This window comes from Schistosoma haematobium, chromosome 3 (assembly GCF_000699445.3).
Source record: "Schistosoma haematobium chromosome 3, whole genome shotgun sequence".
NCBI lineage: Eukaryota > Metazoa > Platyhelminthes > Trematoda > Strigeidida > Schistosomatidae > Schistosoma > Schistosoma haematobium.
This window is the reverse complement of record NC_067198.1, coordinates 19,965,908-20,026,855: the sequence shown is the minus strand read 5'-3', so window position 1 is coordinate 20,026,855 and position 60,948 is coordinate 19,965,908. Positions and strand designations below refer to the sequence as shown.

Sequence of the window (60,948 nt, the reverse complement as noted above, 5' to 3'; positions counted from 1 at the left end):
AAATATATATGAAAATGCAAGAACAATGAGGTCTGAGTCATTTTGAGACAATTGGTGGACATTTTGCAAATTAAGCATTTACATTATGATTGTTAGATTTTATTAACAAGTCCTGTAATTTTGTGTTAAATAGATTCGATTATCCCCATTAGTGTTCTTATTCACTACACTACTACTACTACTATAATCAGTGTACTAGCTTTGGTTAACTAACGCACAGATTTTGGTTTGTTTAAAGGGAAAAAATAAGGATTATTTGCCTTGGTTGTGGATGAGAATTCAACATGTGGAAGATATTCGACAACAGTAACAATTATGTTAGCTTAATAATCATATATACAGTGCTAAAATTAAATGAATTTCTATCAGCTTCATCAAGTGATAAATAGAAACCAAAATGAGATTGCAGATCAAAACCAATCTACCTGTCATTTTCTTCACCTTTGGTCTATCTTGAACGAAAATCTGGAGAAACTAAATATTTTTCATCTACATAACTGGCACAAGATCTTAGTAAAGATGACAAAGCCATTTTTGTCGTAACGTGATTTTGTGAAATAACATCGACTCTGCCCAAGTTGATTTCTGATCTAAATACACAGTTTTGCAGTGATCAGGAAATCTAGTCACTTTAAATTACTGGTACTGTCAACATCTTTTAAATCAACCAATTCGTCCTCGCTGACAGTCTGAATTATTCCTCCAACAGCTGTTGATTCTCATTAAAATACCTATTATTGACTTTCAACAGTGGATGGTTTCTGCTTTCCGGTAATCTTCAACTCTTACATACTTGACAGCATTCCAAACATTTGGGATGTAGGAGTTATTTCCTTGCTAACTCCAGCTTTTGACGCAAAGCAACCTTCATAAATCTACTACATTCCTTCAGCTGGTGTTCTTATAAGGCACATTCTTCTGGATCAGGTATATATAGTAGTAAAGAGGCTGATATCATCTACAGGAAATAACACTTTAGTTGTTAGTCGTAATAATTGTTCAGTAAGCTGTCACACAAGATGCAGAACTAAGAAACTATTTATGACAATAAATCCTCATCACAAGCTTTCACAAGTCAAATTACATTACTACCTGGTAATTTAAATATTTATGGAATTTGAGTAAATTTAAGTATTTGCATTAACTGCTTTGTTTATATACTGAATTCTCGTCTCTTCTGTCATCATACGAAAACTACGACAGAGTGAATACTTAATCATTACTATTAAGTCATAGGTTCGCACTATATTCTACTGTAAATTCCTTTTTACTGTTAATTCGTCTCTCAAGCAAAATAAACCTTCACTATCCTGTTTGGTTGATAGCAAAGGAGTGGGAAAATAATCTCCGAAAACTGGCACCGTGTTCTTTGAAGGTGGTAAATTACACGTGATATTTAAAACTCGTATAATATGAGAGCAAATATTTCTGATGAATTCAGAATATAGATTAACATAAAAGTAATTTACAAGTTTATAGCAAAATAAATCCACTGATGAGGAATCTGTGTTCAATCATCAATAACGTACTTAAAAAAGTAGGCACATTCCACCATGAAATCCGGAGAAATTACAAACGTGATATAAAGTGAGATATATCCAGAAAGACGAATATAACAACAAACAATTGGAGAATGTAGCGTGAGGAGGATCTGAGAAGTAGTAGTATTGAAGAACCAAGTTATCTTAACTCGAGATATTTATCTCTAACAACACTGCTTGGTATATTTAAAGTAGCTTCATAGAATATGTAAAACTGACGTTGGCGAAGTTGTGACGTCATTTGATTAAGCCCTCACAGGAATGTCAGCGCAACTTGAAATTTGATGCATCACAGCTGAGTGGGAGACGTCATTTTATCAACTTATTGTCATCCTCTTGGCCCTGAACTCAACTGATTGGACAAATATTTACGAACTGTGCAGACATTTATTCATACGATTTGTATCTAGTTTCTAAATCCTATCAGTATAATCAGTGTCACTCATACAGCGTTTTCATTCACTCAAAAGTGTTATAGACGTTCAGTATCATAGCAATTATTTCTAAGTTGTTATACTTCCTAATCCACTTTTACCGCAATCACTGATCATAATTTGGATATTCAATCTCATTTAAAAAGTGTATTTGGTATTCTTTGAACCAACAGGACTTCCACTGTTTGTATTTTATGCTATGTTTAATAACATAACAAGAGTCCCAAGTAATCTGGTATTTTGCTATGTCGAAGATAAAACCGAAGCATGATAACCTTTCATTTGTTAATTATCATAAGCTAATGCTAAAGATCACGAAAAACATAAGACCACTGTCGTACTCATGACAAATGAGATATTAAAGATATTACTAGAATTAAAGCTTAAAATATTCAAGATGTCGACTTATCCAATAATAGTAAAATTGATTAGTCCCGATATATAAGTGGGAAAGAAATCTAATAAGCGACAGTACATTTACAAAATATCTTGCGATTGTAAGGCGAAAACTTATTTTCAACGACCAACATTGAATCATCAACCTAAATGATTTCAATAAACCAAATGAATGGAAATTTTATTGACACATCGAATCTTCAGTGAAATTATAAGATTACAGAACTAAATAGATTTTCAGGTTAAATATCAGTACCTCTTTAAACCAATGATCTGGGAAGACATCTAAAAGCGCCTGATGATACAGTTTTAGCTATACACAATAACACAAAAAAGCAAGGAAATGAGGAATATAGTCAGTAGTATATGTCATTTGCATCGGAAAAAATACCTCCCACAAGCTAAATAGGCAAATGTCTAATATATATGTGATTTGAAACATTATTAAGTAAAATAGAATTTAAAAATTTTCCAGACTGATTCACTGTAAATATAAGCGAGAAAATTATTTAAACTTAAAACAGATTAACATATCACATAGAACTTTTCCTTTCAGTCTAAATGTGTTTTAGGTCTGACACTGGAAGGCAGTGTAATCGGATATAACAACAGGTCTTATTGTTAAGTCGGCAGTTGTGACAGATTATACTCTTGTATTAGCAATAGCATGACGATGAAGATTGAATGAAATCCAACTGAACCAAAAGAGCGCATAAAACATTAACAATTTAACACACAATAATATAAGGATGAACAGAAAAACAACTGAAGTATACATAAGGAAACAAAAGATGCAAAACTGATCAAATACATGTACAAAAGAATTTAAAATGTTTTTTTGTTTTAAATCTGAAAATGGACGTGAGGGAAAACAAAAATAATAATCATAACAAAAAAACAACCGGTCAGCCATAATTTGGTTGTAAAAATGAATGTACTTTATCATATCTATGTATATTGATAGTGACAGAAGCGTGAGCTGAACACAAAACATATTTGGATGAGATTCTGAGTTTTAGTTGACTGAGGGTAATAATAATAATAATGTGTTAGTGTGGAGATATAAATCCTAAATACAAATCAACTTCTGCGTTCGCTTAAAAGAGGTGAATTTCCATAGATTAGGACGTCAATTGAAAAATTCAAGAACCCAATAAACCACAAGAACACATACATATAAGTAGATCAACATTACGCACTTCGTGTTTTGCCTATTTCAATGAATACAAAAAAATTAATGCATATCATAGTAATGATTGTTTATCGACAATCCCAAATATGAATTGTTTGATCGACACTACCCGTTACAGCATAGGGAGCTAAACGGTTAACATCTGTCATAATAAAATAAAAGAGAATTAGATAAACGCATAGAAAAAAACACTATTAAATAATTATGATAATATCAGTAAAACAATTAAAATAATTACATAGAAACATGTGTATTCCTCAGAAAGGAGACATTAATAGCACAAATAGTCTATAATACTGAATTAAAATTAATGTAATTGAATTTGTGTGACTTAAAATTATACGATTAATTCTCCTGATATTATTGAATCGATCCGTGATTTCTTACTATTTATCATTACATGTCACAAGATTTTTGAAACATTTTTTGATGGTATAATAAGTTCTGTATTTTATCAAAGTTTCAAGTTTATGGTTTTTATTTCATTAACTTATATTTTCTTTTCGAATCGCATCTTGGATGTTTAATCCTTCCTATTACCACTGATTCTGTTACTACTTGTACTATTCTATATTCGTCTTCTCATTGCACTATCGAAATTTGTCAAAGGGACTAATTGTTTTAAAATAAAAACAAATGAACGAATGTTTTTATTTTGCTGTTGCAGTTAATTGTTCATCAAATATTCAGATAAACCAACTGATTAGAACAGATGAGTGAAACTGTTGTTTTCCAGATAACAAGTGATCGATTAGATTGAAATAGAGTTCAAGTTTACTTATTAATTATTAGTTGCTTAAGGACAGCTAATTGCGTTCCAACTCCCCTATTAATAATATATGGACTTAAGCAAAGTTTGTGTTCGTTCACCGCGAGAACTGAATGTTTTTATACCACAACTCGACGCCCAAATGCTGTGAAACTATTTGCCCAAATTTAAATGAAAGTTCTTACATGCATCACATAAATTATCATAAACCGAATGAGATATAAAATACTTTCATCGTAGAAAGACTAAGATGTCTAGCCAGACATATCATCAGGCAACGTCTAAACAGCCATTAGATTCCTTACTTGACTCACAATTATTGGTAACTTATGGGAGAATTATAGTAAAAATTGAAGACTATGTACATCAGAATTTACAAAACAATAAAACATTGTTTTCAATGATGAAAATTCAAAAGAATCACAACTAAAATTCATAGCATATCCTCTGAATTGTATTTATTGATTAAATTTCCATTATAATCCTCGTAACATGCACACTACAACTAATTACTGTTACTGTTTAAATCAGTATTACAAAAGTATTCTGTAAACACTTATTGTTCATTGAAAGCCGACATTCCAGCATTTTATTAATGGCCATAGGGGATATTTCTTTTTAGCATTTAAATAAAGTTTGTATGTATTATTAAAAATATTGAACTATGAAACGACATAGAGCTTTAAAAAAAATAAGTATTTCAGATCATATTTGAAGGGCTGAAACCACGAACAACATTCAATTACCTGATATCTAGATTTTAACTTTAATCTACAAAATATTCGTTCATTTGAAGTGCCTCACATGACAAAAAGTGAAATCGATTTTTAATCATTTAAATTATTGGTTAACTCACCTAAAGAGGTAACGAAATGTGAATGGGCATTTAATGTTTTGTGACATCGCCGATTTTTCAAATCCCAAACTCGAATTGTTTTGTCGTCAGAGGCAGACAATAAAAGTCTACCGTGAGGGTGAAATACAAGTTGTCTAACCCAATTATCATGACCGATCTAAAAAAAATTATTGATGTATGTGGAATCATAAATTGAGTTACTACAAAAAAGCTCAAGTCATCGTAAAATAAAATTACATTATCAGGTAGTATAGCTGAGTACCATTGATAATATTTAAAAAATGGCTATCAGTTATAAACATTTTCAACCATCAACACCTGTTTAAATTTTAAAACTTGTGGCATTAAAAGGTATGAAAAAAAACAGCGTAAACAGAGAAGATATTGGACTGAATCAACCATTTACACATAACAAGTCAACCAAGATATAAAAAACTTTCATCTCATCAAAGTCGGTCTGTTATGAACTCGACTACTCTTATTACTGGTATTCTTCGGACACTACTTAACTCAACACGCACCCAAAACCAGAACACAGCTGAACATGGACGTAATTAGATTTCGAATAAACAGGTTGAGTGAAAGTAGAAACCAAAATACGAAAAACATTAGTATATTTATAATTTTTACATAGCAAGATTCTTGAGTCTTCTCTAAATATTCGATAGCGATAGTTGGCTAAGAAATGGCCAGCGTACTTAATTACACCTGTTACCACTCATACAGGAGAATGGCCGTCAACCAGCACTCCCCATATAACTGTCTCCAGGGCAATCATTCACAGCTGCTGTTCCTTCTTTTTAATTATTATTTATTTCAACACATGAACGTTGGTACAAAGGCGCACAGATCCAAATGAACCACATAATAACAATGAAGCCAGTAGCAATAATCATTAGTATGACTGAGGGCTGGAATACTGCGCGAGTACCCACACCGAAGTAGGTGGTATTCTTATGGGGCCACACCCGAAGCCTCCGACCTACAAGTCTAATTCACAAGGCAGTGGAGCAACATTAGAAGATACGGTCCCATGGTAACCGGTGACCAACGATTGGTTCATACACCATTTGTTCCCTCAGGATACTGGAGCCCATGTACACCATTGGTTTGGAATCAGGGTTTTCCAACTCCCCTAGGTGGACTCTCCGTGTCCACCAACCCGGTTAAAGCGTCGGACATTCGCTTTTCGTCCTCTCAACTTCGTAAACAACACTCCCTTCTCTAGAAGGTAGTGAGTAGGACTTCCCTGGCAGTGGCTATCTACGCGTGACCATGTGAAAGCATTTCGAGAAGGAGAGCTGCCTCCCCCCCCTCGGCCGTACCAGGGCATTCGGAAGCCATTTTTTCATGTCTGCTTCCAATTCCCGGTGCAGTGTTCTTTACCCTTCCTCTTTCCCGTTTCCTTTCAGGATTCCAAGCAAGCGCTTGCCTCGTGATGCAATCGGGTTATTTCTGTAATGCATGTCCTATCCACTTCCAGCGTATCTCCCCAATTTCCTCTTCAGTTCGAAGCTGGTTTATTCTTTCCCACAGTAGGCTGTTGCTCGTGGTATTCGGTCAAACGACATTCAGTATCTTGAGTAGATAATTGTTTATAAATACTTGTATCTTTTTGATGATGGTTGTAGTAGTAGTCCAAGTTTTATCTCCGTACAGTGGAAATGTCCCGACGTTCGTATTGAAGATTCTGAATTTTATATTGATTGGCAATTGTTTTGAGTTCCTTACCTTTACGTCTGCATCCGATCCTCCTCGTTCACTGATGATACTGCTGACCAAGTACATGAAAGTCTCCACCTGTTCCAGAGCTTCTCCATCAAGTGTGGTTGAGTTAGTGTTCTCTGTGTTGTATTCAATGATGTTGCCCTTCCCTTGTGTACGTTGAGGCTTCTGTCACAGTGGCTGTCTTGACCTGCATTTGTCTATGTGTACAGGATAGAAAAGCTAGGTCATCAGAAAAGTTCAAATCGTCTAGTTGCATCCAACCTGTCCATTGTATTCCATGCTTCCCCTCAAATGTCGAGGTCTTCATAATCTAGTCGACCGCCAGAAGAAAGAGAAAAGACGATAGTAAGAAGCCTTGTCTGACATCGGTCCTTAATTGAAATGCATCTGTAAGGTGTCCTCCATACACTACTTTGCAGTGTAGTCCGTCGTATGAATTCCGGATGATGTCGACAATTTTCTCAAGTTCACCGTAGTGTCGGAGAAGTTTCCATAAGGTTTTCCTATCCACTCTGTCAAACGCCTTCTCATAGTCAAGGAATTTGATGTATGGTGACGATTTCCATTCAATTGATTGTTCAACGATGATGCGTAGTGTCGCGACTCGGTCTGTGAACAACCGGTCCTTACGGAATCCGGCCTGTTGATCTTGAAGCTGGATGTTAACTGAAACTTTTATTCGGTTCAGCAACACTCTGTGAAAAAAGTTTTCTGGTACTGATAGTAGTGTGATGCTTCTGTAGCTGAGTTCTCACCTTTGCTCAGATCTTTCTTTGATATCTTGATGAGATATTCTTCTTCCCAGTGGAAATGGCCAGAGTATGCCAACGTAATTCCACACGGAACACACTTGGATTCAATTTATACCCCGCTAACAACGACAATTAACCTAATGTCATACTACTTGTATGTAACAACCATAAGTCAGTAAGTGTATCGAACCACATCTATTCGTCAAACAAATATTAACTTCATGCAGGCTAAAAATATAATAAACTTGAGACACGACGCTGTATATCATGGTATACATTGCGGTGGAAAATTAGTATAATGATAATAGGATTTATCTAGGTTTAATGCTGTAATATATCACTGGGTTATGGGATTGAACTCATTGAGTTCAGACATGATTCTAATTTTCTTTAGCAAAATGCGTTTATTATTATTCTTAAAAAAACGCTAGTGTCAGTTGTTGTTTTTTTACCACAATACATGTTGGTTGTACTTGTGAAGACTTTTGGATTGTTAAAGTTCAATAACATCAAAGTGGTAAAAAGCGCTCCAAATGCTGTAAATCAAAATGCAAAGATCACCAAGACCATTTCCGAGAACGCAAAAACAGATATGTGAGCAAATGAACTTGCATCGTAATTAAAGGAGCCTAAATAGTGTGACAACGATTTTAATCTACGCATACAATGTTGCATTGAGTACTTCCAAGTTAATCACTACATATTAATGATAAAACAAATCCCTATAATATGATAAACCTCTTTAGAAAGTCAATCTATAATCTAGCTACTACTCCTAGAAAGTCATCAAAAGAATATTGCATTGTAGTCTGGTTACAGTGGTTAGAATATTCAGGTGTTTAAGATTAATGAACTTAACATCGTTCTCAAGGAAATACTGAATTGGAAATCCTATGCAACAACTGGTATATTTTCTTCAAGAATGGTTAAGAATGGCAAGTCACACATAGTTATGAATAACAGAAATATAACAAACTTGATAAATTCCAGTGAGTGATGATGCGTTGGTTACAATCAGCGAATCACCAGTTACGACAAAGTATACAAAACAAAAGTATCAGAAAACAGTATAAAAACTACTTACAAGAACAAACAAGCAAATACCAATATTTACATCCCAAAAACGAATAGTCCTATCGCGTGAACCAGATACAAGTAACAAAGATGAATTCATACTAGAAGGTAAAGAATTTAAATCTACAGGAATTCCATTGGTTGTGGCGTTGATAAATCCATCATTAGTAAAATTAGTAGAATCGCCACCTTCGGACGCAGAACTAGTTATTGCTAATATACTTTGTGGATGAGAAGCCCAAGTAATGCATTCAACTACGTGTTCATGACCACGTAGTACAACTTGACATTCGCGCGATTCTACAGACCAGATTCGAATAGTATGATCATTGGAACAGCTGGCTAATAGATTCCCCTCTGGACTTGGACGAACTGATCGAATCCACTCGGTATGACCGATGAAAGTCTTCGTACAATATCTACAGATTCAAGACAAGGTAGTTGTTTGGCAAAAATACAAATTTAAATAAGGCGAAAAGTAATCGATAAGCACCTACTGAAAAAATCCATGACAAAAACGCTTTAAAAAATGTTCAACATTCCTTCAACAGTTAATAAGGCAGAAGAGCTAAACTGATTAATTCTAGGCTGTTTTAGCATTGTATGTGTTGTGAATTTTAGCCCGGCTAATTATCACGCGACTTATTCGCCGATCGGAATACGACTTATGCGATCTTAGCACTGTCTCAAATCAATGACGTTCGACCAGTATGAGCAGCCTTGCATCCATATTGGTCCTTTTGTGGTGTGTGCTACTTATATTGACATAAGTAGTATATGATGTTAGTCGTGAACAGAAGGCCTGGCAGCAGAGAGACTAGAGGATCGAACAGTAAAGAATCGAAACAGAGTGAAATATATATGAAAATGCAAGAACAATGAGGTCTGAGTCATTTTGAGACAATTGGTGGACATTTTGCAAATTAAGCATTTACATTATGATTGTTAGATTTTATTAACAAGTCCTGTAATTTTGTGTTAAATAGATTCGATTATCCCCATTAGTGTTCTTGTTCACTACACTTTTTTTTTCTAGCCCTGCCAGTTGAGTTCAGAACACTAATATCAGCTTCCACTATACGAATCATTTATTTCAAACATACTTGGTTTATATACCAGACAAACTGACCGCATCACACCATAAAACAGAAGATAAGATTTACACAAGATCAAGCCAAAAAGTGGCTGTGAATGTGGGAGACTTTATTCAATAAACTGAGCATAATTTAAGAATGATAAATCATATCATAATATTCTATAGGTCAAATAAAAGCTTATAATAAAAGGAATATAGATATGCACAATCTAGTTACTGAATGGTTATACAATAAGAATATATATGTAATATTAGTCCATTAATAGTTCACAGAAGTTACCAGTAATTTAATTTTCCCTAGGACATAACAGTATAAATAATTAAGATTAATCACTATAGGGTTTAACGGTCCACATATTCAAAGGCGATTCCGTCGATTTTAGTCGGATAATCGATATTTGTAGCTGCTAATCTCCACTCCCTAATGGACGTTAGTTACTCATATGATTTAGATAAAGAATCGGTGAATTCATAGATTAGTGATATGCTTTAATTATGACTGCTCTGAAGCATCTATCTAATAATTCATCTAATGTCAGACATTGAAGTAGACCGAACTTTGACTTGTGTACTGTTGACTTAACAAAATTAAACTAACTTCTGTGTCGATAGCAAAGAATGTCATATTCTCCTAAAAGATCATCTTTATCATAACTTATTAGTTCCTGTTGCTATTTCTGGCTAACCATTTCCAAACTAAATGGTTATGACGAGAAAATCTATTTTATAAAGTGTTAAGCGTAGTACGCATTACTAACTTTTTCCATGAAAAATAGAAAGGTTTATACAAATAGAATAGATACTATATGTACAGGTTATTTGGGTTATCATAAGAGAAAGAAAAATATATACGTTTGAGAATATACATCGTTGAACGACTACAATAAAATGTGCAAGCTTAATAAAAACCAAGTGTTAATCAGTGTTGAGCAGCATCAAATTAACACTCAGTACTGAAATAGTGGAGATAATTTGTAGCTCAGATTGATGATTTAGGTGAAGCTTTGTTCTATGAGTTAGATGGTTTGTTTGTGGAGCATTCATTATTCTTCTGAACAACATCATAAGAACAAATCTCAAGTAGAAGTGAAGTGTTCGAATTTCTTCATATATGACTCAAATCTTTTCCTGTCGTCCTTGATCATCATTGTATCTCCCTTTGATCTGATTATTTGTCCTATGTTTGTCCATGATTTTTCCGATTGGTTGATAGATTGAATCGATTTCGATGCGTTGTTGATTGCTGATTGACCTGAGTGACAAGCTTCTTAAAATTCTCTAGTGTTTTAAATATTCTCTCTATCCAAAATTTAAACATTTTTCTATTCGAATGTGTTCGCAGTTATCCACATGCATTGATATATACAAAGATGTGTCACAGCATTTGACCGCGTCCATTTTGTTTGGTATACGCTCCCTTCAACTTCGCCTGAATGAATATCAATTAGCGGTCAAATGCCACGACATATAATCGCTTATATCCATGCATGTGGACAACTGCGAACATAAATTCGACTAGAAAAATATTTAAATCATGGATAGAAGGAATTTATTTATTTAAACACACAAACATTGGTACAAGACACCAAATATATATATACGCCACACAAATAATTCTATGTGTCAGAGCTGTGATACTGCGCGAGTACCCACACCGAAGTAGGTGGTATTCTTATGGGGCCACACCCGAAGCCTCCGACCTACAAGTCTAATTCACAAGGCAGTGGAGCAACATTAGAAGATGCGGTCCCATGGTAACCGGTGACCAACGATTGGTTCATACACCATTTGTTCCCTCAGGATACTGGAGCCCATGTACACCATTGGTTTGGAATCAGGGTTTTCCAACTCCCCTAGGTGGACTCTCCGTGTCCACCAACCCGGTTAAAGCGTCGGACACTCGCTTTTCGTCCTCTCAATTTCGTAAACATTCCCTTCTCTAGAAGATAGTGAGTAGGACTTCCCTGGCAGTGGCTATCTATGCGTGACCATGTGAGAGCATTTCGAGAAGGAGAGCTGCCTCCGCCCCCCTCGGCCGTACCAGGAGCATTTGGGGACAATACTAAAAACACTAGAGAATTTTTAAAAGCTTGTCACTCAGGGAAATGATTAATCAACAAACGCATCAAAATAGATCCAATCTATTGACTAACCAGTAGTATTGGTAGTAGTAATGATGATATAGCTTTATTTACATATGTTGTGCGAACTTAAACCAAAGAACATGTGCTAGTTTTTGTTCTGATGATTGACTGGCTGACAGCTTCCGAGTGTAGCTTTCTATTCTCGTATATGCTAGTAAAATCTATCCATTGACTTGAAGAAGAACCATTCTTAAACCTAACCAACTGCCTGATTGAGAAAATTTCAAGACTGTACAATAACCTACATTTATGCAAAGAAACGCTGAATTTCGAATTTACGCTGCGAAAAAAGTAAAAATTTGGTTGATGCAGCTATTTCAAGAAATTATTTCTTGGATTAAAACCAAGAAATAATACTTTTCAAATATTAAACTAGAATGATATGGTTTTCGAAATATGTATAGATTAACGTTGGTGATCTTACTTGGATCTTGTGATCTAAAAGAAATCTAGTGATCATACGACATTCGTTGATGCAGGCCGAAAATCGATCAAAAAAAGAACATTCATTAATTGTATGGATTCGGAATATATGACCTTCATATTCTGATTAGTGTATATGTACTTCCAATGATAATATACTACAACTTAAAGAAGCAAATAATCGATTACAAGATCGAGTGCTTCAATTTCTGCAGTACAATTATTCACGTGACAAGTAAAATACTCAAGGTGTTTTAGATCACTAACACAAAATATTTGAGTGAATCCAGATTTCTAGGAAGACAGCAAACCTTTTCTTACTAAAATAAAAAGCATGTTTTTACTAACAATACAAAATAAACTACATGGGAACACTGAGAAAATCGGTCATCATACCCTGTAGATACTTCCCACATTTTAATCGTTTTATCTCTACTTGCACTGACTAAGAAGTCGCCAGAAGGTAGAAACGCTACACTGGATACATTATGATCATGACCAGTCAGAGTTTTGATGCACTGATAGATTGTAAAATCCCATAATTTAACTTGCATGTCGGCGGAGCATGAAGCCAAAAACTTTCCTGACGGATCAAAGGCTACGTCTTGAACAGAATCTGTATGGCCTTTTAAGGTATGCTCAAACTCTCCAGTCTCATAATCCCAAACCTAAAAAAGAATTCTATGTTTAAAAGTGAACCATTACAAAGACTCTTGATCTATTTGAAAATAAATACAACGATAAATCTAGAAGGTATCACTGTTTTCAAAAGCAATACTAATTTTAAATTACACACAGCGTCAAAACTCATATTGTCTAGTCCATCAAAATGCAAAACATTGCGTTGAAAATTTACGTGCGAAATCTTGGTGATGTTATACTCGTATAAAATGAGAATCAAGCATTATTTATATGAATTTTATTATTGTGCTCTCATCTGTCGATACTCCATGGATGCAAAATATGTACGTGGGAGAAAATACTGACCTACATATACAATCAGCTTATGGAAATATGGGTAAATAGGCTGATAATAAAGTCTGTTTAGCATACATAGGAGAAAAAGTAAACAAGATATATTGTAAGTTGACTAGTTACAATACTCAGATCCAGATATAACACGCCCCTTAATAATCCCTTGCATTTAGAAGACGATACATTAAGTTTACGCAGAAAACCAATTATTAACATATAATAACTTTGGGAGATTGATTCTCACTTCAATGAGCTATGTGAAAGAGCAAATATGACATGTTATAAGCCAATAGAATAGTAGAATGATTTAAGGAATATCCTTAGTGTACCAACACTGAATTGCTACTGTTAACAAAGTAGAGTTCTGACTATTCCATGCTCACCTCAGGCTAAAAGAGGAATACGTTGATTCGTTCATTTTCCAACCAAGCAAAGCCAGTGAATGAATCGAGAAGATACCAGAATATCTTCATGTACATTCTGTATAAATCCTAATGCTTTCATTACTACCTTCGATGTCCCAGCTTATTTAAAGATGTATTGTTCCGACTCAATTCTGACTTGAAACGAGTGGAGTGAAGTAGAGTCTAGATATTACTGGACGGTGGAGAACATAATATACACTAATAATTTTAAAGGATAGTTTGGATAAGATGAAAACCCTACAAAAACGAATTTACATAAAAATGAAGGGAAATTTAGAGAAGAAATTGTATTTGTAAAGATCTCAGTGACTGAAATTAAAATAAATCCGTTTTTCTCGACAGTGCGGCCCAGGGTTTTTGGGGGAAGTAATCAAATATCAATATGATCGAACATAAACACATTATTCACAGGTCAGATGTATACTAAACAAACCGTCCAATCATGTTAGATTATTTCCCTTAAAAATATCTGAACCATACTACCAAGCGGAACTTCAATCGCTGAGATTGGTACCAATATAAATCTATCCTTAATATCTTACATGGTTTTCAACTACTATCAAAACTATTCACTCAAATTTAGACTAAAGTTTTTATAAGTAGTGGAATTTGGTTGCTAAGAGGTTCAATATATTTGATAACTAATCCCTGAAGATTACCGAAATAAACATTTCACCAATCCTAAAAAAACTAGAAAGTTATGCTGAACAGAATCAACTAGTATTCTAACCTGATAAAAAATATCATTTTAAGGCATACTGTAAACCACTTCCTAAAGAATGGTAACCAATTTTAATTTGGAAATATGTGCCACTCAACAAAAGTAAATTTAAAGCAGAATGGACTAACTTTGATTGAGGCATCTTCACTTGCTGATACAAAAACATTGTAGTGTGGATGAAAGAGTACACGAGTTATCGGAGAACGATGACCTGTAAGTGTAAACTTGGCTGGAGGTCTCGGAATAGCATCAACATCACGTCGATCACCCCTGTCTGAAAGACCACTTCCAGGTGCAGCACCTGCTATACCGAAACCAACGGCATTTTGCATGGACTGAAACTCCTTCTCAGCCTCGTTAAGCTTAGCTTCTAAATCCATGACCTAGAACAAAGTAAAAAGTCTAGCGAGACCATAAAACTAAAATCTAAAAGCTGATTTACTGCTTAGTAATAGGATATATTATACACATTTTGTAAATCAAACCTCCCTACCAAAGTTATTCAACGACAACCAAAACCGATCATACGAATGTTATTTCTTCTGAGATTTAAAATTAACCCACGATGTTCGCAAAAACAGATGACTGGGATACATTGATACCCAGACACATAAATAGTAAACCACAAAACAAAATTTCTCGTTAAGTCTTAAGAGTAAATTTTTGATTTTGTATTACCTAGTATGCTATACCATAACTTAATAGTCGAAGGCCGAGTGTTCGAACCAATATCTTAAGCTCGGTTGCATATCATCAACTGTAAAAACAATTAAGGTCATAAGTGATAGAAAATACCATGCAAACTAATGACTTGTACATTCTGACTTCGCAACGTTCGACTCCGCTCAGAATGATTTTTTGGTTCTTAGTGAATTTACCAAGGTTCACGCGGAACAGATCCGAAAATTTAATGAATGAAACACTACAGCAGATACATTTCCTTCCGTTGCAAAGTTTTTGGGCTGAATTCCACTACTACTTGTAGCCTCCAAATGCCCTGGTACGGCTGAGGATGGGTAAAGTCAACTCTCTCAAAATGCTCTCACATGGTCACGCGTAGATAGCCACTGCCAGGGAAGTCCTACTCACTACCTTCTAGAGAAGGGAGTGTTGTTTACGAAGTTGAGAGGACGAAAAGCGAATGTCCGACGCTTTAACCGGGTTGGTGGACACGGAGAGTCCACCTAGGGGAGTTGGAAAACCCTGATTCCAAACCAATGGTGTACATGGGCTCCAGTATCCTGAGGGAACAAATGGTGTATGAACCAATCGTTGGTTACCGGTTACCATGGGACCGCATCTTCTAATGTTGCTCCACTGCCTTGTGAATAAGGCTTGTAGGTCGGAGGCTTCGGGTGTGGCCCCATAAGAATACCACCTACTTCGGTGTGGGTACTCGCGCAGTATCACAGCCCAATATTTGTGTTCAAATAAATAAATAAAACTACTCGCAGGCAATAGTGCATAGGTCTCAATAGTTGGTTGATTTTACAAACGATTTCAAAACGACTCCGGAAGTTATGACAACTGGTTCTGAGATTACGGTAAAATATCTGGCACGTTATATCTCTCAATCAAAGCTATGATTTTAGAACTAAGATTAACTGTCCAACTATATCTCTAAAGACATACTTTATATTCACTTTGATTTCTACTTAGTAACCCAACATTGTTTGGTTCCTGCATGTCCAGTTTTAACATGACTGAAGATTTATTCGCATAGGACAGCCAAGACCTCAGTCAGTCACAACCTAAAACCTGGTATGTATTTACATCTGTTCAAGTTGCCACACCCCATTAGCACAGAGATAGAATTGTCCGGTTAAATCTCAGAATAGAAGTAGTAACAGTACCGATGGTAATGGGAAAAATTAGACATAGAAGATAAGATTTAGTGGTAAAATATAAATTGGTGAAATAATAGCAGAGTTATGAGGAATTTTGAATTCCGGAATTTGGAAGAAGCCAAAAAATGGATGGACCTACGCCACTGCAAACGCTTTTGAGCCATGTCATTCAAAGCCTCTAACTATTGGTTATGATAAGTACACGCGCTGCAATCAGGTGGTTTATACTAATTAACATGGCTAAGACCAAAAGCCAGTGACTTCATGGACTGATGCAACGTTTACGCCTGGCCGCCCTTAGCTTTCTTCCAGACTACTCCTATGCTAGATAGCATCTCCCGTTGAGGTAGATTATGGCTGTTGCTTTTAGCCTTACTGTTCTCCAGTCAACTTGTCTGGCATGATAGGACATAGAAAGAACATCTGTTCCAGCCTAAACAGTTCGGTTGAATCATCACCACAGGCAAGCACGACCACCACGTCAAAGTAGCAGCTACGGTCAGGTAGCAAGGTCTCACTTTATGTCGGCTTTCTTGTCATCTCATTATCATTCACGCCATACATTTAAAGTGGTAATGTTGTTAGTATTTGGAGTTCGAACGTTCTCATCAGTCTGGAGGAAATAGAATCAACTCTAGTCTGGAGTTAAAAGCTCTGAAATAACCCACTTGTCCTTGGATGTCAAGTAGGCTTACTTGTCTACGCGGTCATTTGGTAGCAATAAAAATTTAATCAGCACTTAGATCCGAACCCAAGCTACTACACGACCAATAGCAGTCATGATTGTCAGTATAATAGCATGTGGTTAGGAATCTTCATGCCCCCCGTATGATGAGCCAAAGCCAACAGAAAATAAGAAATGAAAGAGCTTTCAGACGTCGAAGCAATTTCTTATGAAGATAGTGTAAATAATGCATCAAGTTTCTCAGATGAGGATAACCCAAAACATGAAATTTAAGATACACTTTTAGTCAAACTAATCAAATAGACGAAACCTAACGTGAAGAAAGCCAAATACACTCAAATCGAACCTTTTTTTGAAGTCTAATGACGGAAGTCCACTTTTTCTCTAGTAGGCCATCATATTTTCGGTCATTTTCCCCTGCCTACAAATCATTAAGGGCATATTGTTGAAATTACCAGTTGTGACTCCTCTCTGAAGGCATTCAGAGCTTTGACGTATCCATTAGCAAATAAATAATCGGCAATAGCTCTGTTGCTACATGCGTGAATGAGTTTTGAGGTACACTTACAGCTCCTCTTTTTGACGCTGAGCTAAAACCATCAGAAAAGTTACTGGGAATACAAGTAGTTCTAAATATGTAGATTTTCGGGATGAGTGACTCTCTTCAGTTATGAAGCCAATCCACAACTCCTACCGAGAATATGACCAATCACAGTACGAAGACACCAAAATCAAAAACAACCAGCTCCCAAAGCCCGCTGAATTTGTTTTAATATCTATGATCAGTATTTCATTTCTTGGAATTGGGACGAATATTATATACTATTATGCTTTCATGTTTACTTTCAGTAGGCTGTACTACGGAGCAATCATATACGATTTTTTTCTTTTTGTTGTCCAGCATACAGTTCGAAGTACTAATTGTTTACCACTTACTGTTCCTTGATGAAAACAAATCTTTCCATATATATATATATATATTCAGAAGTATGTCAGTGAGGGTCATTTCTTATTTGTTGTAATTAAGTGAGACAGTACATAATAAGTTGTCAATTGTTACGACATTAAAAATGCCACAAGTATCAGTAGCGCCTTTTGTGATCCAAGTATGACATCCTATTCATATTCGAAGTTAGAAGTTAAGAGTTTGAAGTTATATTTGAAAGGCTATCGATGCCTTGAGGAGCGTTTGATCTAAGCTGGCTAACGGTTGTAGATGTGTAGCGTGACATATCCACTCGTGATCTGGTGAGGATGCGTGACCGAGGGCATTCAGTTAAGTGCAACCATCAAAGCTAATGAGGTCAGCATAAAATGTCGAAGACTCAAAGGGCCATTTATTTTTGGGATTTATTTGCCGCTTCAAGATAAAAAGAGCAATAATCCTGCATGACGTAACAATGAAGTCGAAATGTCCGGAATGTAAATTTCACATTTTGAGTCCATGTTGACTGATCAAACCCATTCTATCGAGCATTGAACACACTTGGATTTTCACTGTTATGCATTTAATCGGTTTGGTCACGTTCCAAATTTCCTTAAGGATATTGATGTTCAAGTTAGCAGTTCTCATTACTTGTCTCAATGTATCCTCCCATCATATGTACTTATGTGCTTGACATTTTAATGATGGAAAGGACTGATTAGTGCTCGTAGATAACAGAACTTTGTGAGAGTTCTTAACTTTGCTGTTTTCCTCCAGTTGCCTGAAACATCTGATATCCGTAGTGGTAGACCTAAAGAATGGGTACGTATCTAAGACTTGTTAGGGCTCGATAACAATGCATGTTGGTTAAATTTGTACCGATATACTGGCCAGACTGAAACGACAAATATGAGACATTTTATTGTGAATGAATTCATCGACAATACTTTCAGGGTGGTAATTTTTTAATATGCCACTTTAAAATTCTTAAAGGAGAAATGGCTTGCCTTTCAGTATGCGGTTATAATTTGGTGAATTTGATGATCAAATAAAACTTGGCAGTAGGTCACTCAGTCTAAAATCTATCTATAAGTGTTGACGTTGGCCAGTAATACGCTTATGTTTTTTTGTCTACTGAAATTGTTTTCATAAAACATACTTATGATCAGTTCAGGTTACGAAACTATCAAGTTCCGTTTGCTATGTCTATATGATATTATTTCACCATTTCTATTGGTAAATCAATCAACACTGAAACCTTGAAATTACTGTCAAGCCTGGTATGTACTGGTTTGTCTAATTTTATATTCACTGTGATTTAGTTTTGCAAAAATGAGTGTTTTTGGGCCTCCCTTGGGTTTTCATATTCACAATCAATACATTAAGTGCATAACGTTCCCTATTAGTATGAGGGATAACAGTGAAGGTACTAAATGGAGCTCAATAACTAAATTTACTCAAGTATGTAAGGATAAAAGTGCACAAGTGAATCTAGTAATTAACTGAAAAAGCTTGAGCTTCCAGCGCACTCGCTACCAGCAACAAGTTAAAATTTGTTTCCTCTCTGATCCTTAAGTCAAAATATTAGTCTTTATGTCCACTCATTTAAAGTTTCGGGCTGATTCATTTACAACACAGTGATAAAATTGTTTGTCAGTTCATTAGAATTACTCTTGTTTCCATTGTCAATGCTATTATATGATTAATTCATCTTCGAAGTCTCATCTACGGGTATATACAGTTGCTCAAATCTTCGCGTTCTTTCACAACGTGTGGTCATTCCTGAGAGTGAATTGGTTCAAGCTTAAACATCTAAGTTAGTAGTCGATCAGAGAAGCCTGCCAGGTCAAGTTTTTTATTATTAACAGAACAACTCGGAAAGTCGCTCAAGGTTTTGATGTTCTCTGGTAAACTAGTTCTGATGTTGAACATTAGGAATCAGTCCTGTTAATGATTGATACTTACAATATACAATGATGGATCTTATAACCTTGATAAACGTTTGGACAACTCAAATTGGGTTGAGCTTCTCCATAAAGTTGCTACTGTAACAGGCTGAAGTAGTACTACCATGTAATGCCACAACCGGAGTTTGAGTCCACATAAATTAGGTAACTGAGTCTCATATCTTTTACTTTCAGTTCTTCACGCAGTGACATCAACACCAAACATTTGTGGCTTTTTAAATATATCACATACAAGTGAGTATAAGATAAGAAACGGTGGCAAAATGTGCGATATCACTGGTTATTTATGTGTCAATCATTGGAACAAACTTTATTTTAAAAATCCTTAATCGTTAAAGCTTCACCTTGTATTAACAACATGATAAAATAGCACCTCTGAAGAACGTTCGACATAAAAACAAGCCTAATAGCATCTACTATATTTCAAAATGTAACTCCGGAAAACTGGGTTAGAGCTTGCTGAAATATGAATTTAAAAGCCTTACTGACGCTGATGTACTCTAGAGACAAACCTAAAGACAGCAAGCTTGGCTAATAAGTATGAAAATAAATTTGAAAGTGAATGCATAACTGAAACAATCACTGAGCACTGTACTAACGTTTACCGCAGTAACGAAACAAAGCCAGCTCAAAACTGAAAATCCAGGGCTCACAGTGTACAAATTTGATTATCAAGATGGCGTAATCAGAATTTTTTAACTAAATATGCTGAAAAGAAGATTCACCAAAAGGTTACTCACATCTACCTTCTAGTTTGGGCATATACCTATCACGAGTCAGTTTACTTGAGACGTTCTTTTAGAAAGTGACGAACCACGAAATTTTTAAATTGCTAACTTATATTCTTAGAGGCCAAACATTTCCTTTGCTGTCCCTGCGAGGGCCAGTATTACTAAAATTCTTCTTATTTATTTAGTTGCGTGTTGCATTGTATCTTCTCTGCGTCATTTGAATTTAATGGTTATTTGAATCACCTATAACATTTTCAATAAACGCATCATTATTCATATTGCTATCGGTATTTGGGTTTATTAATTGGTCTGTTATATCAGTTGCCTACAAAGACGAACATAGTTCAGATAATAAAGTCACCGAATTTGGGTACTATCATAATGCACGACTATAATAACTAAACTATCAGGTAATCGTTGTCCAATCTAGCATTTAAAATTAAAAGTCCAGGGCCTACTATTAAAATTAACACTATGTAGAAGAATATTCTTGAAGTGCAATTTATTGTATAATCAGGCAGTTCAGATTCATTAACACGACAAACTTCTGTTATTTCAGAAGCACCGAAAACGGCAATATCTTTTTCCCACTGGATAATCTTCAATCAACACTATAAATAGTTAAACATATTGGTTTCAACATATCGTCATAAATCATTGTCATGACTTGACAATCACGTATGATGATTGATAAAGTTGATGAAACTATTAACAAAATCGGTCAACAAATTGACTTGTAATTGTCAATAACTAGTTTTGTTTTCTCGTTGTCTTCATCCATCACAGATGACTACAGCATGTTTTTCTATTGGTTGCTAATTCAGTAAATATCTTAAAACCTTTTCAGTCTAATTGAAGGTTTAGTGACACAATCGTGCATGCAACTCATTAATACAATCAGTCGAGAAAATCTCCTGCAGTCTGAAAACACTGTCGAATTTATCCCAACACAGAACAGTAACCTGCTTGAATATCTGGGATACCTGTTTTTGCCATCTAATTATTTCAACAAGTTATCTGTTTTTTCATTTGTTTTAACGTACCATTATGTCCATTAATCGCATAACCTATTCAAGCGTACGACCTTTCGCTGCACAAGTTACAAATAAGTACCATAAAAGACATTGTGGTGGTTGGGAATATGCGTTAAAGAGAATGAATATTAATCGTATGTCGATTCCCGAGCTGCTAAATTCTAACTGGCGATCACTAATCAACAAAGTGGACTATCTGCAATTCCTACTAAGTCAAAATATGTATCGTAATTGTGGTGTCATTACAATTAAAGAATCTTGGTTAAATGATCTACAGGACGACTGCCTAGTATCGCTACGTGATTTCAAAATTTATCGTCAGGATCAATCAAACAATAAAGAGAGGTGTGGCGGCGGTGTAGGTACGTTTGTAAACATAAACTGGTGTGTGTGTTTTAAGTTTTCAAATGACTTTATCGACTGTCTAACTCTAAGATGTTGTCCAAAACATCTGAATGAATACAAATATGTTTATGTTACCAATATCTACGTGATTCCAGACTGCACATCATCTGTTTTTGCGGATGAATTCATTAAGTTCGCTGTTACTGCCTTCATTGATTCACTTTCAGTTGTATGTGGTGATTTCAATTCATGTGACTGTAGCTTCCTTATGTCACTAGGTCACCAAAATGTAATAGGTTTTCCTACCCGTTTGAGTGCTCATTTAGACTTCGCTTTCATTAGTGATGTGGGTATATATGCGACTAGTAAACGTGCTCCATTGTCTAGCTCGGATCACTGTATAATTCGTGTTCTACCTAAAGTATATGGGAAGCATGAGAAGAGTACACTCTTACATCAAACCAAGAAAGTGAAATATATGAATTACTCAAAAGAAAATATCCGAAATCTGAAAAACATGTTTCATATGACTAACTGGGAATTATTTACAGATGACTCACTGGAAATCACTACCGATGTTGTCACTTGTTACCTTAAATTCTGTTTTGATAGTTGTTGTCCGACTGAAACCGTTTTTGTAAGGTTTAATCGACTTACATCTTTATAACTAAAACGACTACGGAGGGTAAAAGAAAAAATGTACAAGGAAAAAATCTCTAATGAAGTTCGTAAGCTAAATGGTCTGATAAACCTAGAGATTAGACGTCTGAACTGTATGTTTACTCAAAAATTCTTGTCTTGCAAAAACCCTCCAAGTATGTGACAGAGAGTTTAGGAGCGATAACCAGCTGGATAATTGTGACTTAAATAAGTCTTCTGTACGGCAGTCATCTGATGTGATGCTCCCTTAATCCACAGGTTTAAAGGATAGCTGTTTTCCTAGCTTCACTGAAAGTGATGTCCGAAGATGCTTCCAGTCACTTAATTCATCCCGATGTTTAGGATCTGATGGTATCCCAAACCCAAAAAATGTGCTGACGTCCTTTTTTATCCATTCACGACTATCTTTAACAGATCCTTCTAATCTAATCTCATACTGGAAATGTGGAGAAAGATGAAGATAATCCCCGTAGCTCAATTAGCAAGTTAATCAACGTCAACACTGACAGCTGGATAACCAACTGGCTATGTTCCTACTTCTCTGGAAGGGAACAGTACATTGTATTCAGAGGAAAGTGCTCAGAGTCCCTACTGTCTCATGAAGGTGTACCACAAGAAACTGTTCTTTCATCTCTTCTTTTCTCTTTTTTGCATGATCTGTCATCTTCCACAGTAAATACTTTCGTGAAATATGCGGATGTTCTCATTGTATGTATGCCTATCTCTACCTCTTTACATCCCATAGAAATGAATGAGTTTCGTCTCTTATTGATTGATGGTCTGTTGGTAATGGTCTCATATTTAATCCGTCTAAATGTCAAGCTGTTAACTTTAGCATGAGACATGAACGTAATCTAAACACCATTTTGAGATCCCATAATGCTTGTGCCATCGGAGACTCTTTCATAAACACAGTGTCGAAGGTCAATTATCTTGGTGTCACCTTTTCCTCTGATCTGTCTTGGTCTTCCCACGTTTTATTGTTATCAAAGAAGGTTTTCCGTCTGACTTACTACATAAAGAGATTGCATGCTCTTGGGATTACTCGCCATTTACTCTTAAAATTTGTCAATTCTTGCATATTACCTAGTATTTTTACCTTTCTCCATTGTTCTTTCCTGGGGTTTTAAGAAAAGACTTTGCTGTAATGCGGAGAGTGCTGAAGGCAGTTAGCAAGATGTGTGGTGAATCTTTCGAGGTCGTAATTTATATGGTTGTGGATAGACATTTAAAATCATGCAAACTCCTGGCAGGTGTTATTTTATCAGATAATAGCCATTCCCTTCACTCTTATCTTTCTCCTTGTATATCTTCTGGTAGAACGAGACGAACTTACATTAAAATCCATGCACGCTAGCAAAAGTATGAAAGTTCTATAATACCTTACCTAGCAAATATACTCTGTGACGAACAGGTTGTCAGAGTTAACCTAGTCAATAACCTGCATTCTTAACATGTCTTTAATTTTAAAAGTTGTTCAGTTTTCCGGTTTTCCTTAAAAACTCTTTCGTCTTTGTTACTGTTTTTTGTGTAAGTAACTTGTTGCAATACCCTATACTGATAATTCTATATTGTACCAAAATATAATATTGAATAAAGCCTTTAATAACAATAGGTTTCAAGCCATTACCCTAGACATGAGTTGGGAGTGTTCTCTAATTGGTTACAACTTATGTTCTCCCTGATAATCCCATGAGCATCACAAACGATTTATCATCTCGTAAAGATTTATCTAGCCATAGAGATCGCGCAACACCGCGGCACGGGTGTTTATTGCACATAGGCTTGGTCGATTTCAACAATTCTCAATCACTATATTTGTAAATAACTTATGTGAGGCTCGATACTTGCAGCTTAATTGTATGTATCGTCAGTCGGTTGATATGAACATAAATAACAATGAGTCTAGAGTGTGTCTTCCACGAATACACTCATATCTATCCAAAATGCACACAATTATCACTAGTTTCACATAAAAGGATTTTTGGAAACCATTCATATGTATTAGTAGTATTACTAAATTCCATCACGGTTAAGAAATAATGAGGTCGAGAAAATCTCCCCGTAACTAAATAAGCCGTATCAAACTTAACAGACTAACTGGAGCACTGGTTAGAATTATTCTTTCCCACGGTTACACTATTATTCCTTCAGTAAGCCTTCTAGTGCTGATAAAATTGGAAATCAACTCACACGGACAGCTTACCAATATAGAAGTTAATTGACTTTGTAACATAAACCAAAGGTAATGCCGATATAATATCGACACAAAATTGATTGTTTTTCTATTTCTAAACACTAAGTACTTGTACTGCCTATAAGTTGAGTTACTAACCAACGTCTATTATTACGCATCTTACGGTGATTTATTGAAATATCTCTACACGGAATCATTCTAAATTGTTACAATCCCACTTTGTTCAAATTCTAGATTTCCATATTTCGCGAGCTAATAATTAAACCAAACATTTTAAAATCACTAGATTTATTCCCCATCAGCTGCTGTCGCTTTCTTTCTGGTTTAACTTTCAGCTTATCACTACCCGAAGGATTATTGTTACTCTAGGTAAGAGAAGCTGTTGCTTAACGAGCCTCCATATCTAGTAGCGAAGGATCACTGGTGCCGCCGGATAGAAGCCAAACTTTGAGCTCAGGACAGATTCTTGGGATTAAACTTTGTACTTCTGTTGCATAAGGACAGCAAAACTTTGGGAAATGCAAATAACCATAGACTCCTCGTTAGTAAAGCGCAAGTCACAATTCAATTCGAATAGTTTAAATAGTTCTGGATGAAATAGAAGCTTTGATTTGTCTCTGTTGAGACTAACAATAGATCATCCATATTGACATCTGTATTAGAAGAACTTTTAGATAATGAAATAAAAGACATTACATTATTAGATTGTAATGATGATAAATTTGGTGAAGATGATAATAAGCTCGATATGCTAAGAACTTGAGGTAAATGATCAATGGAAAAAAAGATGTTGTTACCATCGGTTCATTATTCGATACTTTAATGGATGACCATAAACTATTAGAATTTGATGGTGTTGAAAGTATTATTGATTTAGAATGTATATTATTAACAGATGCTTCATCACCTTTGATTGTTGTCAAAGTTTGATTATCGATTGTCTTAAGTGATTGAACTGAAGATTTAGTCGTACAAAGATTTGCTGAAGTATTGTATGATGGAGGTAAATTGTTTGAAATAGATGTAATTGTTGATGGTTTTGATTGTAGTTCTTTAGTTAGAATCGAATTTTCAGTTAAACGTTTGTTGACTTGTGATATAATACTAGTTCGACGTCGTGCATTAAGTGCCTTTAATCTCCAGCGTGAATGTGTTCTCTATCATATATTGGTAATTTTTACGACACGAGTCAGTGTAGAGAATGATGTGACTTCCACGTAAGATTTTAGATAAATCAGTCACAACGTGACAAATCTACAATTATGGGATTAAGTCTATTATTAGAGTGATACTGATACCGAAGCAGAACTTAATTCTACACATCCAACTAAGGTTACTTGACACATGTTTTCATAACTGCTATTCACACTTAAAATTTTGTATTTATCGTCAGATAATGATTAAATACGTCATATCGATGAGAATGGTTTAAATATTATTCATCCAATAACAGCAAGCAGATGATACTTACCTAAGCCTGTTACCCCTCACGGAGAAACATAGGTAGCCTACTAACATTCTCCAACCAAATCTGTGCTGGATACTCCTACCAAATTCTTTCAAGTTGATCCTCATTCTTTTCATGTCCGATTCCAATTCCAGGTGCAGTGTTCTTTGCCCTTCCTCTTTCCCGTTTCCTTTCAGGGTTCCAAACAAGCGCTTGAAGCTGGATGTTTAATGAAACTTTCATTTGATTCGGCAACACTCCTTTCCCTTGTTGACCTTCAGCTAGCCTTTGATTTCAGCTCATTTTTCTCATTTCAACCTGTTGTTTTGCTGGTTAAATATCAAATGTATCACATAATATTTTCATTGGTAAAATTTTGGGTTCAGATGACTCATAAACATTGTTGCTATCTCTCAGTTGATTTGTGTGTCTTATAACTAGTCTATTTTCAACAATCACTTCATATAATACCGTCCCACATCTTTTTCTATACTCTCAAATATCCCTTTTTGGCTTGCTAGGCTGTAAATCACGTGCGCAAACTAAGTCAACTGCCTTGAACTCTCAAGTTTTCGAGCAATTCCCTTACTTATTTTTCTGTAGTCTGTTCATTCTGTCTCTCGGTTTCAAAACATCAAAATAACCTCCTTGTTTGTCGAATATTATTTTAGCTGCCTTTCTTTACGTTAAGACTCGTACTAAATTGAAAAAGAGATAGAAAAGATTTATAAAAGAACACCAAATTTGGCAAATGAAATTAGAATGATTTGAAATTAAGTGTCATATAACTCCGAAACTTCCAACGCGCTTTTTGCAAACATGCGTTTTTCCAAACCCTCCGAATTACTCTCGGCTGGTAGCAAAATCTTAAGGAACTTGATGGGGTTCGCATCTACTAGCGGTACACAACCTGTGAAAGTACGTGATTTTCATTTTCTATGACTACTCAGTAGGGATAAAAGTGTCTTTATTTATTTGATAGGACTAAGATAATATAGTGAGTCACCACTGAGTTCTTCATAAATATGCTCAAGAATTCATAATGGCGAACCACCCATATAAACAGCTGTATTCAACGTCAAGCTCGCACTAAAATTGCCGTATGATCCATCAAGCGAGTAGACCTACCACAACAGAAGAATCAGAAACCATAACTATGGCGTCCTTTTCGTATGTCCTTGTGTCAATGTGTTTCAAAGTCCCTCCACTTTACGATTACCCGGTGTCTTTGTTCATGTGTAAAGTAAGCATCTTTTGATGCCTTTATTAATCAATTAACTACATATTATGCTCTACATGGAGTTGAAATAACACAGTTTTGTTCACAGTCCTGGCTTTTAATCGCTGTTACATAGTTTATCAAGTAGTTTAGTAAATCATCAGTCAGCCAGGAAATAACGTCAAAACACAGGTGATGCAGTCGGAATAACACAAATTCGAAAACACAAAATGTCCTACGATGTCAAGATAGATGAAGCCACCATTTACGAGTAATAGTAACTATTTAGGTTAGAGGTTAAAATTTTTTAATGAATCTGAGCATTCAGATGCCTGATCTTCCTTCTGTCTGTTTTCAAATTCTTCGAAATTTGTAGTAGATCGTCGAATAATTTTCATTTCTACCCTAGGTATTACATTTGCAGCACAATTTAACTTACATTTGATATGTCGTATATAACTGGATGACTATGATATAGAGTTGAGTGAAGAATTTCTCATGTACAGTATACATCACGTCTGCTGTTTTCAGATTTCGTTAGTGCTCTACAGTCTATGTCAGCCAACGGTGCATTGCCTTTTAAACCGTCCTTTGAAAACATAACTGGTTACGCAACGCTGATTGAATCACCCATTGTGTTGTCTATAGCGTTCACTATTAAAGCAGGTGTAGAATTAAACCTGGATATTTGATTTCACGTGGCCAGATTAGTTTATCATCAAGGTTTTAATAATCTAATACCTTCAGAAGTCAGGTAAAAATACTTCCTCGGTATCCACACCCCCATACTCTATGGTATCCAAGATCTTACACAAACTTAAGCCAGAATTTTCTCCTCATACAACTTGGTTCAGAAGTCCCCTTGATGATTTTCTTTCCGAAAGTGGATTGTGTCACCTATTGAATATCAATTTGTTTGATAATGATTCATACGAACAAGGTCTATCATCTATCTAACTGACTGTAGAGCAAAGAGTAACATTTGAAACTTTCAATATCTATTTTATTTTATTTTTATTCATCTTAACATATGAAATCTGCTTATATTCGTATTCACACTTATTACTAGTCTCTCGACACATAAGATATTCTTCTCATCGCTCCTTGTCCTTCTAAACATATATTATTCCTAAACATTCAAAGTCTATAACGAAAATGAGGAAAAATTATCCTATGCTACACTTAAACAAATTAACTTCTCAGATTCATTAAATCATCATCATATATATATATATATAACATAGAAATTTGTATTTGATTATCCTTTGCAATTAATTGTGATTATCATAGCACCATTCTAAATTATTATTGCACAACTATCTATACTAATATCCGGTTTCACTCTGTATACAGTTACATAGATCTACATGTATTTACCCGAATGCAGCAAAGAGTATATTCTTATTTAATTTTTTTATTTATTTAAATTGTTGGTTTACTTCAAAGGTCGATATTCACTACACAATTAATAATATTGTCATGGTTTGACTCTTTCACTAGATTTCATTTCTTTTATCGCTCTTTTTTCCTTCTAAATAAATATTATTTTTAAGATTACGAAGATTGTAATTAAGACAATAACTTGTGTTACACGTAAATTAACGTCTCAGACTCGTTTTATCTTCACTATGTATATATGACTCATACATATTGATATTACCAAGTAATGAGAATATAAAGTAGACAGTAATTCGAATCTGCATTATACACGAGGTACTGTTGATCATACCCTCGGTTAGCACATCGTTGTAGACTGAATTTATATAAGCTAAATACGCAGCATTGCCTGACAAACATTTTAAACGGGATCTAAGATTGCAGAAAACTAATAGCCAAACCTGCCGAAAATTTCTAGTATTCATATCCTCTGTTTGACCATGGAACTCAGTGATTGGAAACTTGGGAGGCAGTGGTCAGGTAAAACATTCTAGTGGATAGTTTCTGACGAAAGATAGTTGATAGTGATTAAGCAGAATAATTAATTTGTGATCAATAGTTTGTCTCGTTTATACAAATGGATAATTTACAAATAGATGTGCGATCGTGTCGGCTTGTGTCTATACTTACGAGTGGTTGATATTTAAACAGATATATTACCCAGGAGCATTTATAGGCTGTTAATGTTAGTTAAAGAACCACGAAAGTCGATTGTAATCGTAGTTGATTAGTTAGTTCTATCAATTCAACTAATTATTTGGGTTTAAATAGAAATCAACATTGATATGAAGCAACGAATGTTCACAGTGATTGATTAATATAGAAGACGATGAAAATGAAAAAGAATGCAATCATAAAGATTATAATGAAATGATGCGATACTCGACGTCTTGTTCACCAATATGGATCACCAACGCAATGTCCTAACCTCTAGACCGCAGCGACGTTTTACTAGTCCACAGTTCACTCCAGAATTCATGCCTGAAACGTAGAACAAGCAACCCCTTAGTTATTTATCTTCAGTTTAACAGACCTGTGAAACCATTTTCTTGGTATCTGTTAAGATGAGAGGCATGGTTGACTGTACCTAGTTGATCTGGTGCCGAACTCATGACAGTACAAACAAAGTCGTTCAAAGCGCTTGAAATGTAGAGCTTTTCTTTGTAAGTGAAACTATCTTGAGTAAGAATACCTGATCCGTTTCCCATTATCTGCATGCAACTGAGCAACAGTTTGTATGCAGTTTTAGCGCTCGCGATGCGCTGAGCTAAAAGTGGGAACCTCTAAAACTTGGCGCTTATTGTTCGATGCATTATGAGCGGTCTATTTTAGAGACCTGTACCTTCTACAGAGACTTTTAACTACAGAATTTAGTGACATGCAAAAACAGGAACTAAACGCGATGTTTGCGTTAAACACGACATTATTGCGACGCGAACGGATCTTCTTTATTCAGTGATAATCTGTAAAAATCTACTAACATAAAACCGAGGTAACTAGTTGGTGTACATCATCTGAAAACAAAAATACACATTATTGGACATATAATCCATGGGCGTCGGGTTTAAAGTTTTCTGTCTGACGGTCGCTGCGATATGTCAAGTGACATACCAGATTCAGCGTTCACTGGTTGGAGATATTATTTTAATTCCTACACCGTAAAAGGCCGTTTTAATGTAAGTTGCGCACTAATTCGAGAGTAAGAATGCTAAATGCTGTGTAATTAATTAGGAAAATACTTTTTAACCATTAGGCAGAATATATGCATTCCAGCGACATGACGTAAAGTAGGAATGCATTACATCACGACAGCAGTTGACAAACGAGACTGTCTGACGCATCTCCTCTGTATCCATATTTTCTTACGAGATATCCCCTTCATTTTCCTCCTTTTTTTCTCGTTTGCTTGTGATGAACATACCGTTGTTTCCCAACCGACAGTTGATCTGAGTGTACCTTAACGAACAAGCCTGTGAAAAGTGTCATATAGATGTGGAGTACCACCTTAGTGTGGTTTGTCTATTGTTATCACAAATTAAAAGTTTCAGTTGATTTGGTTACAAAAGTGAGATGAAAATACTTGTCAGTTCATCAAGACCACATTTGTTTTCATCAATAATTTTATAGGAATAGCCCATCTACAAAGTCGGGGGTATCGTACCCACTTTAAAGCCCAGAGAATTAATGATAATGGGACAAACCCAGTTCATGTATTGTGAAAACTAATTTATTGCATGTTTTATTTATTTGCAGATTGTAATGGCCAATTACGCAGTCTTGATCGCCGGCTACGCAATTTGGCGAATGAGGTCAAGGAAGAAAAAAGCTTTGGAGAAAGATAAAACCCAATGATATTTTAAAATAGTATAAAAAGTCTCCGTAAATTGCCATTTGTGTAACCAGTTGCGTCTTGTCCTACTGAAATAGAAATTCTTTAGAGATACAACTAGTGTTCTCGATAATTCAGAGACCGATCTTTTTATTGTTTTCGAGCTTGCGTACCATTCGTTGAGACATTCATTTAGTTGGTTGCAACAACTGTCTCTTGCTTAAACAAACGGTTCATCCGTGAACATTTCTGCCAGTTTCATGTTAAAACAAAAATCCGTTATACCACTAAAATAAACTTCATATTTGTTCTCGAAAATACCCATATTCCAGAAGTTACGGGATATGGCGATTGATATCAGTGCTTGCCTCTGTTTGTTAGTTGTTGTAACGGTAGATCTTCTGGGCAAGCTAAAATAGATACTAATTACTAGGCATCTGCAATTATCTAACGATTCCTAGTTTGGACCACAATGTTATTAAGTACTGTCTCTTTATAGTGGTAGCAAGTTTTGGAGAGAACAAGACTTTTTAAGGAATTTAGGAAAATACATTTTAGGTCGCCGCGTGAAATAAAGTTGCTAGACGCTATGTCATTGGTAGAGTTACGGAGGCAACAAAATTGCATGGTTGGATTGTGGGAACAATAGATGGATGTTCGCATCTGTTAGAGTGAGTCCCATTTAGTGCATGGGTGTACTGTGGCGACAGGGTTATAAGAAGCTCCCCCAAAAATATCATCGGTTTAGTATAATGACGGTTCACTTCTATATTCGATTATATTTTGACCACTTGGTTTCCTAACGGCTGACTCTGAATGCGACTGTTCTAATCGTACCAACAAAGAATGAGCAACATGTATGCCAGTAAATTTCACGAGGATTTCATTTCTAGACATGCTGCGTGAAAATCACATTGTCTAGGTATTCTATCCATATATATATATATATATCAATGCATCTATGGACTTACCTTTGTAAGGGATTCGGTGTCTCGCCTGTACCTGACCCTTAAGTGGCCCCCAAATGCCGTGGCACGGTCGAGGACAATCCGCTCACCCACTCGTGGCTACTGCGAGGGGAGTCGTACTCACCGCCTTCTAGCAAGGGGGTGTTGTTTAGGAAGTTGAGAAGACGAAGAGCAAATGTCCGATGCTTTTCCAGGTTGATGGACCCACCTAGGTGAGCTGGAAAACCCTGATTCCAAACAAATGATTCACATGGAGTGCAGGATCCAAAAAGTGTATGAACCTGTTGCTCGTCACCGGCCACTATAGGACTGCATCTCCTGATGTTCCACTGCCTTGTGGATTATACTTTTAGGTCGAAGGCTCCGGGTGTGACCCTCTAAGAAAACCACTTGCTTCGGTTTGGGCACTCGGACAGCGTCCCAGCCCTCACACATAGCATTAACAACGGTTGCTGGCCCCATTGTTATCGTGTAGCGCATATGTATCTAGTGTCCCCTTTTACTAATGTGTGTTCAAATGGTACTCCATCTCATTGCACCACCAAAATTTCATCCCCTATTTAGTCTGTCAATCAATCGATGAATCCTCACTTCGGAAGATACCAGACCTAGACTCGCCAAGCTACTGGACTTTTGTAGCGGCTCATACGATACTAGTAGAAAGGGATTTCTCAGAGCTGCAATTACTAAATAACTCACTAAATTTAAACCGATTATAAACAACTAATCCAGCTTGATGTGTAATTATATGGTCTGTAGTATGCCATATCTGATTCTCATTTCTTCCATAATCCAATTACGTCATGATAAGTTAGAAGGTCAATCAATGACACGAAGTTATCTTCAGACAATTCGCGAACTCGTCAGTCAGCTACAACGTAGGACCAGGCACCTATATGCATCGGTCCAAGTTGCCATACCTCATTAACACAAGATGGACACCGGATTCATAAAAGTAGTTAATTAAGAGGTGGTAATATATAAAAGAAAGATTGCATATATGGATATAGTACAGGGAGAAAGATATGAAGCGATTTTAATCTCTTAGTTAAAGAGGAGACAGAGTGGATACACCGACGCCATTGTAATCGATGCTGATATATTTATTTTAACACATAGATATTGGTACAAGAAGGCACCAAATACATATGCGTCACACAAATCTCATTCGACATGTGTGAGGGCTGTGATACTGCCCGGGTGCCCAAACCGAAGTATGTGGTTTTCTTAGGGGGGCACTCCCCGAGCCTTCGACCTGAAGGTCTGATCCACAAGGCAGTGGAGCATCGTAAGGAGATGCAGTCCCATGGTAGCCGTTGACCAACGATTGGTTCATACGTCATTTGTTCCCGCAGGATACTGGAGCTCATGTGCACCATTGGTTTGGAATCCGGATAAAGCGCCGGACATTCGCTTTTCGTCCTCTCATTTTCGTAAACAACACCCCCGCCACGAGAAGGCAGTGAATGGGACTTCCCTGGCAGAGGCTATATTTGCGTGGCCATGTGAGAGCATTTCAAGAAGGAGAGCAGACTCTCCCCACTCTCGGCCGTACCAGGACATTTGAGGGCGATCGATTCTGAGCCGTCACCAAGAGTCCTGAACCATTGGTTACGAGAGTCACGCGGACTCCAACCAAGTAGCCTGCATTTACCAGCATGGCTCAGACTAGAAGTTAGTGACTTCAAGCACTGATGCCACGTTTTGGTTTGGCCGCCCCTAACTTTCTTCCTACCATCTCCAACACCAGTTAGCATTGCATGTCGTGGTAATCGGTGTTCAGGCATACGTAACACATGACCCAACCATCTCAGTCGATGAAGATCCACAATCTCATCAACTGATTTACCATCATTCCCTAATACCCTGCGTCTAATCTCCCTATTGCATACCCGGTGATCCCAGCAGATGTGAGCATTATTTCTAAGGCATCTGTGGTCAAATACTAGTAGCTTACGAGTGTCTTCTACTCTTAATGGCCATGTTTCGCTGCCGTAAATTAAAACAGAACGGACTGCTGCGCAGTATACTCGTCCTTTTATTGATAGACGGATATCTCGCCTTCGCCATAGGTGACGTAAGTTGGCAAAAGAAAAACGAGCTTTCTGAATCTGCGCAGAGGCTTCGTCAGAAACCAACCCATTAAGGCTGATCAGACTTCCAAGATAAGTGAAGTTGTCGACGCGTTCGACTACTTCACTCCCTATCCTTAGTTCAGGTGTTGACCCAGACCAGTCCTGAAGCAACAACTTGCATTTAGAGGGAGAGAAGCACATTCCAAACATTCTGGCATTGTTGCTTAGTGCTACCAGAAGACTCTGCATCCTATCAGCGTCTTCACCAAACAGGACTATGTCATCTGCATATTCTCAGTCGATAAGTGGACCTCCTGGAAGGAGATCAATACCCGAGAATGTTATTTCCATCAGTAGGTCTATGATGAAGTTAAACAAAAATGGAGAAAGTGGCCAGCCTTAACGGACACCAGTTGAGGTTTCAAAAGCAGATGACAGTTCGCCATAAGCTCTGAGTCGACTGGTAGTGTTCGAGTAAAGAGCTTTTACAAGGTTTATGTACTTCTGGGGTACGCCTTTCAATGACAGACACTGCCACAGAATCTCGCGGTCTACCGAGTCAAATGCTGCTTTCAAGTCAAGAAAGACCACCACTATCCGCAAACTTCATACTATAAATTCTTAAACCCATATTTGTATGCGGAAATCTACTCGTAAATTTCTACTATTATCTACAGTATCATCTGTTAAACTGTGTTTTTATAAATAACGTCAGTAGGATCCATCATCAATAAACAATATGCGGCGATCCAGGACACTACAAAGCTAGTAGACCCTACCACCGTTCAGTGGTTACTATGATAGTTCTACAACGCACTCAGAAGAAATATCCGAAAGACGATACATTTTTAGAAAATTGGCTCATCAGTATACCTTGAATTAACTTCATATTCATATTCCTAGCTCTTCTCATAAAACTTCTTTACGGTCATTAGCATTCGCGAATGCTTTGTCTATATTCAAACGTTGTACCTGTTTTGTAAATCAGGGAACATTTTGCAACTGTACTCTTATCTACTTCTTAGAAGAGCATACTTTCCTCTCGACGGTGTAATCTAACTTTCACGTAGGTGGTTTTCCGGAAATTTGTTCAATTCTCAAGTTGGTTTCACATAAGCTGCGAAATTGTTACAAATAGTATTTTGACTAGAAGAAATCGTACTCACCGTGAGACCCGAATGCTCCAGGCCCGATCTCATGAACTCCTGCAGAGTCCTAAGCTGAGATGTAACAGCTATTCAGTAACCCCGGTTTTACGGTTTAGATCGTATAAGTCGTGTAACTAACAACCTACATACTTCACGATGAGATTTGTAGGTTTATACTGTTCCCCAAAATACTACCGTACTTTTAGACACATTTCATTCTTTTTCTTTCAGGATTTTATGGTTAACTCGATTTTCAAGTTAGAAACCTTGCGTAGCTTTTATGATGTGTACGTAAATCAAGTCGTAGATATGTATGCAGCCGAAAGACTACTCCGATTCTTGTAAATATCTTAGATTATCGAATAATGAAATAATAAGACTAATCACAAATTCTTATTATAAGGTTGCGGTTTCTGAATTACTTGGGGCCATTGAATTACGTTTAGAAAAGCTTTCCTATAACGTATTTCGAAATGCTTTAATCCATAAAACTTCTTAATTCACCAATGAGATGTATTGTTTGTTAATAAGATCTATAATAACTGATATAGTATAGATTTATGGTAATGAATATAACAGTTTATACGAAAGAAAACGAGACAGATATAAAAGTTTATTTGATTGTAGATATAATTAACTTGAAGATAAGTGCGGATTACACTCCTATTTTTCAAAATCTTGTGTATAAAACCACATTTTTATGAACCAATACACACTAGAGTAGGAAATTAGACTCATTGTGCAATACAAAAGCCCCCACATTCAAACCAGCATATAATTTTCATTGAGAATGGAATATACATAACTCTATCTATGGTTACATATAAGGAGCAAAGTGTGTTAATCAAATATAGGCAATATATATATATATATATAAATATATAAAGAATCTATAAGTCCTCGACAATATTGAAGTCACTAAAACAACCTATTTAAACATAAGGTCATTTAACTATGATCAAATCGTTGACTGTCAATATCTTACACGGAGAACCATTGCCTTATAAAGTACGTCGCATACCCAGAAAGAATTTGAGTAGTATAAGATTATTAAAACGACATAAGTAGTAGGTAATCACTAAAGTACCCATAATAGACATTATTCAGAAGGTCGATGGAAGACGTGAGAAACAGGGGAAGAGCTGACATAGCTTCAAATCACCACTAAGAGGTGGTTTCCAAGATGAAACTGAAGGTAAAGAAACAGTGCAAAACTGGGGAAACAGCATTAAAAAGGTCCAATACACTCTTCCTCCAACATATTGACAAACTCAATCAATTCCACAGAACTTTCAACAACAGCTACCACGCCTTACAAGATCTACTCAAAGAAGAAGAAACTACTATTGAGGACAGCTCAAAAGGGATCAGAGAAGCACCATCAAATCAGTAGTGGGAAAGCAGCATGACCTGACAATATATCAGCCGAAGCACTCAAGTCACACAGATGTAATTATACCTACTTCACGTTCTATTCAGGAAGATTTGTGAGGAAGAACAAACGCCGACAGACTGGGAAGAAAGACACGTCATCAATATATCAAAATAAAGAGATTTGAACAAATGTGTGGGCTCAGCTACAGAAGCACCAGAAAACGTCGTCCACAGAGTGTCGCTGAACCGAATGAAGGTTTCAGTAAACATCCAGCTTCAAGATCTACAGGTCGGATTCCGTAAGGACCGGTTGTACACAGACCGAATCGCGACACTACGCATCATCGTTGAACAATCAATTGAATTGAACTCGTCACCATACATCAAATTCCTTGACTATGAGAAGGCGTTGGACAGAGTGGATAGGAGAATCTTTTCTGATGACCTAACTTTTCTATCCTGTACACATAGACAAATGCAGGTCAAGACAGCCACTGTGACAGAAGCCTCAACGTACACAAGGGAAGGGCAACATCATTGAATACAACACAGAGAACACTAACTCAACCACACTTGATGGAGAAGCTCTGGAACAGGTGGAGACTTTCATGTACTTGGTCAGCAGCATCATCAGTGAACGAGGAGGATCGGATGCAGACGTAAAGGTAAGGAACTCAAAACAATTGCCAATCAATATAAAATTCAGAATCTTCAATACGAACGTCGGGACATTTCCACTGTACGGAGATAAAACTTGGACTACTACTACAACCATCATCAAAAAGATACAAGTATTTATAAACAATTATCTACTCAAGATACTGAATGTCGTTTGACCGAATACCACGAGCAACAGCCTACTGTGGGAAAGAATAAACCAGCTTCGAACTGAAGAGGAAATTGGGGAGATACGCTGGAAGTGGATAGGACATGCATTACAGAAATAACCCGATTGCATCACGAGGCAAGCGCTTGCTTGGAATCCTGAAAGGAAACGGGAAAGAGGAAGGGTAAAGAACACTGCACCGGGAATTGGAAGCAGACATAAAAAGAATGAGGATCAACTTGAAAGAACTTGGTAGGAGTATCCAGCACAGATTTGGTTGGAGATTGTTGGTATGTGGCCGATATGATGGAAAGAAAAGTCAATTTTCAATTGATTTACTCATTGAGTTTTGTTCAAGATTACTTCCGTTTTGATTCAATGTAATGATTACTCAATATAGTATTTGTTTTCTTTTCTCGTATGATATTTTATTCTGCATAATATGCGATATTCCTGTATTCCATTGACATGAACCATGCTCAGTATGTGATTTGTTATAACTCTAAGTATTTTTCATATATGTGATCTCATCCTAATTATTAATCAAAACGGGTGTACAATCAATATATAAATGAGTGTATTTTCTACTAGAGTCGCCGTCGTCTTCGTGTTTCGGGGTTAATAAATCATCACTTGTATCAGTCTTTGTGTTCTTACTTTCGTGGGAGTTGCAGAGGTCCATCGTTCCGAGTATAAGTGATAAGCGTTTCCGACATAACAATCAGCGACGACCAGATACAAAAAGTAGCATTAAAAGAACCAAGACTATAAGCATTCAAACGACAAGTTATAACATTGGCCTATGCTCCTCTACGTGAGGGTCGGAGTCTAAAAGTGATCACCAAGTCTGAGATGCAGGTTTACATATAAATGACGAGTCCCAAGTATGAAGAAATGCGCGTCCTAGATTCCACTGCATTCCATTTATTCTTTACACACTTGTTTCATAATGGCAATATTGAAGCAGTCCGCACAGAATGCATATATCCCAAAGAAGAATAATCACATTTCAGTTAAAATATCAATACCGGGGTCATCTAAATCATTACAAAATATATTGGATGAAGTTGTAAACTTTGCAACGGTTGTGTCAATAACGTGCTTGCAGAGATAATGAAATAAAAATAGATACAACCGTGTTTATATAGATTTACAGATACACAATCTAGAGAGATATATGTATCAATAAAACGAGATCTATACAAGATTTATATACGAGAACAATATAGATAAAGAATTAGATTAGTTTTAGGAAAAGAATCTATTGAATTTTATCCCAAAATATTTTTAGAATATCTTTCATAAGATGAGCATAGTTGCATGGTATCAACCATAACAGTGGTAGTAGTGAATTTTCTCGTCTGTTTATCATCAGAAATTGTTATTGATTAACTCCACAAAAGAAGGGAATTTACAAGATGTACAATTAATTATAGGATGGGACCAGTTCATATTTTAAAACTACAATTTAAGCATAACAGATTACTACATGGGAATTTCTGTAACAAATTGAATAGCTTATCAAGCACATTGGGTGACTAATTTTCAGTTAAATTAACTTCAGGTATATGTAAATTTGTAGAGAAAACTTGGGAAAAAGGAATAGAAAAATGTCAATAAAATCTCGATATATATATATATATATATATATATATATATATATATATATATATATATATATATATACTCAACTAATTAAAAGGATACTACCCTAAGTCCACGTTCTGATGGATCAATCATAAGTAATCCATTCGGTAAAAATAATTTCTCATTTAAATCCGCAACAGCTAAAGTCACTTTATGCAATACCTGGAACAGTTACAGACAAAAATAACCCATCACGAATCATTATGAATTATCGGTAGAATATTGTATATTGAAGAATGATTATGAAGAACACGATAAATAATAAGTAATAAGATAAATCTATAAGAAACAATAACAGCATAAACGAAAATTCATCATTGCCAAACTACTTTGTGTTACGTCCATTAGGATTAAGTTTAAGAATTAGCAATATAAGCCACGATTGGTCGAAAAAATGCTTACGAAGTAATTAGTAATTTTAAAAAATGAATATCTTTATATTGTCTATGACTTCACTATATTCTACTCTGCATTTTACGGTTTGTGAACAGATTATATTTGTGTCTGTAACTTACTTTTGGATTTTCGGTTGGATATTGTGTAACGTATGACCTAATCTAATGGTCTAGTTATCTAGTATATCGATCGATTCTCCAAACTAATGTTTGGTTAATTATTCTACTACCTACTAGTTGTATTATCTCGTGACAAACGGTAAATCATTCATTTCCTCCGTAATATCAATTATCTAGAGTCAGAATTTGCCAAAGTCATAATGAGAATGAAGTTCAAACTGTCATCCCATTATGGAGTCGATAAAATGAAAGTGAATATGAATACTTATCAAAGTTATTAGAAGTTCGTCATAAATTAACTGAAGTCAAAAAATAATAACCAATGAAAACAGACGTTTACTATGAAAACGTAATATCTGGAAATATATTCGTTCAGTGATCAAGTAGTTTCTTAACTCCACAACGTTTTACTTGTCGTCATTAAAATTAAAACCATTTTCAGATTTGAGTTGTTTTCTAAACCATCATGGTCTTAAATCCCTGGAAGAGGTAATATAAATCAGGAGAGAGAGAGGAGAACACATCACAGCGTCCTAAAAATAGATTGTTTCAAACAAACCGCTGAATACTTTTGTTGTTTAGTTTTCATTTCGTCGGAAGTTTATTTCCTAAATAAACTAATCAATAGTAGTTAAATCAGAAAAAACTTATCATATACCCTTTAATTTGATTGCTTAATTTAACACATCATTTATTCAATAATAATCAAGGTAGAAACTGACAAAGATATGCATTGACCCAAGTTCCCTCACCTGATTAATATGGCGAGGTGAGTTGCGGTAGCAATAATCATAAGAAAGACTAAACCTTAAAAATATGGTGCTAAAAGACTGAATTAGAAAGAAAGTATGAAGAAATGCAGGAATTCAAAATCGAAAGGATGATAAACAACAAATGTATCTCTACCGCTGTGACTGATTTCAAACTATTATACTCAACGTCTATCATGACTGATCGTGATTATCATACATACCCCAATCAATCAGTCTGAATACATTTACTTGTTTCAGTTCACTAGTTAATGATATCATAGACTGGTGTTAGGTTTCAATTTGGTCGCACCTACTTTTTCTCTTACTCCTACGCCAGTTGAGGTAGACGGTGATTAGGGACACGTAACATGTCTCAATCATCTCCGAGTAATATTCACATTTTTTAAATACCATCACCAAACAATGCGAGAGTTTAATAATAATAATAATAATAATAATGATAATAATAATAATAATAATTAACAATTATCACATTTTCATGTTAATTCCCAAGTCTTTTTACATGTCAAAAAATAACAATATGAATCGAACTTAGTGTGATACCGTATCAGTTTTAAGGTTTTTAAAAAGTCATCTGAATTTCTACTCGTGACTTAATGAATAGTTAATGGATTGCATATAGTGATTAGTTTATAATGGACCAATCAGCACATAAATAAATCCTAATCAGTTAGTCAGTTGTAACCTGAATACAAATTGGTACAAATTTGTATCAACTCAAGTTGAAATATTTCACATCAATAAAGAGATAAGATGAAAGATAACTTGACATGGTTTAGAAATAGAGACCTTTAATTTATGATGTTCATGAGACGGTTAAAATTGATAGTTGATGCTTAAATGACACTAATAAAAAAATACAACGAAATAAATTTACTCATTTCTTTTTATAAATAAAGAACGAATTTCTAGCATTTAGTAAAGTGCATACGACAGTTATATTTATAGAGTAAAAAATTTCTGTGCCCAATACTGATTAAACTTCGGTACCAAAAAATTAAATTGCTAGAATTAACATGTAGTTATAAGACTTCCCAAACACTTAAAAATCATCTTACCTTGTCATAATGTGTCTTCATGCATAAAAATATCAGATATGCTGTTAAACAACCAAATAAGTTCTCTAGACAAACAGAAGAATTAATTGTTTCAGCTTCATCGAATAATTTATTCAAACGAGCGATTGCATCAGCGTATCGATTAGGAGGAATCTATGCGTAAAACAATAAATGATCGTAAACATTAGTGAATAGTAATATAAGTAATGAGGAAAAATCTGCTTTTCCCAACTAATTTAAATCAACGATAACACAACAACTTACACGTCCACGAAGTTGTAAAGGCATTGGTAAAGTTTGAAATCGTACTGCTGTACCAGATGAATAATCACGTTGAATGAAAATACGTTCACAAGGCACCATAGAGTTATTAGGCCGTTCTTCACTACCCATAACTATGATAATAACTGTCTATTTACCCTAAAATGTATAATGTTTAAATAAAGGACAGATTGGAATTTATAGATATAGTTCTATTGTTTGTAAAGTTTACGAAAGTAAAAATTTTGAAGGCGAACCTGTGTGAGTTTATGTGTTAATATACACAGATTCAAAATAAAAGTATATGTAAACTATAGTTTCACTTGGTTAATATTGAGTTGAACAAAAGTGAGCGGGATCCACCTACCAACAAGAACACGAAACTATTTCAATCTGTTAGGCTTCAAAGTAAACTGGTCCGTTCAACTATATTTTACACATTTATGTGATTATTGTTCTTTAAGGGAGGTGGGATTATGCTATGAATTTTTGTAACAAACAAAAATAATTAATGCTAGGAACATAAAAAACTGGACATATCATGTAAGTAATAAAAGATACACTAAGTTCAGGATTAAACCACTTGTTACTTATTTAATCGTGATCAGAATCTGACCTTTGATTTGTAAGTTGAATCAATAACACTTTAATAACTTCTTAAACAATAACCTATGTAACTAGAAAGTATAAGGCAGAAATGTCAAAAATCAACTGACCATTTGTCAAATATAAGATAATGACCCTGAACGAACTTAACACAACTATTGCAGATGTGTTCATAGTGAAAATTTCAATTACAACCATAGTATAAAATAAACTTCATTGAATCAGAAGCGAAATGTTTGAATTTGATTTAAGTTGACAATTGGGAATCACATTAAGTAACTTTCCAATGAAATTTAAATCCAACCGATAATCAGTTTTCACAAGTCAATCAAGTGAATTGATATACTCAGAAGTTTATAGTTTACATGTACCAATAAACCACATACTTCAACCATGAATTCATACAAATCAGAGAATAAATATGGGCTTCAAAGTATATTTGTTGTGAGGGAAAGACACACTATGCAATTACTTGAACATAAGTAAATGAAGTGTCTTTTAAACCTATATTATGATAGATGATATTTAAGTGCTTAAATCATTATCAGAAAGGGTTTTGTGGAGATTTCAGAAATTTCACTAGTTGGAATTGAGAAAATTGAAGCTAGACCACCATGGAAAGCCTGGAAGCACTGGACGGCCGTTTCGTCCTAGTATAGGACTCCTCAGCAGTGCACATCCACTATCCCGCCCCCCGCGAGTCTCGAACCCAGGATATCAGTCTCGCGCGCGAGACATATATTACATATCCCCAACCACCGCATACGATGACCATCAATACTGTCTGTAGATGTTGGTTGGGAGATAACTAGGGGTGGCCAAATCGAAACGTAACTTTAGTCCTTGAAATCATTGACTATTGATTTGAATCAAGTAAGTGAATTCAGACTGGATGATTGGTGTATGTATGTTAACAGCGGTCAGTTGTCGTAGGTGTTGGGTAAGACGGTTCAGAAGTGTTTGCAATGACACAGGTGCATTCATTTTTCATTTTCCCATGAATGTTGAATTCTATTATATAATGGGATAGTCATTTTAATTGTTTTTAATGTTTATTGTTTCTAGATTACATCTCCACTACATTATTTTCGCGATTCACTTAGTCATGTTAGTGAGTTGTTGCTACTTTGGTTAATTCATATTTGACCGAAACTAACTAACTGATTATAATTTAAAAGGAAAATAACTCAACTGAAGGGGGAGAGAGTGAACGCACGCAACTAACAAGTGCATGTAACCCACAGCTGTATTTCGAGTAGAAAAGTTTTTAAAGTTCGAGAGTTAAAAGTTGTTAATTAAAAAAACGCTAACAACATCATAAACCTTCATTCTTCAATCAAAACAAATATCAAAAGTGTATAAAATTGAAAATGAAACAATAGGAAGAACAATCATATGATCTAATCTAGTTTTATTATGATATTTTTGTTTGTATTTTTATCAAATACAATTACATATAAAAGTTATAAATGAATAGATTTTTTCATTCTTTTGTTTTTTACTTTTAAAATCAACAACAAAATATTCCAGTGGAGAAAGAAGAAAAAGGAATGGCACTTGCTTTCTACACGATTTTTATTGAACTGTGTTGTTGTTTTTATTCATGAGATGAGTAAGCAACCCCTAAAATAAGGCATGAACATTAATTCATATAACAAAAACTGGAATCACAAGAAAGATAGTTCAAAGTTGTTGTTATTGTCAAACACATGTCTCCACAGCGATTGCAATTCCCATTCCACCACCTATACATAAAGCAGCTACACCTCGTCGAACTACAGTTGAATGATCACCGCCATTGACATCATGATCTTTACAAAGCCGTTGTAATGTATGCACTAATGTGACCAATATACGAGCACCACTGCATCCAACTGGATGACCTAATGCAATTGCACCACCGGATATATTCAATTTCTCTGGTAATATACACAATTCAGTAGCAATCTGAAAAAAGTATATAACGAAATAGAAAAGGAAATCTTTTTTTTTCTTCTGATGAATTAGTAAAGAAAAACGAAGAAATGATATACACAATTATAGAATCCTAACTAGTGAGAGCTCAATTATCCTACTGTTGAAATTCAGTACTGGATTTTGATAAGCTTTTGTTAGTAAATATGGGCGCCCTGTGAGTATTGTCTCGATGTAGCTATTTCATCACGTTCTTCTTCACGGTAGAATAAATGGACTGTAGTTTGTAATGGGACTTAGTAGACTAATTAGTGGATGTGCTGGAGTTTGAAGCGAAAGGTATTGGGTTCCAGTTCGAATGTAAACAATAGCATTGATATATAGACAAATCTATATGATAAATCCCGAAAGGGATGGAACGCTTGTCCATCACTGGAAATAGTCCATCAATCCTGAACAAATATATGATATGGCTTTTACGTTTTCACGGTCTATTCAATAGTGAGCATTGAAGGCCACACCAGAAATCGGACCCAAAACCTTCAGTCTTCTCAGGGAACACTTAACTTTTAAACGACTAAGCCAGAATCCAACGGTTTAGTTTACATTTCTAGCTTCAATTAATTCATGATATTGAGCAACCATCTTCCAGTGGAATTGATAGGTAACTTCCTAACGCCCAACGTCGTTGAACTCCACTGGCCACAGCCTTTATCTAAGACCCTGGGAATTACTTTTCCAAATTACTTATTAAAAGTACATTATACCTGCCATAGAATTGTGGGAATCAATCTGTGATGTAAACTATGAAATCCAACAATCTTTGCAAACCCATTATGGTAATGAGACTTAGATAAGCAATTATTAACTTATAAATCGGCTTCATTTTGTTTAACTTGACATTCATCAAACATTTATATACGAATTCAAGTGATTGATTACCTACTTAACATAATTCACAATTTTACCATCTTGTTGAATTTTTGTAAGATTAGGGTCGTTGGTATCCACACCCGTTTGTATATCTTAGATTGTAGAACTATATGGTAAAACAAATCTTAGATAAATTGAATCATGAATTCAGTAAAAAAAACAAAGGTATTAATTTTATACAAAATAAGCTAGGGCCTAAACTTTTTGAAAAAAGAACATTTACAGCAATACACTGAGAAGCAAAAGCCTCATTGATTTCAAATATATCAACGGATTCCATCTTCCAGCCAATTTTAGATAATAGTCCCCGAATAGCGTAAATAGGACCAAGGCCCATCAGTTCTGGTTCGAGACCAGCTTGATGCCAACCTACAATACGAGCCAGAGGACGACGAGAACCTGTGAAACAAAGTGAAGAGAGACACAAACAGGACAATTAATTTGAACAGGTGAAATTGAAGAGTTACATACAGTTACTCGGTGGAAATCGGCTTCGAAAAAGTAATTGTGAGGACAACGTAATAGATTCAAGTTCACCAGATGCTATCGTGACACACCGACCGTGGTTCACACTAGAAAAAGTCTATAATCGGAACTAGATTGATTAGTGTTCTATGTCTAGTCTCAATGATAATAAAAACATAGACGGGTTAGGTACTAATAACGAAGTTGGATTTATTTGAAAATATATTTTTCAGCAAATTAGCATTTTTGAAAATGATGAATGAAGGAAGTTTTATATTAAATAAACCCAAGTTCAAACAATACAAAGGAACAAAACAAAAATATTCCGTACGATCAATCAAAAAACAGTTGTGACCAAGCCAAAGTCGTGTGACTCCGGTCAAGTGATTAAGGTGATACATATTTGTTTACTGCTGTCTATCGATGGATGAAAAATGTGACATTTGTAGTGTGAAATGATAGAGTTGAATTTGCATGTATGATAATAGTGTGAGACGTTAACAGAATCAGACAAGGTAGCTAGAATAGATAGTCCAAGTCGGATGGATAGTAAGGCCTTTTTTCCTATTGAGGACAATAGAATTTAAAAATAAATGGAAAGCTTCAGCTAAATTAAAGTCGGCATAATGATTCGAATGTGTTGGTGGTTTTCGGTAGATAGTTAGATTTAGAACTACGTTTAGTTTTCTTTTAACTAAGATATCTAGAAATAACAGCTCACTGTTTATTTTTATCTTCATAAGTAAATAAAATGTGCGACGAGAGCATGTTGATCAGTTTTAAAAAGTTTGCAAGAGAGTATATTTCATAACGATAAAAGTATCAACCACGTCACGGATAACTTCTAGACCTCTAGTCTTTCAAAATTGACCATATTTTCTATTCACTAATATATATTTTCTCTATAACAATGACAAGATAACTCCCGAATTCTAGTTAAAAATCCTAAACACCAAATTAAACAACATATGATGAAATACATATTAAAGACATTATGATAATCTGGTTTATATTCGATATACTTAATAATATTTCAAATTATCTACATGTAAATTTGATAACATTTATTATTTAACCTTAAAAATTTACATAATAATAATAAGCTATGTCTTAACAAGGATTATCTGAAATAGATCTATATGTATCAAGAACAAAATCATACGGTAGGTTGGATTCGTTTATTAGGAAGTAGCATATAAATGATAACGCTAATTCTTAAAATGTTATGATAATACAATAGCTGAGTGAATTTATTTCAATGGATGTTTATGAATTGATATTTGTAATACAATTAATAAATTTATGTGTACTTTATGAACAATTCAAAGATAATAAGTTGTAATAATTATTAAACTTGTTTAAATGAACACTTTAAAAAATTAATTTACCAAGTTTTGATAGTTGATCACCACGGCAGAGTAATAAAATCGCTGCACCATCATTTACTCCACTGGCATTACCTGCTGTAACTGTCCCATGATTTGTATCTTCATGAAATGCTGGTCGTAATTTTGACAATTTAACTAAAGTAGTATCTGGACGTGGATGTTCATCTGTAGTAATAATTTTTGATGCTTCTTTACCAATAGCTGGGACCTAAGAAATATATATATATATATAATCAATAATTAAACATTTTGATAACAGTGATGAAATGAAAATAACAAATTAAAGGTGATGCAGTTGATGAAATATCGATTCAAGGTTCACACATAACAGTTCACAGAACGTTCAATGAAGGGAAACTATGGCCAGTGCTTTTACGAGCTAAACGGTGACACCAAGACTAAAAGATGATTTACCTAGACATTAATTATCTCTTTTCGAATTTTTCAATCAATTCAACAAATAAATTTATATTGGCCGCTATTCTAAGAATTAATATTTTCATGCTTATGAGCAGATTCCAACGGGGTTAAGTAAAAGTCTGGTGTCAAGACAGTACATAGCAAAATTTTTATCAAATTAGTTAGAACTGGTCAAAATCTCTGCATAAATCAGTCATTTACACTAGTTTGTCAGTTTAGTAGCTTTCCGCCATAATCTCTTAAATTCCAAGTCCTCCGAAAAGGAGAGGCGATAGGTATTAGGAGTTATTTGTATAAAAGAATTGTATCTAACCTCTTCTCTTACCTTTTTTAGTATCAAATCCAATAAGCCAATATTCATCTTAATTATAGGATGACCTCATTTGACTAAAATACATACAACCTTCCCCTTTGTAACTTTATAACTCATTGTTACCATTATACACAACGTAGAACCCGATAATTATGTCCTCCGGTTCAAGTTTCCACAATCACTAACACAATGAGATGAATTCCAGAGTTGCTGAAGTGGTATCAGTAAAAGTCATAAAAACTAGTTATAGGAAAAGAAAGGTAGTATAACGAGATTGCAAGACTCAGGTTCTAGAGAGAAACAACTGTTGTCCACTACACAACGAGTAAATCGACCTCAGACATTGCGAATGATTCTGAGACATACTACCCGATGTCTCTAACCATTGGTTACGATGAGCATGCAGAAACCAAATGAAATTTATGCCATTGAAATACTAGAACCATTTAGCCCCCAATGGCCCTGGTAAGGCCGAGGATAGGGAGAATCCACTCACCCTCTCGAAATGATCTCACATGGCCATGCGTATAGTGGCAGTATACTATTAATCTCATCATTCACGCAGCTACGAAGATATACGAACTTCTCGACTACACTTAGGAGGTGCAAAGCACATACCATATCTACGAACACTAGTCGCCAACTCATTAAGTGAGGATTTCATGGCTTGAGTATCACCGCACAGTAAGAAAATATGATCGAAAAGTCTTTCTCCAGGTAATAGATCCACATCACCATTCTCTACATCCATATGAGCTGTTTCCAGAACGTCCTCGATAGCAAAGTTGAAGAGGAATATTCAGATTGGGAAACTCTGTCTAACCTCATTACTTGGATGTAACAATGGAGAGAGGTGGTTGTATGCCCTCACTCTACCTGAGGTGTTTGTATGTAGGGCTTTCAAGATGTTAATGAAATTCTCAGGCACACCCTTCTGCAACAGACAATCCCAGAGAACAGTCCTGTCCAACGAATCGAATGCGGCTCTAATGTCAAGAAACACTACGATCATTAGCTCGTGATAAGTATGACGGGGTTCTAATATTTGGTGGAGGGTGAAGATATGATCAATACATCCTCGACCAGAACGAAAACCAGCCTGCTCCTCGCGAGTCAATCTTTCTCAGGTTTTGAACAACCTACGAAGTATGACGGAAGCAAAAAGTTTGGACGCAAAAGGAAGTAGACTTACCCCCCGATAGTTATTACAGGAACGATGTGAACACTTTTTAAAGGTAGGAACAACTATCAACTCACCTCATGATGCTGGAACACTCTCTAACTGTCAAACCATTGTAAATAACCCAGTCAGTTCTTTAACCAGGAAGTCACAACCATCTTTAAAAAAGGCCGGAGGTAAGTCATCTGGACTGGTGATTTGTAGCGCCTCAAGAGTTGGAGTTCTTTGCGGACTTCCACCTCGTTAGGTGGATCAGTCGTCACCGGACACGGAGAACAGGACAGTCTGATCGATGTTTCCAGGGCAGCAGACCAGTTGGACGTCTCATCAGAAAACTTTACCTATCGTTCAAGACGTCGATAGATGTTAGTGATTGGCATTCCTTTATCTTCACAGATTGTTTCACTTACACTAGATTTCTTGCTGCCAGTGGCTCGGATGAGTTGGAAGAGCTTCCGGTAATTACCAGATGCAGCTGCTGCTTCCAGCTCATTAGCACGCTCCGACCACCAGGCTTCTCGGTTCTTACGCAAGCTTTGCCCAAGTTCATTACGCAACAGTCGTCGTTTGTGATCACACTCACGGTCACCCGGAGTAGGCCGACGGGCTTCAATAAGTTGTAAGGAGCCTGAAGAAACCCAGTGCTTATAAGCAGGACGTTTCGCGAAGCCGCAAGTGACTTTACTCACCATTTTCATGGAGTCATTCAATTGCAACCAACGCCCATCTATACTTTTAGGTGGGATGTTAGCTATCCTTGAACTTAGTTCGGTTCGATATTTAGTTGCAACAGGAGCTGCAACCAATTTACTGGCATCGGTTCATTCAGGACTATTAATAGGTACTCCGAAAGGAGTGGCAGTCGTGTGCACAACCGCGCCAACGATATTTGATCACCATGTGATCGATCTGAGTTCAAGCTTGAGATTAAGAGGGAAGAATAGTATTTCCAGTAGCAATTGTCATTTCATTTGATTTGTGTGTGGGCTGTGATACTGCCTGAGTGCCTAAACCGAAGTAGGTGGTTTTCTTAAGAGGCCATACCCGGAGCCTTCGACTTAAAAGTCTGATCTATAAGGCAATGGAGCAACGTCATCAGATGCAGTCCCATGGTAGCCGATGACCAACAACAGGTTCATACGCTTATTGTTCCCTCAGGATCCTGGAGCCCATCTGGGAATCGCAAAGTGGATGTGCTTGCATCCCAGCGTTGAGAGACTCAGACCAAAAACATATTGCTTCAAAACTCAACGTGTTAAACACTGAGCTACCGTGTCCAGATATCCACTAGCTCATACAACGGAAATGGATTTAATTATTTATTTGTAAGTGTTCAAGTTTTCCCGTTGTCGATGTTAAGGACTGGATTTTTGCCAGTAGTCTGATTCGTAATTACTTCAATATTTCTCTCAGCCTGGTATCTCTATCGATTTTCATTTTTAATTTCATGATTTCGACTGACGTATAAGCCAATTAACGTTAGTATTACATACTAAACAGTTGAACAGTTAGAATTTTATTTTACTTCCAATCTTAAATTCATATCCCATAATTTTAAAAACGTAGTTGCTTTGAATATGATCTTCCGTTTAGATCACTGATTTGAATACATAATTAACTGTAGAACATGAAGAAAATCTATAAAAAACAGTATTTTTCATCCACATATGTATATTATAATTTTATATTTATTAGGCTCACTTTAATTGGTGTTATTTCATTGAGAAAATGACCAGCTTTCAGAGCGGCTGCATATTTTTCTTGTGATCTTAAAGCGAATAAATCTTGTTCTTCTCGGCTAATTCCAAATCTTTCATAATCATTGATAAATTCAATAAAAGTTATAATGAAGAAGGGAAAAATCAATGAATACATAAAATATATTTTAGTCTCAGCACGTGTATGATTTCCAGAAACCTTCAGAAAGTTAAATCACTTGAACTAGACAAGATACGTGAAAAGTGAACGTATTATTTAGTCTTTTGTCAGTAGTGGCAGCAGTAGTAGTAGTAATAGTAATACTGACAGTGCAAATTCATCTCAGTAACAGAATGACGATATTACGATGAAGTAAGATTTTTAGATTTATCACAAAATAGACATTCGCTCCACTATGAAAAGAATTCTCTGTGTTCAACAAGTTTTGCTTCCGACAACAAAAAAATTAAGTAAGGAGACAGACAAAAAAAGTCAAAGGAATTAAGTACTTCAAGAAGAGATGTATTCAGGCAATTAACATTTAAATTGCGATTAAATTAGGATGTATGAATAGAATTAGTCCACTAGGATAGTGCAAACAATTGTTTGCATATTTACGATTTACAGAGTTGATAAGAAAACTTCAGTTTATTACGTTTGAAATGAACGAGAAAACAATGATATACTAAGTAGAGTAAACGATTCTTAACACAACAGCATAGTAATCAATCAATCAATCAAAAAATTCACTATTCCCAAGAAGCATAGACATTTTGACGTGAGCTAATATTTAGTGATTAATTGAAGTACTTAATTCGATCACACAAATATGCTGTTCTTAGGTTTGACGAAAGTCAAAGGTAGTCAAACCACAATGTGATGTTAGACCATGATATAACTGACTGTTAACCTGAATAGTGTAAAGGGATCGCAGAGGATCGGATTGAGGTCCATAGAAAAACCGTGATTAGAGAGTGGAAACACAGGATGATTTGATTTAAAATATAGTGAAAGGTGAAAATTCATTCATTCTTTATTATCTCTTAGATTCTAAGTTTTAGTATAATTTCATAAATTTCTTTACTTTATGAACCACATTCACGATGTTTAGTTTCTCACAGCATCAATGAAACTGGTATTGTTTCGACTCGTTTACCATTCCTCCGGTTAATTTTATCTCTGTGCAGGTGTGGTATAACAACCTGAGCAAATGAGAAATCGTTGCAGATCCTACATTGATTATAACTGATATCTATAACCAGCGAACACCACAAACTAGTGTACCAAAACTATAAAGGCTTGATTCTCATTGAAAATAAGATAGTTGATAAGCTAAGTTAGACGATTGCTGGTAGTTGAATCTAGGATGAGCGGTTCTCTCTATTCGGGACTCGTTAGCTGATGCACCTGGATACCAGAGTTGATGTTCACTTCTGGAATCGGACCCAGTAGCGTCGGCTTCAAACTCCAAAGCGTTATCCAATTACCTTCTGAGTTCAGATAGCTATTGGCTTATGCAATGGCGTGAATTTTAACTTATTTATATTAGCTTTTTAAATTTTCCTATTGATGACTAAATGACAATACAAGGGTAATCTACACAAGATCTTAAAAGAGACATATTAATTGCAGTCATAAACATCTATGGAAAGATTCAAACAACCGATATCAAAGATATCTGAAGTTATAAATATATTTTACTGATAAACGCCAAAAACAGCATAAAAACAGTGTGCTTTACAATCGGATAAGATACAAACATTTATATAATCACTAAATTACATGAATTAACATAGTTGTTGTTATTAATTAAACAACTCATCTATCCATAACTTAAAATATGCTATATCAAGCTAAAATATTCCTTACCTTTTTGCAACATTTTCAGCTGTCCCACCCATAGGGAGATTACAGAATGCATCCATTAAAGCATCATTCATAATTGTATCTAGTAAACTGAAACTACCATAATTTGGAAGTTCTGAGGTATTTTGACCCCCTGCACGACGTAGACATGCTCTAGGAGGAGTCGCATGTGGCGCTTGACTCATTGATTCTTGTCCACCAGCTATTATCCAACCCCCATCCACCGAGGAAGGAAGACTTAACCGATCAAAACCTAAACATACAGATTTCAAACCTGATCCACACATCATATTTACACTCCAGGCAGGCACACAATAAGGAATTCCTACAAGGTGTTTAAAAAGTATATATTACTCAATATTATTTACTTACATACAATCTAAAAATATCAGATATTATCAATTGAGGGATATTTATTTATTTATTACTGTTATGATTTATTTGTTTATTTATTATTATTATTATTATTAGCTTTGTTCAATATTATATTTTTGGTACAATATAGAATTCTCAGTACAAAATATTTCCACAAATTTCGCTTCCTTATTGCTTGATTGATCCTGGCGATAAATATTGAAATCTTTCAGTGATACTGAGGAATCATCTTATGAATCATTTAATCAGGATTCTTGAATTGTGATCATACCACAATTACGATACATGCTTAGACTTATTAGGAATTGAAGACAGTCTACATTTCCAATTAGTGATCGCCAGTTAGACATAATATGAAACAGGAAGGGAATGAGTTAACTATCAGTCGACAAATAAGCAAATATATAGTGTAAATAATGCCAAAACAGTAGAAGTAGAATGAAATCATACTATTTAGCCGTAACTTTTGTTTTGGCTTTATTCAAACAAATATAAATTTCCAAAAGTAAATTAAAATGTTAAAATAAACAAAAAAAGAATTCAACAGAATTTTAATAGGTATATCAATCTATTTTCGTTCATCATTCTGGAAAATAACCGAATTTCTCTGGTGTGAGAATTTCTAGAGGCTTAACCACTCAAGTCAATCAGCAATCAACAAACATCGAAATCAATCCAATCCATCAACTACTCGGAAAAATCATGAAAAAATAAAGAGGACCAAGAATCAGATCAGAGGGAGATATAATCAAAAATAAAGAGGTAGATCAAGATCGGCAGGACAAGCTGTTAGTCATACGTGGAGAAATTTGAATGCTTTACTTCTACTTGAAGTATGTGCTGATGATGTTCAGAAGAACGATGAATGCTCCACAACTAAACCGTCCAGTTCAGAGAATGAAGCTTCACCAAAATTACCCATTTGTGCTACAAATGTTCACTATGACAGAACTAGACGAGGAATTGTCTACTTATTTAAAGCTGAAATACAATCATATATCTGAAAATAGTGATATATAAATACCTGCTAATATAGCAGCTTGTCTAGCGGGATTCTGTCCAGTAGATGTTGTCAACACTTGACCAAGAATCACTTCTTCCAAATGTTCCATAATGTGATTTTTTAATTCTTTTGGATTGGTTGAATTTTCCACAACATTATCTAACACAGATGAAATTACTTGACTGCCCAATTGATGAGCTGATAAACCGGATAAACAACCAGACATTCGACCGATAGGACTACGTAATGCGCTAACAATGAAAACACCGGAACCATTCATCTAAAATAATATACATATGCACACATTGAATAAGTATAGGATTTAATTTTGACTGTTAAAGACAGTAAAACTTTGTGATATAGACATAAATATTAGAATACAAAAACAGAGATAGATGGAATATATTTGTATATTATAACGTATAAATGAAACATTTGATAACAAAGGAATGATGAACAAAGATATCGTATTTACAAGCAAAAAAGTTATGATTATTAGTTCGAAAAAACAAACATCCATTATGCTGATAATCCAATATCCTTATGATGATACATCTTTTGAGGTAGCTTTTACATCCGTAAGAGAAGTTGTACTGGTACAAACTGATGTAATGGTAGAGTGGTACATACAACGAATGAAAGGATTCCATGCAATGACCGGTTCTGAACAATTCTGAGATGACCCACCACCACAACGACGAAATAAATACTAAATATACAAGAAAACACAGGCGGATAAGAAAAGTAAAACAAGATATATTAATAAATAAATAAATTATATATATATATATATATATATATATATATATATATATATATATATATATATATATATATATATATATATATATATATATATATATATATATATATATATATATATATATATATTAGCATTTGGCCGGTGCTATTAGGTAAGACAGATTATTAAAAGCTAGGTGAAACTATGTATTTAAATTTCAACGAAGTTCCAGGTAAAATATCCATAAAAAGACAAACACTGTCACTTACTTGTGGTGGAATTTGCAAAGTTGGAGAAATAGGATTACTTACACAGGGCTGATCAGAATGTCCTTTGCTACTACGATTTAAACGTGGAGATTGGGATTTAGTGATATGATCATCAAATTTCATTGATTTATTAAAATTTGGTGTGGAAAATTCACCGTATAATGAAGGATTACAAATATGATTATTTGAAATGGTTGTATTAGGTGAAATATTTGATGATTCGACATCAATTGTAGTATTATCACTATTTACATGACATTCGATGATTGGATTTTCAGATTTAACATTAACATGTTCGCCGTAGCCATTTGAATTCGACTCATCAATTGATAGTTTTTGTTCATTTGATGAATTTTGATCGTAGTCTGGTGCAGGTCTCATTTGCACTAAATGATGAGAGCATACAGGTAATAAAGGGACACATGCATTTGTACACCGTTTTTCCCAAGTTGTTGTTGTAGGATCACGAAAACGACATTGCTGACTTGCATTAGGTGGCCTACACCATTTTGCTATACGATTACTAACTATAGCAAATTTAGATACACAGGCTAAATGTCTCTGATTCGCAGTCTACAAAAGAAATGAAAAGAATGTAAAAACAATGCGCTGATTAGACAAAATTCGTGATATATTAAACATTTCATTACTTTTATAACGCCACAACATAGACTAAATAGATTTATGTATTTGTTTACCGAAGTATGGAATGCATCCAGTCTTTGATTGGATGATATTAAATGCTAATATATTATCGTTTAAAATTCTACACAGTCTATGTATGTTCAAAAAATAACTATTAAAACTTTTTGTCATTTATAGTAATATTAACTGTTAATTAATGTTTTACTCAATTTTATCTGTAGCTAGTCGATTACAATACCTAAAATTTATATCGTTTATTTAGATCCTAATTCATATACATTGGTTGTTCAAATCTTCCCATTGTTGTTTAGGACTGTAATTGATCAGTCTCTTTTGGCATATGTACAACCTGTGTGGATTGCCTCGTTGTTGTCACTGAATCACAAGAGACTGATTAATTGCAGACCTAAGCAACAACGGGAAGATACAAACAACCAATATAAATAAATTAAAATTCACCCCATAGCACAAGGTAATAGCTAAGTGAAAAACGCGATGGTATTCGAAGCGAACGGTACTGAGTTCCAGTCTCGGAGTGGACGTCAACTTTGGTACGCAGGTACATCGAGCTGAGTCTCAAACAGGTCGAAATGTGCATTCTGGATTCTACTGTTAGCCACTATATATCTCTACTTTATTTGAATTCATCTGTAAACTACTTACCATATAAAGTGGAAATAGTTGGAAGCTATTAAATAGAAATCTCCATCTCTAATATCGTTAGTATTTATCAACAAATATCGAATAAGAAGTGCTTTAAATATTATATCACCAAATCTATTGAGCACATGACACTCCAAAAATATTGATACGTGTCAGTTGGTATTTCTGACAACAGCTTGTAGTGTCTGGTACTATTTCAAGTTCGCATAAGTTATTCTAGCCTTTGTACAGAACAATCTATTCATGCTTCTCAAGCCTTCTTTCTACCCTGTCACTTGTCCGCTGCTTATTAACCCTAACTGCTTTTTATATGATCGTATGTGTCAAATACTTACCCTACTCATCATGTGTCTGTAACTTATTTTAATTTGATTATAAGTATTGAGTCACGTTTGATCAAATCGAGTTGGGTCACATGCCCTCTCTGATTCGTTTCGTTTGGTTTCACTCTCCCCTCTTCGCTTCATTTCTCTGCTTGTCTGTCCAGATCGACGATTGTGTGAAACATAAGTATTCGAAATTCATTCTCGTATTTGACTTATTTAATCCCCTTATACCCTAGCACGAGCTAAGTCGATGACTATATATGAGATCAGCCGGGATGTATATTTCGATGATAATCAGCATACGATCTAACCAGAGTCAGATACAGGGCCATCAAAATCTAATTGATGAATTTTTAACCTATAGAAAGATATTCAAAAAACGAGACACCTATCATTGATGTAAGGTAGGAATATAGACTGGGATAACAACAAACGAGCCCGTCTATTTCATAGGTGATTTCGAATTATTCTAATATGAACGAGGTGATAAAAGTGATTATCACAATTATCTCAAATAATTTCTTATCGAGTTCCAATTGAAAAACAAATTGTAATTAGTTTCAACAGTAACAGGAAAATTCCAAATTAAGACTATTATGGAGAAATAAGAGGTGGCTAGCAGTAGAATCCACGATGCGCGATCCGTCCCACTTAAGGCTCATCAGCTGAATGTACCTGTATTCCACAGTTGATGTTCACTCTAGGATCCCAACTTAAAATCTTTCGCTTTAAACGCCAACGCGTTGTCCGATTGGCTCCTGAGTTTAAATAGCTATTGGCTTGTGCCGAAGTGTCCCGAAGTTAAAATCAACCCTGAAATGCTGGTACACCCAGCTGACGTGTATCATTAAATAGAACGAAACGCATGTTCTGGTTTGCACTGTTAGCCACAGTTTATCTATGCTTAAAATGCTTGTGACCTAATTGTAATATCGAGACAATTCGCCCAGGACGCACGTTAGCTAAAGGAAATTAATCAATTTTGATCCTAAACATCGATAAGATTGAAACAACCAATTGTAAACGAATTAAACTAAGGGAATGCTACTAACAGTAGAAGTTCCTACCATAACTATATCTTATATCAGTGAATATATTGAAAAATCTGTGATTTCTATGATTTAGTGTATATTTCAGTATGCATTCATTGAAAATAGGAACAAATTGAAAACTACCTTAACAGAGTGACGCAACATTTTCTGAGCAGCACGTTGTCTAAGTTGACTACGACCTGGTAAAGTAGATATTGTATCTAAATGAGAACAAATTATTATTATCATTATTACTGATAAATTATGGAGTTAGATGATATCTACTTAATGCACAAAAAATACATCAGACAAATTTAAGTTAAAAATTATCATGAACTCTATTTATGTAAAATTACGAAAGATATACTCATTCAAATTTAGAAATGAGGCGTTTTCTATTTACTGACGATAAACAACTATATAACAAGATAGAACTATTGACAAAGTAATTAGGAAGGGAAAAGAAACAGGGTCATTTCATAGAATAGCTCAATTCAACTGTGTATTCGGAACAAATCGACTACATGTCTTTTTCTGTTTATTGAACTGAAAATAAATCAAATATTTATTAATAACACTGTTATGACTTATGGCCCTGTCAATTACCACGTAACAAAGTCTCCAATCAAAATGCCGACTTATATGACCTTTTCCCCGTGCTAAACTAATGGTGTGTTAGCCATCACGAGCAGTCTTGAGTTAACACTGAGTCCTTATTGGTTTTCCGTATAGCAACTTCTCGCCTAACACAGCCGGTTGAGGACACAGTACTAGCCTCCACTGTGTGAATCGTATATTTCAGACATACGTGGTCTATATACATGCAGATCAAACCGCATCACATTACAAAATGAAAAGTGTACAAGATCAAGCCAAAAGTGGTTCTGAGTATTAGATAATGTAACTAATAAGTTGGGCATAAGTTAAAGATGGTAAATCGTATAACAGTATCCAGTAGATTAAATGAAAGTTTATGAATACACATATAATCTAGTTACTTAATAATTATCTAATAAGAATACATGTAATAATAGTCCATAAATAATACCAAACAGTTAATATTCACTTATTTTTCATTCGGATGTAACAAGTGCTGATACTACTGAAAACTAATATAAACTCTTGGATCGTATTTTATTTTGATGAAGACTTTTTAAGTAGCCTATAGCACAGACAGAAGCTGACTCACAGGTTTAGTTCATTATTAAATGATTCTAGTGTTCTTTTTCTTGTTGACAAGCAAATATCATCAACATGGACTAGAACTGACAGACAAACAACTAAAAGCCAGAGAGCACTGGGCAAATTGTTTTTGGTATAATTTGAAGCTTTCCATCGACTGTCACCCATGACTCAACACATATTTAGTAAGTCTTGAGGCAAAATGTACACCAACTACACAGTAAATCAGAACCCAGTATTCCGAATGGTGAAGTTTAACTATAAGATAAAGTTAGCTAAAGCAAAATTACTTTTCTTCGACTGTTTGGTAAGAGAATGAGTACATGAACATTTTTGTATTAGTATCTACAGCTTAGGTAAATGATTTCGTCGAAAAGAAAATTTTCTTCGCTAAATTCTCTTTTTCTAAAAAACTATTTGTTCAAACAAATACCTTTAAATTATGTCCTTACACGAAGTTAATACGAGAGTGTCTATTATCTTCACACTTTAAAAGTGGGCAAAATGAACCGATAATGTGTTGAGGAAATGAAATGAAAATATATGAATAGAATTCGAAAGGTGAATAACTACTAAAGGAAATTCTTTCGTAGAATCCATAAGAATCTAATGAGACAATAAATGTTATCTAAATTAATGAGTCAATATAGTAAACAGCTTGCTCAAGAATACGTCAGCTGAGATTAGAAAAGTACTCAATAAGCGAGACACCCCTATATCAATGACCTTTAAGACGTTTCAGATGACAAAGGTTCATGTGAAAGATAGGATGCCTCTAATTTCTAGTTTAAGAAAATTTGATAAACGGAATGTGTGGTATGATACGGTGTATATGCAGAAAGCTATTCGCGAAATTCATACCAAAATAGACAAGAAAGGCGATACTCAGAGCATCTAGTTTGTCAAACCTCTACACACACGCTACCACAAACCTTATTCGTCTTCAGTGAAGATTATACCAGAAACACATTCAGGAACCCCAACATATGATGTCTTCACTTGCAGACTCTACCTAGAGTTACTTGCACCCTGGTTCATCAGCTTTAATACTTTTCTCAACTAGTAATTAAATATTATGTAACCAGTCTCTACAAGGAAGTTCTAATATTGACCAAAGTTTTGTAAATAACATTTTAGTCATTTAAACTCAGACACTATCATTTATTTACCTTTCAGTATTGCCTTGGTTACAAAGTTTCTGTGCATTTAGATAGACGAGAACACGTAGAAAACATCAAAAACCACCAATAACTCAACACATAATTGCAGTAATTCACTAGTTATGAGAATTGGTACATAGAATATAGATAATTCTGTATTTCATAAACACCTATTTGTCATACTGAAACCCACTTGCATGTATATGATAATATATCTTAGATCTGGTTATGACTATTCCAGTCTGGTAACAGGTTGTTTATAGTTTGCATAAATGCTATTCCCAGAGCTACTCAGGAAGTTCATAGTTCGCAGTTAATAAATGCTTTCACTCTACCTTCAACTATAAAGAAACGACGAGATTTATAGATAATAACGAAGTAGTGAGAGGCGAGAAAATTGTTCGGTAAAGTCATATGGTCTATTTTAAATATAATATGAGTGATTGGGATAGATTAGCTTTCTTTCGGTACATGAAGTTACATTACTTTGATAAGAAAACACTAAGAATTGACAATGAAAAGGAATGAAAATGACGCCATAATAAAAACAATATGTGAACGTTGAAACAAAAGTTGTCTGATATGTAAAGTACAACAGAGCCGCCAAAATACTCGAAAAAAGCCTAAGATACAAATAACCGTTATCTTACAGACCAAGTACAGAAAATTCCATTGAGATCACGAATAAATCCAAGTGAGACAACCATTAAAAACCTAGAAGCACTGAAAGGTCGTTTAGTTTCAGTATGGGATTCGACAATCTCATAATAATAAA

At 35.2% G+C, this 60,948-nt stretch overlaps 1 protein-coding gene across 3 annotated transcripts; it reads right to left on the bottom strand.

Annotated features, from left to right (window-relative positions):
- Positions 1-602: 602 nt before the first annotated feature.
- On the bottom strand, positions 603-42,154 carry GOLGA7_1 (Golgin sub A member 7). Of its 3 annotated transcripts, XM_051213239.1 has the most exons (8): positions 17,627-17,985; positions 17,514-17,592; positions 17,405-17,479; positions 14,655-14,909; positions 12,802-13,073; positions 8,753-9,161; positions 5,189-5,345; positions 603-3,705 (listed from the first exon to the last, which is right to left on the bottom strand). In XM_051213239.1, exons 1-8 carry the CDS (start codon positions 17,656-17,658, stop codon positions 3,632-3,634), a joined length of 1,353 nt encoding a protein of 450 aa, XP_051069200.1. In that variant the 5' UTR covers positions 17,659-17,985; the 3' UTR covers positions 603-3,631. The 3 variants fall into 3 exon arrangements, with proteins under 3 accessions (XP_051069200.1, XP_051069198.1, XP_051069199.1); XM_051213240.1 differs by lacking the exons at positions 603-3,705; positions 5,189-5,345; positions 8,753-9,161; ... (3 more) ...; positions 17,514-17,592; positions 17,627-17,985 and adding exons at positions 36,036-36,347; positions 39,448-39,549; positions 41,734-41,886; positions 41,998-42,154; XM_051213241.1 differs by lacking the exons at positions 603-3,705; positions 5,189-5,345; positions 8,753-9,161; ... (3 more) ...; positions 17,514-17,592; positions 17,627-17,985 and adding exons at positions 36,036-36,351; positions 39,451-39,549; positions 41,734-41,886; positions 41,998-42,154.
- Between the last annotated feature and the right edge of the window lie 18,794 nt (positions 42,155-60,948).

Coding starts and splice junctions, on each gene's coding strand:
- GOLGA7_1 (XM_051213239.1), bottom strand. CDS start 17,658: ATGGTTTTAGCTCAGCGTCAAAAAGAGGAGCT. Junction 17,593..17,626: donor CAGCGTCAAAAAGAGGAGCT/GTAAGTGTACCT, acceptor TCACGCATGTAG/CAACAGAGCTATTGCCGATT. Junction 3,706..5,188: donor ACATTTCGTTACCTCTTTAG/GTGAGTTAACCA, acceptor TTATTATGACAG/ATGTTAACCGTTTAGCTCCC.